This window comes from Cupressus sempervirens, chromosome 11 (assembly GCF_028749045.1).
Source record: "Cupressus sempervirens isolate cs-2001-9-10 chromosome 11, ASM2874904v1, whole genome shotgun sequence".
NCBI classification, from domain to species: Eukaryota; Viridiplantae; Streptophyta; class Pinopsida; order Cupressales; family Cupressaceae; genus Cupressus; species Cupressus sempervirens.
The window spans coordinates 455,519,266-455,591,354 of record NC_143128.1 but is presented as its reverse complement, the minus strand read 5'-3'; positions in this window follow the sequence as shown (position 1 = coordinate 455,591,354).

The window sequence follows — 72,089 nt, the reverse complement described above, 5'->3', positions numbered from 1 at the left end:
GCTACCATGAGACTATGAATATGAGATTAGTTAGAGTTTTTTTAGAAGTAGATATAAACATTAAGGTGCAAGAAGTCAAAATGATGAGAACATCCTTTTCTATTGTTTTAGCATGTGAACATAAGAATCAAGGAATAAGCATTAGTATGACTAGAATATTTCTTTCATACAAACAAGATAGATATGTAAGAGTTACTTCTTATGCTAGGTAACAATAAGTATTTTGTCTGCAATGACACTTTATCATTCATGACCTAGGAAACAAGTTTGTTAGGTGTACCCACAGTGACCCTTACATTCACTTAATAGGACGGGTATCCGTATGTACTATAGCATGGAGAATTCACTCAAATAAATAGGGAGAAAAACCAACCTTACTAAAGTGTCCTTATAAAATGAGTCAAGGTACACATGGCCATCCAACACAAGATAGAGGCTCTTATAGCGGACACCCTTTTTATTAGGACCTTTGAGATTATTGGAGATAAACCAACAAATAGCAAACATAGAAAAGATCATGCCCCTAGTCCTTGATCCTCTAGTCAAGATAGATGTCCTGGAGTAACTCAAAGAGGAATAATGAAGAAAAAGAAAATAACACAAAGAAAATCTTAGCATAGCTCAACTAGTTTTAGTTTTCAATTGTCATTTAATTGGATTAATGTCAAGTTTGAAGATCAAAGTTTGTGTGAGAAATCTCTTGACAAGAAAGGAAATAGTAGGATAGACTGAGCTAGAACAATGAGTAACTAACAAACATGAGATACTAGGATAGTATAAGACATTTCCACCTAGACATATGACTAATTTCAATCCATGTAGGTATGAGAAATGTCTTGGGGATGAATAAGAGATATGCACAAGTGAGAGAAACAAACAAAAGTGGGAAATTTATGGAAATAAAAGAACTCAAAGTAGGAAAGTTGAAGTCAAGAATGACTATATAGAAGCTAGAAGGTGCACTAATAGATGGACCATTTTGAATAATAGGTTCATATTTTTCAGGTTTTCACCATCTTGGTAGAGATTCTATTTTTTCTAGCATGACATCTATTTACTAAGTTTTCATCAATGACACTTTTTCTTCTTTTTCTTCTTCTTTTGGTTTTTGCTCATGTTGCAATTTTTTTGTATTTTGTATTTTTAAATTTTTATTTGTATTATCAAGGTGCCTATTGCTATGTTTTCACCAAGATAAAATATTTTTTAGGACTTTTTGCAATTTTTTATTACTTTTGTCAGGGCATATAGATATGTACAAAGAGCTTTTGAGAATGCATCAGTTGTAGAATCTTTTCAGGTGAAGGTAGCTAATCAAATCCTTTAGTAGTTCTCCCTTAGTAGTAGAGAGTAGATATGCACCTGATCTAAATGCTACAACAATGATGTATTGACCAATCTAGTTATGCTCAAACTTACCTATTCATACTCTAGGTTATTGATTCTTTAGGTTCTGCTCAGAAAGAGGTCACCCACTTGGAAGTCTTGTGGTCTTACTTTCTTGTTGTAACTCTTAGGAATTTTCTATTAGTAGACCCTTATATGATCAAAATCCATTCACTAATGCTCATTCAAAAGTTCTAGTTCTTGTAGTCAAGATATTCTATAATCATCACTAGAATGAGAACTCTCATATAAACACATAGATTAGGAATCTTGCCCATAATAGGAGGCACACCATCTTCTCAATATACCGAAGAAAATGGGGTAGCCCCTATAGGTGTTTTGATACTAGTATGGTAGACCCACAGAGCTAGATGAATTTGAAGGTGTCAGTCCATTCTTGATTTACATAGTGTGCAATGTGGGATTTTTAGGATAGCCTTATTGGATGCTTCTTCTTGTCTGTTACCCTAAGGCTAGTAGATGGAAGAGTGATTTTGAATTTAGTATAGAGTTCTTTGAGATCCTTATTTTTGAATCACCCCCCATTATCAATAATTATATAGGAGGGCACACCATACTGAAAAATGATGTAATTCAAAATGAAAATAGCTATAGTCTTTCTTGTTGCTTCAATAAGAGGCACCATTTCTACCTATTTTATAGAGTAGTTTGTAGTGGTGATTATGAACATGTATCCATATGAAGAAGATGGGTGAATATTCACCATGAGAACAAAGGCTCACTGTTGGAATGACCATGATGTGATAGAAGAAATAAACTCCCAACCTCTCTAGATGGAGCATGAATTAGATTATCATGAAGTTGACATTGTTCACGAGACTTAGTATATTGAATTACTTCCTTTTCCATATGTGGCCATTAATAACTAGCTCTAATAATTTTGTGAGCTAGTGTCAAGACATTTGAGTGGGATCCATAAATACCCTAATTTACCTTGGCTAATATGCATTTTGACTCATTGGGTTATAGACACCTGAGGAGAGTACCATCAAAATCCTTCTATACAATTCATTAGCTATGATAACATACTATGAAGAATTACAGATAAGGTGACAATTTAAATTTTGGCTTAAATTATCTAGAATAGTTTGGTCACATAGGTAGGATTAGATGTGGTGATAGAGAGATGAATCATGTCCTATGATAGAATAGATCATCTAGGAATCAAGAGAGTCATATGTAGGTTAGTATAATGTTTCCACTAGGAACTCATATCTAAAGTTATTTTCTAATATTTGGAGCATGGAAGCTAGAGTAGTCATGACATCAATGACTTTCTTATCTTCTTGAGAAATCTACTGAAAAGTGATGTATGCAAAGTACTTTTTCAAGTCATCTACCACTCTCTTGTAGGGGAGTAGTTTCTTGTCCTTTGTTTGATCGACATCATTAATTTGATTGATCACTAGTTTTGAGTCTCCAAAGATATTTAGTACATCCACTCTCCACTTAATGGCTATTTTCATCCATTTGATTAAGGCTTCATATTCAACAATAGAATTTTTACAAGGGAGGAGAATCTTGTATGCCTTAGGAAGATAGTACTTATGTGGTATAATGAATAATGTGGTTGACATTTTTTTAGCACTCCCCTCAGGATTCGTGACAAGGGCTTAACCACCTCATGTATAATATAAGTTGAGTGGTTGTATTGGGAATTAATAGATTGGTATTTTAGTGAAATGAAAACCCCACTCTAACAAGTGGTATCAGTACTTTGTCACAGGTTCAAATCTTTAGACTCTCAAATTATGTTGAGGGGGAGATTGTTAGAAATTTTGTTAGTACTCCCCTCAAGATTCATGACAAGGGCTTAATTGCCTCCTTTGTACTATAAGTTGAGTGGTTATATTAGGAATTGATAGATTGGTCTTTGGGTGCAACAACAACCCCACTCTAACACAATATTCTAATGCTAGATCCTTGTTGGGTGAATGAACCACCAAAGAATATTTTCCACACTTGTGTCAATAGTAGTATAGATTCAGTACGAAATTCAATGTTCATAAGATGTTGAGTTCATAATGGTACATTAGTTAACTAAATGACAATACCTTACCCTTTTATAACTTTCCTTTCCACATATTTGATTTTGAATTCACTTAGTATTGTTACCCATTTTTCTAGCCTTCCTATTCAAGTTTTTTTGCTCAACAAGAACTTAATTGGATCAATATTTTCCACTAGTTTTGTAAAGTTGGTGAGCATGTAGTGCCCAAACTTCTGAGAAGAAAAGAAAACTACCATGAAGGATTTCTCAATGATGTTATAATTTATCTCATAAGATACCAGTGTCCAACTGATATAGTAGATTTCTTGTTCCTTCTTGTTGTTATCTTTGTTGGTGTAAATAAGTATTTACTATTTACACTTTACTTAAGTTTACTTAGGATAATAAATATTCATATTAGTTGTAATGTAGAAACCTAGGAGTTTGCATATTTAGATGAGTCGTCATGTTGACAATATTGTGGTTTGCACTCTAATTGAGCACATGTTGTCTACTACATCTCTTTATGAGATACACCTTTGTATTCTTATCCTCTCATTATTAGACGTACATTCATGCACAATGGAGGATAATCTTCTCTTGGTGGACATGTGCGTAGTTGGTATGCTTATCTCTTTGTATGACTCCTAGTCATCTTGATTGCCTTTATGTACAAGCCTCTTCTATGATGTATTCATCCAATTATTTGATTAATCCATTCTCATTTGATCATATCTTGTCTCTCTTGTGCTATCTATTGAGCTTCTAGATCTTGGCATTTCATTCTTACCTTAGAAAAATTCTTACATGGTATCAGAGCTATACTAAATTCTTATATAGGCCTTGTTAGGTACCCATGTACAAGATGCAAGTACAAAAGATAGATGCAATGTAATCTCTTATAAATCAAAGAAAGAGAGAAAACCACATGGGAAAACCCCCTCTAAAAAGAGAGATAACTACAATAAAAGAAAATGAGAGAGAAGAAAACCTAATGTGAGGAAAAGATCCCCCTCATAAGAGAGAAGAAGAAGAATATAGACCAAGTAACCTCCCCTCAATGTAGAATGTACACCCATGGTATATGCTCCAAGCTCGATGTAGAAACTACTCCACAAGTGTAGAACAAAATTCCCCCCTTAGGAAGAGAAAAAAAACAAAAGGTGTATGAAAGAAGCCTCCCCCATTTGTAGGAAGAAACCTCAAAATGTATGGAATCTCTAAAACCTGCTCAAGTGTCCCCATGTCAATACTAAAAAATGTCTCCTCAAAATCATGTGTACTATGCCACTCCTTTGAAAAAGAAAAACTAGGATTGACTAAGGATGAATGTATAACATGTATCAAAGACCCAAGTGTCTCCTCTAAAGAGAAAGTTATCTCCTCCAACTACTGTATCAAAGGATCTACCATCATCTCAACTTTGAAAGATGGATCAAGTAGAGAATGAAGATGAGGGTCAAAGTGTTGCCTCACAACAACTGAAAAAGGATCATCTTCACCATAGAGAAGATGAATGTCATGAATAGTGTCTCCCAAATCTATAATTTAGGACTCCAAAAAAAAAGTAGAAATTTCTATCAAGTAGTCATCACATGGAATTCAGTCTAGAAGATAATAAATATCTTGATGCACTAAATCATGTGAATCCATGACTATGTGAATACAAGAATCATTGGGAGAAACAATAGATGGAATATCAATAGGAGGAGAAGCAATGGATGGCTCAAGAACTTGATCACATGTGAGAACACCCAAGTTCAAGTAGCCAAATTTCTCCTCAAAATCTGAATCATCATTGGAAATGTGATCAAAATTTTCTGAAAATTTTCTATCATCATCATGACCAAAATCTAAGAAGTAGTATAGTTGAGATAGATGATCAAAAACCCCTATAGCAATGATCTATCTAGTCTCCAAGTCTCTAATAAAAACTGAATTATGTGGGGTAAAAGCACAAACCTGTGTCATGTTTTATAAAGAAACATGATATCAGAATGTGACAATTCAATATAAATGACAAAAAAATGGTATTTGCGTTTAAAATATGGAGATGATGTAAACTGATGAAATATGTAAAATTGGATGAATTTTATGCCTATAATTTTTATAATTTTTTTGAGTAAGAATTTATTCATTTTATTTTATTTTGAAGTCCCTTTTTTAACTGTAAAAAATATAGGGTGTAGTTCCTATCAAATAAGTATATGCAAATCATCTTTTTTTGTTCTGATTTGAAAATATCTTATAGATGAAATGTATAGCTAGTGAACAAAAAAGGAAATAATTATTTTTGATGTATATTTTCTTTGTTATAAGTACTCAAGTTTGACCTTATCAAAATCCAACAACTTTTTCCTCCCGTCAAAACTTCCTTATCAAATCTATACCTTCTTGAAAAAAAATTACATATTCATGAAGAGGATTCTCTCTTCTAGAGATAAATATAATTTTTTAATTTTTTTGATATGGTTTACTATTTTTTTTCCTTTTTTGAGGGAGCATCTTCTGAAATGTTGAAATATTGACTTATAATATTTTTAGATTATAATATGTTATAACTAATTAAAACACTCAAAAAATTGTATAATGATGATATTGAATCTAAGATCTATAAAAGGGTATTTTTAGTTTTTGAAACAAATTGAGTTTTGATAGAGAAGTGAGATGTGACCAAAATAGGTTTTGATATCACAAATGGTGACACAGATATGTGTTTTTATCCTGTGTGAATTCCATACTCCTTATATCTCCATGACTGATCTGATAAATGGAAAGAAGATTATGACTTAGGTGAGGTACACACAACACATCTTTGAAGTATATCCACTTTATCAATAGTTCCTTTCCCAATCACATTCATGTAAGTATGGTTCCCCATCAAGATAGGTGGAGTATAACAAGGATCAAATGATGAAACATAGACTATGAAGCTGCCATATGATGAGAAGCCCCTAAATCTAGAAGCCATCTCCTTGAATCTTGACTTGAAGTAGCTAATAAGGCTTGACCTTTGCCCATGTGATCCTTTCTTTTATAGAAATTTGAAGTTGAAGAAGAGGATGAATGGTATAGAGCACCTAATATTCTTTATTTTCTTGATGTAATAAGGTCTAGGGATAGATCTAATGATCTCCCTATGACCATCCACATTTTGTAATGGACACAAGACCCCATGGTGCAACTATAAGCTTGGGCATCAATTGGTCCAATAACGTGGATTTTTGGTTAATTCTATGTTTTCTAGGAAAATCTAGGTGTTTAGAACATTAGTAGGGTCCCTAGGAGTTTTTAGAGTCAAATTACAAACATATTTGCAATAAATCTTGTCTTAGCGCAAAAATTGCAAAAAATTGCAAATTTCTTGACAACTTTTCAAAATGTAACTCATAATGGCTAAAACTATCCATAGGTTGGTTAAATCAGTTGTAAATAGCATATAAAGGCTTTGAGCATTCAAAGAAGGAGAGAGATAGGAATTTTAGTTGTAATTGCTTCCAAAAATCAATAAAATTCCTACTATTCCAACATTTTTTTCTGATTTTTCACGTGCTGTATGGATCCACTAATTGGAGGATAAATGCTTTTGCACTAAAAAGTTGAATTTATTTATTTATAAGGTTTTGGCTTTGATTTGGAGGTCTCATCATCTATTTTGAAAAGTTATCAAATTTTATTCCTTGCTGGTCTGTGAAACCCTTAATTTGAGGGTTTTGTTACAAAAATGTCCCTAACTTGAGATTCCACCAGTGGATTTCCTTCCATTTAGGTATGGAGAAAGTTAGGGATGTCTTCTATCAAATTTTGGTAGTTTTGGAGCAAGAGGACAAGTTGGAAAATTTTGGTAGCCCTAGGTCAAGTATTTTCATGTATTTGACCTTGTTTTGGAGAGATTAGAGTGGACAGGATGATGGAAAGAGTTTGAGGAATTGGTATCAAAACAAAGTGCCCTTATTTGAGTCCAAAGAAAAATTTGGTAGTGGAAATTTGATTTCATGCACCCATTCTTGACCATTTGCCTTGAAAACCAAGCCTAAAGTGACTAATTAGGCCTATGTACTTGGTGCTGGTTGGGATATGCTAGATTAGAATTGGTCTCTAAAATTGGGGTGTTTGTTAGTAGTTGGAAAAGGGTACTTGAATCAGCATTTGATTTCCTAGGTCCTTTGTAAGTTTTGGAGTTATTAGTCAAAATCAATTTTAGGAGACCTAATAGGCTACTAGGTCTAATTGTGCAAATTGAGTTGTGGGTTTTTGGGAATACAACCAATGGTTGAATTACCTTATTTGTGTTAAAAATAAGTTGTTTCAAGTCCTAGCTAGTGGTGGAAAAGCCTAGAATAGTGAAGTCCTTATTTTACCCTTTGTGGAGGAACTTGGTCATATCTGCTCAAGTTAGTTCATACTTGCTTTGTGTCTTTCTTAGGGTAGTGGGAGTTGAACTTTTTCTTAGTGTTTCCTAGGAGGAATATACACTTGTGAGAATAGAACATACCCTTGGTTTAACTCCTAGAGCATTTTTGAAGGTTGTGTGGAATTTGGGCTTGTTTGTTGACTTCCATTGTGTTATCTCTACATCAGTGAAGTAATCATCCTTGAAGGTAGACTAATTTGATTCTTCTTGAGAATATTCTTGAGTTCATCAATTTCCTTCCTATACAAATGATGTTCTTCATGTCCATTCTTCTTGCAATATACACAAGTAAGAAAATCCTTCTTGGATAATTTACCCTTAATGTTGGAGTTGTCTTGTGGTGAGAAAGATTGTTGTGTGGAGGAAGATTGATGTGAGGAGGTAGATTTATGTGTGTCATATTGTAGCTTAGCCTTCCATTTCTCTGGCTTCTTGTTGGAAAATTTACCACCTTGATTCCCTTGATTCCCCTTATTAGATACCAAGGATTTGGACTTGGAAGACTGGAGAATTCCCATACTAAATTTTCATGTTCTTAGACCAACATTCTTGAAAATGACTCAAATGAATGTTGGTCTAAGAACATGAAAAGTTAGTGAGTATGGGAATTCTCCAGTCTTCCAAGAAACTAGTTACATAATTTAGTAAACCTTTTTCAACTAAGGGTTCCTTTATCATTTCTTTCCAAGTAGTATAATTATGTGGTGTTAATTTAATAAAAGAACCCATAATACAAAAAAAAGAGCACAATATCAAAGAGACTAAAGAACACAAGACACATCCCCCTTTTCACTCAATCAAAGAATCCCACCCCCCAAAAATGATTTGCACTTTATATTTAGTGTGTGTACCATTGACCACTTGTCAAAATAGACGAAAGTGAACTTATGTTTTTTTATGGTTACAAAAACAAATATAAAGCTATATATGACTCAACAAGATAAGACATAATACCTCTCAAGGATCTAATTATTTACAAGTACCAAAATAGGCCAAAAATGACCAAATGTTGAAAGTAATATATCCACTCAAAACTACTCCAAACTGATACTAGATTTGGAAAGTAGACAAAAATTATGCACTTTTTAAAAAAATAGCACCTAAATATTTGTTCATATGAGCCCGAATGAAGCCTTTGAAGTTTTAAAAATTGGGATTTGTGATTTTTAGAAAACATTAGGAAAAATGATTGCAAACAGCTTGTAGCAATGTGTAGATCATGAAATTCTACCCACAAAAAAAAATCTTGGTAAAAGGAGTCCGTATGAGGGAGATATCGCTTTTTGAAAATCACCTCTATAATTATTTTTCCTGAATCACCACTACCACACCTCCAAAAAATAAAATGACTATATTTCACCTTATATGTCTAATTTTGATGAAACACAAGTTGATTTTGGGGCTTTTTGACCTTCTAAATGTGATGCCAAAATTTGATTCACACCAGCAAGCTCCAATCTTGACATGCAAAATAATTTATCTCCAATGACTATGTAATGAAACTCCTATGGCTTTGATCCCATATAAGAATTTGGTATAGCTCTGATACCATGTAAGAATTTTCCTAGGGAAAGAATGAAATTCCAAGATCTAAAAGGTCAAGAGATAGCACAAGAGAGACAAGATATGATCAAATGAGAATGAATTAATCAGATAATGGGGTGAATACATCATAGAAGAGCCTTGTATATAAAGGCAATCAAGATGACTAGGAGTCATGCAAAGATATAAGTATACCAACTAAGCACATGCCCACCAAGAGAGGATTATCCTCCATTATGCATTAATGTACATGCAACAATGAGAGTATAAGAATACAAAGGTGTATCTCATAAAGAGATGTACTAGACAACATGTGCTCAATTGGAGAGAAAACTATAGTGTTGTCAACATGACAACTCACATGAATATGCAAAATCCTAGGTGTCTACATGACAACTAATATGAATATGCATTATCCTAAGTAAACTTAAGTAAAGTGTAAATAGTAGATACTTATTTACACCAACAATATTCTTGAGCCAATAGGACACCCAAGGATGTGTGTATTGCTAAAATTTACAAAGTAAGAGGCTTCCCATGAATACTAGGCATTAGAATGGGTAGATTAGAAAGATACTTCTTTATCAGTGCCAAACTTGTTTTACATTCCTCATTGCATTCATATTTCACCCCTTTATGTAAGGTTTTCGTGAATGGTTGTGATTTATTTGCAAGTTGTAAAATAAACTATGGATGGACTAGAGACTCCCTTATGTTGTGGCCTCACAACACGTGCCCCACTTTGAGTCACCAAATGGGGACCCCCTAGTTTCAACATTCCATATGAGGCATCTAATCTAAAACTTCAGTCATTTGGGACCTCCAAGGAACTAGGTGAAACTCCAGTCTCTAACCAAGAAGGATTAGATAGTTAGAGAGGAGAAAAAATCAAGGAATAGACTTCATAGTAGATGAAGTTCACATATGCATACTTTTTCACATACATAGGTGTACCAAGTGCACACAAGTGCACTTCACCTAGCTCCAAGATCTGCACATGTGCATGTGTGCACCCTTAGAAGTGTATACCTTTGAAGGTGCACATAATGCTTCCCCCCCTAATAGCCTATAAAGCCCCCCACTCTTTGCACAAATGTGCTGATGTGCATGTGCTTAGTTGCACACATGCACACCATGCACACCTATTCGAGGTGTACAAGTGCACTAGTGCACAACTGTGCACTTAGCCACTTAAGAAACAAAAATTGTGCACACTAGTGCACCCTATGGTGAGAAAAACTAGCTATTGGGGAGGAAATTTCACTTTTTGTGTAGTCTAACTAGTTTTGACATAATTTTTCATCATTATGAGTCCTATGGAGTCCTCCTTTGGTTCTTTCAACATAAGATGACTAATGTTTTCTTCTTTGTGCAGACAAAATGACATCCTCATTATCCATAGCACAAAAAATATTCATGGTATTACATGTGCATTTTAGGATTGTAGATAGAAGCAAGAGTTTAATTATATAACAATCTTGGGCTATAAAGAGGACATAAATCATAAAAAATATAAATAATAAGTACACTAGAGTGCTCCCAAACCCCATTTGAGAAAAAACCAAAAACTATTTTCAAAATAGAGAAATTTGATTTTTTGATGAATTGACCACCTTGCGCACTTCCCTGAAGGTGCACAGGTGCACAAGTGTGTAGGTGCGCAATTTGAAGATTTTGTGAATTAATTATCTTTAAAGGTGTGTAGGTTGGCATATCTAAAATAGCTAGAGGCCCCCAAGCTCACAAACATTACCATGGCTTCTTTGTCTTCTGCACTACTTAAGACCACACTCAAACCCATGAGTTTCAAGTTCTAGGGAATGCCCAAGAAGTCACACCTCATGATTTCCACCAGGAAGTAAGGGAAAAGTATAAAATTTTAGATTTATTAGCTCCTCAAGAAATCACCTATGCCATCCAAAAGTTTGAAGGAAAATATCCTACATCATCAGTTTGTCTCAATTAATAGGATTCCCCATGAGACTATTTCACAATTTAATCATCACTTCTATAGGATGTATCAAAGAATTTAGTTTCCTTACATTGTACCACAAAAGAATGTCATCTAGATCTATTTGGGAATCATGGATTCTTTAACTTCTTTTTTTCTAAGTCGGTTCCCACCTAGAGACATTGACATCATTAAAAAGGTCTTCAAAGAGGCTATTACATTCACAAAGTATGCAAATACCCATGGTGGAGGGAACTTTGTGTCTTCATTCACTTTGAATAATATAGTAGGCATAACACCATTTCTAGCAAGAGCATCTACTATGCCCAATCAAATGCCCCTATTGAATCTAGTAACTTTATTGCAATAGGTAACTATTGCTCCAATACGAACAATTACATATTTAGGGCATGAGCTCCAAATGAGTATATTCTTTGATAAAATGACTTCTCCACCTACTAAACTCAAGAACAACATGGCTAGTGAGGTTAAGACCATGAAGAAGATAACATCTCTTTTATCAAATGAACTCATCATAATAAAGTTGAATTCCTCAAGAAACCATCACAATTATCCAAGACAACTTGCTGACTAAAACAATTATTCTCTAAATTGGTGCAAAAATTATGACCCCTATGATAAAATTAACAATGAGAATAATGGTATTACAGGCATGAGGCCAAGTGAAAATGGAAATGGGTACAGCGATATTTTAGATCTGTCTCCCTAAATAATTGAGGAACAACCTTTGTAGTTTAGTGAAATGGTGTCTGAATCATATGATAAATTTGCAGGAGGACAAAATGATGAAGATGATCAAGAGGATTTTGTGTTCCCATTCAATGAAGAGAATGAGCATGGACACTCTAGGATACATTTTTATTCTAGTAACAATATGAACACACAAAGTTTGAAAAGTAAAAAAGAATATCTAATGAATGATGTCTCTCTATAGTTATATCACACTCCTCCAGACATGCAGGTCTATAATACTCCAATTCATTATGAGGCTCCAAAGAACATTACTTGATAGTTTAGAAGGATTTACATGTAAAGGATGAGGTTTTGAAAGTTTTTATGGATAACATAACAAGAAATTTAAAGTATCTTGGAGAAGGTCAGAATCCAAACATCCTTTTTCTTCCCCGATATTGTCAACTCCATCAAAGGATTCATTTATAGTTGGAATGTGCTAGTTACCAAGATGCAATATCTAATATATTAGTGCAGAAAAATCAACCTATTGAAATTGTCAAAAATAATGAATTTTTTTTTCAAGTTTTGATGTGGCAATAAGTGTGGATATCCCTAGAAATTTTGATAACATAGAAAATTTTGAATTTCCAAAATTCCATGGAGTTGCAAAAATTCTCAAAGTTGAAAAAAATGATGGAAATGCAAAAGATCCCAAAGTTGGTGAGATTTTTGAATCAAGAAGTCATCAAGAAGAAGATACCAATGCTTCCTACTATGATATTGATCCCCCATTGGATAATGATAAGATACCTCCCTCAAGACAAGATATGTCATTAGATGAGATGGATAGAGTGCTTAATTTGGTCTCAAGCTTGACTGGGGAAATGAATATTTGTGGGTATTCTACACATATATCAGACAATGCAATAACTGAGTCATGTAGAATCCATCCATTGGGTTCCATTCAGAAGTAAGTTGTCCTAATTACTTGTTAGCTTAGGAGATTAAAATGGAGGATAAGTATGATTTTGAACATGCTTCATTGGATATGAGGGATAAAAAACCTTGATTAATAATATCAATGAATCCTATAATTCAAAAGGAAGGCATATGATTGAGTTTTCTAGTCCCAAGGATTGCAAAGGTGGCAATTCATGGTTTTTAGCTAATGATGGTGATAATAAGGACCATAAACACAATGTTATATCTTTTCGGTCTTGTTTTGATACATATATTACATCATTGATGCTACTATTTCCATGTGCACATGGAGTTGTGTAACATGAAACCACCAAAAGGAGAAGTTACAATATCTGAGTGTACCCCTATGGTGGGGGACTCGCTAGATTAGGTGATATCTTTTCATTATCCCACTTAGTTTGATCATTTTCAATTTGAATATGATGCTAAAGGTAAGAGAAATTTTTCGTGGAGTAATCATGGTCATGGAGAGTTACCACAACTTCTAATTTTATGTGTTTTGTGCCCAGAATCTAAACCAAGATTTCCCAAATTTTATTTTTTTGAGTACAAAGATGAGTCAACATTTTTTAGGACTATATATGGTGGTTCATTAGTACTGCACATAATGATAAATCTACTGACAACCACGCCACATTCTTATTATTCAAGATTTTCTTTATCTATGTTTTTGTTTTTATTTTTTGTCTTTTTAATTAGGTGTTAGTTTTCTTTAAGTTGAGTTTATTTGTTTGGAATTTTTTCATCTTTTTTCTTCTTTTTATTTTTAGTCTTTGAGTCAAGGAGTCAATGTGTTTTTTTGGGGTTTTTGCCAACATGTTGTCCATCTCAACTAGTCTTGATTTTTGGAAGAGGTGTTTCTTCATGAAATCATTTAGATAACTTTGTTTCTTGTACCAATTGAAAAATAGGTGTTGCTTGTAGTTATAAAGGACTTCTAGTCTTAAAATTAGAATTGTAGATAGATAGCTCTCAACACTTTACAAATTTAAGAATTGACTATCTAGCTGATTTTTGAATCTAGGTTAATAATAGCAAGGGATAATTCAAAACTTGTTAGTTTAGACAAAGGGTCTCTTCAAAGGATTACTAAGATCATTATTCAACATGAGAGTTTCCTAAAAGTTCATCAAAAGAGGAACGCAACAGTTATCAACTAAAGTAAAGATTTGGAAAATAACACCAATACCTTGGCCACATAGTCTAAGTGTGGTCAGAGTAGAAGAGAAAGAAAACAAGAATCACAAAGGTGGTACATCTAAAGATTCCAAATGATTTTAAAAGCTAATCAAGTATATAGGGATATGCACTCCAAAATAGAAAATCCTATTCTATGAAAATGCTCTGAGGAAGAATCAAGTGGAAACATGCAAGCTTTGTCATGAAAGATAAAGAAGATTAAAAAATAATCAAAATGGAAAGAATTTATAACTCACCAAGAGACCTTAGAATATATTCTCTAATCTAGTTAGATAGTGATGGACAAATAGGTTTATGAGGATCCTTGATGAATGGACTGGTTGAGCTAAAGATTTTCTCCAAGTTGCTAGATACTCATGATAGACTACACCTCAAGACATCAAAAGAAATCGATACACTAAACACACACTGAGCCGAAAAATTTGAGATTTTAGAGTTTTGACTTCAAAAGGACTTGAAAATTGCTTGAAATATTTGAAATTCAGTTGTCACTTGATACATTTTAAAAGAATGCTTGCTAATGTTTCTTCCCTTTTGTTGGGACTATTTGTTGTGGCCTCACAAAACACACCCCATTTTGAGTCACAAAATGGGGACCCCCTAGTTTCAAAATTCCCTATGAGGCATCTAGTTTGAAACCTTGGTCATTTTGGACCCCCTCGAGAACTAGGTCAAACCCTACTCTCTGACTATGAAGGATCGAAGTTGGAGAGGATAAAAATGTTAGAAATGTAAGAGAAGTAACTAAGAGGAGAGGGATCAATTAGTTACCACAAAAAAATCCTAGATCTGTTTAGATGTCAATACAAAACAAAAACCAAAAATTTTTCAAACTAAAATACTACTATATCTTGGTTAGTGTTGAAACACTTGGTTAATGGAGTAACTCGATTTACACTAACAATCATTATCACTCGATAAACACTTGGTTAATACTTATTATATGCACTATTACTTTATTAACATTGAACATGAAAATCTTATGATATTAAGTGTGGTTAACCTTACTTAACTTAGTTTTAGAATCATAAAGCAAATAACATGAACACAAGAGACACTAGTATTTAACATAGAAACCCAATTTGGGAAAAATGACCAATTACAACTAGTTACTATTTTTCACTCTTCTGAAGTGAGCCTTGTTAGGAGCCAAACATGTTAAAGGTTATAAAACACACTATTAGGTGAGACCCTATTAAAGGATTTAGTTCACCTAGTTAGGAGTGGCCTTGTTAGAGGTCTTTAGACACTTCGATCTAGAAATGCTACCTTGTTAGAGGATTTGGCAAATAGCTACTAAGCTAACTTTGTTAAGAGATTTGATTCACTATTACAATTATTAGAGAGTAACAATGATATGACTTGATTGCTGATGAAAATTATATTTTCTAATCTTAGATCTCTATTCTAGCTTGAATATTTGATCCTCCTTGATTAGAATGTTCTTTTCAACTTGGTTAATTCACTTCCTCAATTTATCTTTTCAAACCCATGCTTCTTCTCTTCCTTCTTTGACACTTCAATCCTCAACTTGACCTTATACTTATATGTTTTATCTTGTCAAGTTAGATTGAATATAATTTCAAATAAATGAAATTCATCTCATGAGTTAGCTTGAACTAGCCAACAAAACTAATACATGAAAATCCTTCGTTAGCTGACCCAACTTGATGAACACTAGCATAGAAATTATTTTTCTTTAGACTTCCTTTGGTAACAGAGTGAGCTTGGTTAATACTAGTTCCATTCCAACTTTTCTTTGGGTTCTGAGTGAACTAGGTAGATGCTATCATCCTACAAACTCCCTTTGGTTGACAAGTGAGCTTGGTTAACACTCACTCTAAACTTGGTTAACTGTGAGATGCTGATCAGACATTGCAACTTCCTTTGACTCCTAAGTGAGGTTGACATATACTGATTGCCTCCCTCTTTGACATTGATGGCCACACAACATGTTATTATACATAGAAATTTTAGAGAAAAATAGAAGTGAGGATAATATCCTTAGTTTCATTCTAATTCTTCTCCATGAGAACTCCCTCTATTATCAATCTCTAATTGTAATGACTACAATATCAAACTCTTCCTCTTTGATATCAACCAAATTCAATCTCCCTCTTTGTCATCTCTAATATATAACTACAAACTCTTCATATTAGACATAAAATTTCTTCGAATAAGTTTTCTCTGATGTATGACAAAAAACTCTAGCTCTTTGATATTTTATGCTAAAGACAATATTCAATGTAGTGTGAACTCCCTCTATTATCAATCTCTAATTGTAATGACTGCAATATCAAACTCTTCCTCTTTGATATCAACCAAATTCAATCTCCCTCTTTTTCATCTCTAATATATAACAACAAACTCTTCATATCAGACATAAAATTTCTTTGATAAGTTTTCTATGATGTATGACAAAAAACTCTAGCTCTTTGATATTTTATGCTAAAGACAATATTCAATGTAGTTTCCATGTACCTAGCAATTTTATATGAAATCTTCTCTTGAAAACACTGCATCAACTTGTCTATCTTCAACATGCTTGATTGATGCATCACTAAAATTTGATTAGTCAGCTTTAGATAGGGGAATGACCCCTACCTTACCTTTTAGATACAAAAATGTGTCCCTACGAAATGGCTCGGTGAATATGTTTGTAATCTATTCTTTTGTATTCACATATTCCAACCTCACCTCTTTGTCTTACACCAATTCTCTCAAGAAATGATATTTTATTGCAATATTCTTGGTCTTGGTATGCATCACTAAATTCTTGGATATGTTGATTGTACCAGTTTTATCACAGAAGATAACAACTGGGTCCTTGATCTCCTCCTTCATACCTAACAATAATTGCTTAAACCACAAAATATTGGAACAATTGATTGTTGCACAACATATTTTGCTTCTATTGTAGACTGAGCTATATAGTTCTACTTCTTTCTTATCCAAGATACAAGTATCTTTCCAAGAAAAAGTGCTTCACCACTAGTGCTCTTCCTATCATCAACACTTCATACCCAATTTGCATTAGCAAAGTTTCCCCCTTTCTTATACCACAAACCATACTCTTCAATACCTTTTAGATACCTCATGATTCTTTTGATTGCCATCATATGATTTTCTTTAGGATTGGCATAGAAACTAGCCACCATACCAACTACTAATGCTATATCAGGTCTTGTGTGCATTACATACTAAAGTTTTCTAATCATTGATCTATAGGTAGTCTGATCTACCTCTTTGGAATCATCTTCTTTGGGAAGCTTATGTCTAGTAGACATAGGTGTTCCAACTAGTCTAGAATCCTCCATTCCAAATTTTTGTAGTATCTCCTTGATGTATTTTGATTGAGTAATATAGTTTTAGATTACGATAAAAGCAGGTTTTGAAGGGACCCCAAAACCCTATAACAAAAAATAGAAAGATAAAGCAATACAGTCCAACCAGGAAAAAACCTGCAACAAACTGAAGAATAATATCAAAATCAAGTTTTACAAGGACCTGAAACCACTAGAAAAGTCCCAAAACAAACTAACCCAGGTTTTACAGGGACCTGGAACCACAAACAGTCTAAACTATAAAAAACCAGAAACTAGGACCAGAGACCCCAACCAACGACCAAAACCAGATAGGCACTAATCTAGAGAACCCACCCCAGTGCCACTATTGCAGCTCCAAGATCATTTTAGCTGCTTCCTTACCAATAGCAGTAGTCTCTTGAGTGGAAACAACATCCATAGTAGTAGCAACTTTTATAGCACTCTTCCTCGAGCTCTGCCTAGTTCTTTTGTTTGGACCCTCAGCCGAAATGATATCTTCATTCGCCCTTTTGCCCAAGTTAGCAGCGGCTGCCCAAATACTCGAGGTGACCTGTTCCATTTTAGTGCTACTCTCCTTGATTAACATTGTGAGGTTCTACTCATAGTTGTTAAGTTTATTAGGGATGTCTCCCATCTATCCTTCCATATGACTAAGTTTAGCATTGATAGTATCCAGGTTATGTTGTAGAATTTCCACCTTTTTTTTCAAACCCATTATTTCATTGTAGATCCAAGAATCAACCTTGAGACTGGTGTCAGCTTTCTCCTTAGCAGAATGTAGGAAGGAAAGCATGGGATTGAGTAATATAGTTACCATTCTTCATCTATTGAATTTTTCAGCCAACAAAGAATTTGATCTCTCCAAATATTGACATTTCAAATTCCTTAGACATTTCCCTAGAAAAAAACTTTACAAAAATCACCATTTCCTATAAATAATGTATTATTCACAAAGATTTCTACCAATACAATCTTCTTATTTGGTCCTTTGATGTATAGGTCATTGTTATCATTTGTTCTTTGAAAACCAATCTTTCTAAGATAATTATGTAACCTTTCATACCATGCTCTGGGAGCTTTTTTGAGACCATACAATGCTATGTGTAGTCTACAAATCATGTCCCTTTTGCTAGGATCAATGAAACCTTCTAGTTTCCCAATGTAGACATCATCTTCTAAGATTCCATTCAAGAATGTTGATTTCACATCCACCTGATATACTTTGAATCCTTTGTGTGCTACATATGAAGGAGTGTTCTAACACCTTCAAGTCTAGTAAAAGAGAAAAATTCTCTCCATAGTGAATACCTTCCTCTTGAGTATAACCCTTGCTAACTAATCTTGCCTTGTTTCTTGAAACTTCTCCATTCTCATTCAGCTTATTTTTGAATACCCATTTTGTGCCAATTACATTCTTATCCTTGGGTCTAGGAACAAGAGCCCAATTTTTATTCCTCTCTATTTGATTAAATACTTCATTCATTACTTCTATCCAAGTTTCATTTTCTAATATATCTTTGACAGGTATAGGTTTAAATTAAGTAAGCAAACATGTACCTTTTAATTTGTTCCTTGTCATTGTACCATCTAATCTCTAATGATTTTCTGAGGTGCATGATGCCTTCTAAAATATTTAGAAAGTTTGGGATCCTTCTTTTTGAATTCATTAGGTTCAATATGAACTTTTGAATCATGCGTGGGTCCCACTATTTGTGACTTAGTTCCATCAAATGACTCAATTTGCACTTGTTGAAACTCAAATCCTTCTAACTGTGACTCAGGTTGCACTAGCTGCAAGTCAGATTGAAGTGGGGATTTTAGGGACTCGGGTAGTGAAGACTGTTGAATGCCATTTGATTGAACTTTAGATACAATATTAGGCTCATAGTAAAAAAAATTTCTATAGTCTTTAGGTTTTTTCCTACTTTGTTCTTCATATTATTTTGCAAACTCATCAATCTTTACATGTATAATTTCAAATTTACCTTTTCTTGACTCCTTTAGAATATAATGTTTGCTTCCAAATACTTTGAAATAACACACATTAGCTCTATATCCATACCATAATTCAAAAGATGTTTGATTTGAGTTCTTCTTTGATGAACTCAGTTCAAGGTATGAAGTGCAATGTTGATTGCTTCTTTCTTGTATTGTATAGCAACATTCTTCTCTATCATCAATGTCCTTGTAGAATCCATGATTAATTTATTTAATCTCTCAGCAATGCCATTCTTTTGAGGTATACTAGGTGCAGATACATGTCTATTAATTCCTCTCTCATTGAAGAATTCATTGAATTCATTAGAGATGAATTCACATCTTATGTTTGACCTTAAACATTTTAGTTTCTTTCCTATTTCCTTTTCAACTCTAGCCATATACCATTTGAATTTTTGAAAATCTTTTAATTTATTCTATAAATACATAACTATCATTATCCTAGAATAATCATTCATAAACAAAACAAAGTACTTATCTCCAGTGTAGCATTGTATGCCAATAGGTCCACAAAGGTCTATATGCACCAATTCTAAGACTTCTTTAGAATGATATTTTTTTCTTTTAAAACTTATTGTTCCCATCTTTCCAATTTGGCAATTCTTGCACAGGCCCATATCAAGTTTCTTTAGGCTTGGAATGCCTCTAACCCTTTTGATCTTTCTTATATTTACTAGGTTATTAGAATTCACATGACATAACCTTTTATGTCATAACCATCTTTCTTCTACTTGAGCTATGAAACATGAATTCATAGTAAGATCTAGGTAGAATAGATTACTTCTTGTTTGATTACCAGTCACAACTAGATTTCCATCTCTATATAGTAGCATGGCTTTTCTATTCATGAATTCTACCTTGAATCAATCTACTTCAGTCCTTCAACCCAATAAGAGCTGTCACATCTAAGATCATTGGTTAGTGCAATACATCCTTTTCTCTTCACATAGCATGTTTCATCATTTCCAAATCTGACACACCCACCATCATAGTGTTCCAAGTGCTCAAATTTAGATTTGTCACCCATCATGTGGTGAGAACAACCACTATTATTAATCCATGTATAATTCTTATTAACATGTGAGATAAGGGCCATATTTTCATTTTCATCACCTGATTCATCTTTTACAATAGTGCAAACCATTTCACCTTCTTTACTACTATCAGAATCTTTAGCAATGTAGTAAGATTTCTTATCTTTGTCCTTGTAGCTTTTGAAATCCTTCTTGCCTTTGTACTTATCATGCTTCTTTTCTTATTTTCCTTCTCTTTGTGGACACCTTGCAATAATGTGACCAACTTATTCACAAGAAAAGAAAATCAAAGAATTTTTTCCTTTGTACTTTCCTTTGCCTTTAAGAAATATTCTTTTAAAAAATGCTTCAATGACTTCAAGATCAACATCACAATCATCTTCCTCTTCACTACCAGATCTCTTTCTTTTAAAATTTGTAGCTTTCTTCATGAGTGATAGCTTGGGTTGGAATGTAGAATCAAGGTTACTAGAGTTAGGAACATTATTATCAAAATTATCTAACTCAAATGCAGTCAACCTTCCCACTAGTGCATCCAAGGTTATATCATTCTTAGGATCATATCTCATTTCTTGAATAGTAGATACTCTGATTACATAAATTGGAAGAAAGTCTCTAAGTACCTTGCTTATCATTGTTAGATCATCAATTTTCCCACTTGAGGCTCTAATTGCACACACACTAGCTTTTATTCATTCACTTTATTGTGCAATATTATCATCTTCTCTCATCTTCATCTAATCAAACTGACCCCTAAGACTTTTTGCCTTATCTCTCCTCACATTATCATCACCTCCATACATAGCTTTTGGTTTGATCCACATTTCATAAGCAGTAGCACAATCTTTTATCTCATCAAATTTAACATAGTTAATAGTTGAAGAAATGCCAATCATCATAATGTTATGATTCTTCTTTTCTATAATCTCTTCCACAATCATAGTTCTAGTAGGTGCCACATACTTCGTGTTTAGAATCTTTAGGCTTGAGTCTCAAATTGTTTCCAAATGAAACTTCATGAGCTCTTTCCATGCTTGGAAGTTATCTCTGTTTGGCTTAGGGATCTCCCTTTAGTAAGACATCTTGATCTTTAGCTTAGGTCCTTGAAACCTTCTTTGCAAGCACCAAAAGCTCTGATACCAATTGTTGGAAATGTAAGGGGATTAATTGAGAGGGAAGGGGTGAATTATTTACCACAAAAAAAAATCCCAAATCCCTTTAGATGTTAATACAAAACAAAAATCAAACTCTGCTAAAACTAAAATACTACTATAACTCAGTTAGCACTGAAACACTCGATTAACATAGTAACTTAGCTTACACTAACAATCACTATCACATATGCACTGTTACTTTGTTAACATTAAAAATGTAGATCTTATGATATTAAATGTGATTAACCTTACTTAACTTAGTTGTAGAATCATAAAGCAAATAACATGAACACAAGAGACACTAGGATTTAACATGGAAACCCAATTTAGGAAAACTACCAATTACAACTAGTTACTATTTTTCACTCTTCCAAAGTGAGTCCTATTAGGAGCCAAACCTATTAAAGGTTATAAAACACACTGTAATGTTTGACCCTGTTAAAGGATTTAGTTCACCCTATTAGGAGTGGCCTTGTTAGAGGTCTTTAGACACTTCAATCTAGAAATGTTAGCTTGTTAGAGGATTTGGAAAATAGTTGTTAAACTGAATCTGTCAAGAGATTTAATTCACTACTACAATTATTAGAAAGTAACAATGATATGACTTGATTGTTGATGCAAACTATATTTGCTAATTTTAGATCTATGTTATGGCTTGAATATTTGATCCTCCTTAATCATAATGTTCTTTGCAACTTGGTCAATCTACTTCCTCAATTTATCTTTTCAATCCCATGCTTCTTCTATTCCTTCATTTGCACTTAAATCCTCAACTTGACCTTCTACTTATATGTTTTACCTTTTTAATTTGGGTTGAATATAATTTCAAATAAATAAAATTCATCTCATGAGTTAGCTTGAGCTAACCAACAAAATTGATACATGAAAATCCTTCATTAGCCAACCCAACTTAGTCAACGTTAACTTAGGAATGATTTTCCTTTGGTAATCGAGTGAGCTTGGTTAACACTAGTTTCATGTCAACTTTTCTTTGGCTACTAAGTGAACTCAATAGACACTACCTTTTTGTAAACTCCCTATGGTTTTCAAGTGATCTTGATTAACACTCACTTTGAGCTTGGGTAATGCTAAGATGCTTCTCATACAGTATAACTTCCTTTGACTCCTAAGTGAGCTTGATATACACTAATTTCTCACTATATACTTGAAATTTTTGTAACATCAAAATGTTGGTTAACAGTTTGTCTTCCTTGATATATTAGTTTATACCTTGACTCTTTACTTGCCTAAAAGCTTATGTAAAGTACAAATGTTAGCAACAGAATGGGTTAGTGTAGTAATCTATCAAAGACCTCTAAATTAAAAGGTACAACTCCCTTATGAGTGCAAGATATGCATTGAATTTATCTTTTAGATTTTGGGGGTATGCTCTATTAGCATGAATATTGATGGCAGTACATTGGGGGAGTATCTTGAGCATTTGAAAATATTGATATGTTGCATTCATGAATGGATTTTTCATTGATGTCAACATAGCAGTAATTTTTTTAACATTGAAAAAATAAAATTCAATAATATTAGGATGCATAGTGGAGGACATGTTCTAAGGTTGTCCTAACAACATGGTTAAAAGGAATAAGTCTGATTTGATGTTGTATGGAAGATATACCTATTTTGTTAGAAGTAGTGTAGAAATAGAGCATTGGAAAATAGAGTTTTGATGATCTATCACTATCTTTCATCTAAGATGTAATGAAGAGATACACAGTCACACAGTGATAGAGGATAGTCATATGGTGACACTAGCATGTGTACAAGACATAGTTTCACACTGTGAAGTTTTATATAGAATATGAGCCAACAGTGCTATTGTAATTGTAAATTAATTAATTATCTTATTTTAATTAATTAGGAAAGACTCAAGGTCAACTCAAAGAATTATTATAAAGATACGGTATAAAGAGAAGTTGTTTTCCTTATTTGTAATGAATCTTGATTTAGAGGATCAAGTGAAATGAAAAGTATTAGTGCGCAAGTCAAGAAAGAGAAAAATGCTTGCTAAATGCACTTAAGTGATCCAAGGGATCATTGGATGCATAGTATGAGATTTGGTTACAAGATCTGAAGGAGCAGAAGTCTAGTTAATAAGACAAAGATAGGGGAATAAGTACATTTTAGTTCTATTTTTCTACAAGGAATTATACAAAGATCATTTAGACAGTGGGTTCTTTGATCTTAACCTTGAAGGTGTTTGGGTACTAGGTCTAGCTATCTTTCACAACTCCTAACAGGGTTAGCACAACTCTTAATAGGGTTGGCATCTCCTAATAAGGATTCAAAGTCTCCTAATAGGGACTCATATGTACTAAATGTTGTAACAAAATCCTAACAATGTCTATCCTCTAACAAGGAATATTTATATTAGTAGATCATCTTGTGGGTACCATCCCCACTGAAGTTTTTCCTTTGATCAAGGGTTTCCCTAATTAACATATCTAGTGTTAATTATGTATGAGTATTTTGCTATGGTTTCAATTTATATTACTCACATGGTTTTTTTTTTAAGGTTAATGTTTGGGATGATAGTTGGATAACTGATTCACCCCCCATCCCTCTCAGTTATATCTCTGGACTATATATTCTAACAATTGGTATCAGAGAATCAAGCCCTTAAAGGTAAAGCTTAACAAATTTGGGAGATCAATGATGAATATGTTCAGAAAGGATAGTCCAATATTTGATGGGGCCAACTATGATAGTTGGAATGAAAAGATGAAGACCCATCTATTATGCATGGGTTTGGGTCATTGGATATTGACAAAGAGTGAGAAGACAATTGTGGAAGAAGGAAAGTTTGAAGAATGCAATAAAGCAGAGAGAGATCTAGCCATGTGTAACATGAGAGCTAGAGAAGCCCTACTATCAACTCTTCTAGAGAATGAATACAATCAACTAAAGGTATTTTAAACTTCTCATGAAATTTGGAAAGCATTATGAGTTACTTTTGAAGGTCATGATCATGCAAAAATAATAAAATTGAAAAATTGGATTTTCTTATTTCAAGATGCTAAGATGATGGAAGATGAATCTATAAGAAGTTATGTTAGTAGAATATTAGAAATTGTTGTAGGTATTCGATCTCTTGGTAGAACTAAACAAGATGATGAGGTTATATGTAAGATCTTGAAAAGTTTATAACCACCATTTAAGAAAAAATCTTAGATGATTCAGCTAGTAGTGCCCTGCACCAAAGATTTCACAAAGGAAACATTGCTTGGAAGATTAGAATCTGTAGAAGCAAAAATGAGATAGTTTGGAGAATTAGCTAGAATTGAGACAACTTTCAGTGTTATGAACATTCAATCTAATCTATCAATAAGTACAAGTGCAAGAGGAGATTTTTCCAATAGTAGTAGATTTGAAGAGGATAAGAAGATTGAAGAAGGAATAGCCCTTCTAGCAAGAAGAGAGAAAGATGGTAAGAAAATATTTAAGTGTTGGACTTGTGATGAATATGGTCATAATGCATCCAAATTTCCTAAAAGAGAAAAATTTTAGAGGAAAATTTTAGCCTAGAAGAGATAAATATGTAAATTGTTCATATGGTAATGAGGATGAAGAATCTAATGGAAAATATCAAAGTGAAAGTGATGATGAATTAGGATTTGCGACTATCAAGCAAGATGATCTTGATAGAGAAATTAGAGAAGAGAGCGCTCTAATTACCCAAGTTGAGAAGAAATCAAATTGGATAATTGATAGTGGATGTTCACATCACATGACTAGTGATATGAAAAAATTTGTCAAGTTCAGAAATCATGATGGAGGTATTGTTAGAGTTGGTAATAATGCAACCTATCATATTATAGGGATTGGGTCTATTACTCTTGATGGTAAAACTAACATTGATGATGTTTAATTTGTTGATCTCTTGAAACATAATTTTTTAAGTGTTGGATAGTTGGTAGAAAAAAGATATCTGTTGCAATTCACATAGAAGACTTGTATTATCAATGAAAAATATGGTAAGCTGGTTGGTACTAGAACTAGATCTACATGTAATGTATTTGAGTTGAATCCTATTGAAATAACATGTTTGGTTGCAAAGGTTGATAACATTTGGTTATGGCATAGAAGGTTTTGCCATATAAACTTTGATAATATTGTAAAAGTTAGCAATACATTTGCAGTGACAAATCCACCTAAGATTATTAAGCCTACTAATGTTGTCTCTAAGGAATGTATTTTGGCTAAGTAGAGAAAGTGTCTTTTCCTAGAAAGAAAATATCTACTACAAAGAAATTGGATATTGTTCACATAGATTTGAGTGGTCCATTAAGAAGTAGAGGATTCTAAGGTGAAAGGCACTTTATGATTTTTGTTGATGATTTCACTAAGATGATGTGGGTTGCATTTCTTAAAGAGAGGTTTCAAGCATTTGAGAAATTTAAGATATTCAAGAATAGAGTTAAAAATGAATCTGGTGTCAAGATTAAAATTTTAAGATCAGATAGAGGAGAAGAGTTCACCTCTAGAGAATTTAGCATGTTCTTTGAAAAGAATGGGATCAAAAGACAATTATCTTCATCTAGAACACTTGAACAAAATGGCATTGCTGAAAGAAGGAAGAAGTTAGTAGTAGAAGTAACAAGAGTGATGTTATTTGAGAAAGATGTCTCAAAGACATTTTGGAGAGAAGTAGTTAACACTATAGTATATACTCTAAACAAAGTAAAGATCAAAAAAGCAATAAAGAATGATGTATCTATTGAGCATAAAGAAGATTAGAGATTTGAACCTAGAGAAGAGGTTAGAGTTGAAATGTCAACTCCTACTTCTAGCAAAAACATGACAAAGAATCACCCTCCAGAGAAGATAATTGGGAGCAATAATTTTAAGGTTTATAAGATGGATGTCAAGTCAACTTTTCTAAATGGAGAACTTGAAGAAGAATTCTACTTTAAGAAACCTGATGAATTCCCTCTAACAAAAGATAAAGATTTTGTATGTAGACTAAAGAAAGCAATATATGGTATAAAGAAAGCACCTAGAACCTAGTATGCAAGATTGGAAAGGTATTTATCAAAGCTTGGATTTAGCAAAGGTACAATAGATGGTAATTTGCATTTGAAGAAAATTAATGATGGTCTATTTATCATTATAATATTTGTGGATGGCACAATATTTGGATGAAATGATGAAGAAAGTGATAAGTTTGCTGAAGAAGTGAAAAATGAATTTGAAATGAGCATGATAGGAGAAATAAAAATTTCCTAGGATTTTAGAATGCAAAAAAAAAAAGATGGGATATTTATTTCACAAACTAAGTATTTGAAAGATTTTTTGAAAATATTTTGTTTGAAAAGTTGCAAACTTGTTGGTACACCCATGATAATTGGTCACACGTTATCTAGTAAAGATGAAACACCTATAGTTGAGCAAAAGAAGTATAGATCTATGATTGGAGGATTACAATATCTAACTCATTCTAGACCAGATATCGAAAATGTAGTTGGGATTATGGAAAGATTCCAAGTTGATCCAAAAGAGTATCATTATGTAGTAGTAAAAAGGATATTTAGATATTTGAAGAGTACATTTAATTATGCAATTTCGTATGATAGATCTAGTGACTTCATCTTATGTGTATATATCGATGTAGATTGGGTAGGTAGTATAGATTAAAAAAAGAGCACCAATGGTGGAGCATTCTTTCTTAGAGGAAGATTGGTTTCTTAGTTGAGAAAGAAACATGACTGTACATCTCAAAGTACAGCTAAGGCAGAGTATGTTGTGGTAGCAAATAACTATAATCAAGTTATGTGGATGAAAGAAATGTTGAAGGACATTGGGATTGAATTTATAGAACCTATAATTATTTACTATGACAACACAAGTATAATATGTCTAAGAATCTAGTATTACATTCTAAGATGAAGCACATATCCATTAAGTATCATGTTTTGAGAGAAAAGGCAACTGAAAATGAAATAAGGTTGGAGTATATAAGTACTAAATAAAATATTATAGATATCTTTACAAAGAATTTTTCTAAAGATAATTTTGAGCACCTAACGGGTATGCTAGGAGTTATGCCCCTACCTATTTTAGAGTAGTTAATGCAAGGAGTGTATTAGTCCAGTGGTACAAAGCACTATGGTTAGACTGGACTGAATTTTGATGCTTCCTGTATGGGGAGTATCGGATATGTATCGAGTCATGAAGGACTCTTGGTAATTGGTAATTGGTATTTGGTATCGAATAGTGTCTTTGGACACTAAAGATATTTGATGATTTGAGTAGCTGATTAGCAATTGGTAACAATTGGTATTTTGATTGACACCTTTGACATTGATGTCAATGGGGGAGAGAATATACATGAAAAACATATTGAGAGAATGTACATAAGCAATGGGAAGAGAAGCACCTATTGAGATGGAAATGAGGGAGAGTTATCTCTTTAAGGAGATTTAGAAATATTCGTTTAAGTGTGCAAAAGAATATGTAAGTGCATAGGAGGATGTGTAAGTGTACAAAAGAATATGTAAGTGCCCAAAAAAATGTGTAAGTGCACAAAAGGATATGTAAGTTCATAGATACAGCTAGAAAGTATTGGAAGTTGTTTACTATGAACAATTTTTGCCAACCCTAAAAGAAGAAGAAGAAGAATACAGTGTTCCAGAAGATTTGATTAATGAAGAGGATTTAAGAAGATGACAGTAGCAGAGTACAGTTTGGTCTTCTTGGAGCTTAGATGTTTTTCATCTATGTTTCCATCAATGCCAAAAGGGGAGATATTTATCTTGAGTTTAGATGATACTACATTGGGGGAGTATCGTAAGTATTAGAGAATATTGATATGTTACATTCATGACTAGATTTCTCATTGATGTCAACATAGCAGTAATTTTGTTAAGACTGGAAGAATAACAGTCAGTAATCTTAAGATGCACAGAATCTAAGGAAGCTCTAGATGATGTGTAGTGGAGGACATGTTCCTAAGGTTGTCCTGATGATGTGGTTAAAAGGACTAAGTTTAATACAATGTTGTACAAAATATACACTTGTTTTACTAGAAGTAGTGTAGAAATAGAGCATTGGAAGATAGAGTTCTGATAATCTATCACTATCTTTCATTTGAGATGTAATGAAGAAATGAATAGTCACATAGTGATAGAGGATAGTCATATGGTGATGCCAACATGTACACAAGACATGGTTTAACAACTTTGAAGTGTTGTATATACTGTGAGCGGAGAGTGTTGTTGTAATTATAAACTAATTAATTATCTTATTTTCATTAATTGGGAAAGACTGAAGGCTAAATCAAGGAATTATTATGAAGATATGGTAAAAAGGTAAATTGTTTTCCTTATTTGTAACAACTCTTGATTTAAAGGATAAAGTGAAATGCAAAGTATTAGTGCATAGTGCAAGAAGGAGTTGAATGCTTGCTAAATGCATGTAAGCAATCCAAGGGATCATTGGATGTGTAGTAAGAGATCTAGTTACAAGATCTAAAGGAGCAAAAATTTAGTTGAAAGGATAGAGATAGAGGAAGAAGTAAATTTTAGTTCTATTATTCTACAGGGAATAATACAAAGATTATTTGAATAGTGGGTTCTTTGATCTTAACCTTGAAGTTGTTTGGGCAGTGGGTCCAACTATCTTCTACAACTCCTAACAGGGATTCAAAGTCTCCTAAAAAGGACTCATATGTACTAAATATTGTAATAGACTCCTAACATGGTCTATCCTCTAATAAGGAATATTTATATTAGTACATCATCTTGTGGGTACCATCCTTACAAGGGTTTTCCCTCTGATCAAGGGTTTCCTTAATCTAGTGTTAATTATGTATGAGTATCTTGATGTAGTTTCAATTTATATTACTCACATGGTTAATTTTTTTTAAGGTTAATATTTGGGATAAAAGTTGGATAAATGATTCAAACCCTCCCCCGCCCCCCCCCCCCCCCCCCAACTACTCAGTTATATCAGTGGAATATTTATTCTAACATGCTCTTAACTAGAGAGAAGAAGAGGCAAAAACCAAGTTGCTCAACACTTTAAATAACCTAGGCAAAGAAGGGGGATTATCTCATAAGATGCAAGCTACTCAGACTAACAATGCAGAGAAAAGGAAACATGTAGGACTAACTATAATAGTAGGAAGAAAGGAGCCATAGTGAAATAAGTAATTCCTATATTACAAAGTTAGCCAACATTTTGACAATACCCAGATTGTCTATCGCTTGGTTTCTTCACACACCAGCTTCCAGCTTCCTTATGCAAAGAACTAAACTAAACATATAACCCACAACCAACAAAAAAGGTAATAGAAGACATGCTTATCCTAAAGAGTGTGGAGCATAAAATCTATTGAATAAAGGAAACAAAGCCAAGTTTATTCACATTCATTCAACTTTTAGCATTAACACATTCATTCCATAAACTCTACTTAAACTAAATGAACAACAAAACTTAAAATGAGCTCAGAGTCTCACACAAAAGTCCTAGCTATAGGGTTTTTTCCAAAGTAAATTTTGTCGAACTTATTTACATCATAAAAGGTTACATTTATAGGCCTTCTCAAAATGGAAAGCTACATTGGATGATTGCTCAACAGAGCATCTCTAAATAGAATAATCTAAAAATAAGACAAGCTTGAATCATTGTCCATTATAGAGATTAGAAAAATGCCAAGGATGGATACTAAAGGAAAGAGATGGGAAGAATGAAAGATATTTGGTAAAGCATCAAAATCACCATGCCTTCTTAGAAGTAATTAACTTAGCCCTATATGCTTTCATGGTTTCAATTACCTTTTCCAGCTCTGCAACACTTGGAATGATGATATTGTCAGCTTAGATCATCTAGTAGCCATGCATCTCTGTGAGTTCATCAATTCTAGCCACCCTCAATTGGAACTTCTCCATTTGTCTCTTGATGACTTCATCTACTACTAACATTTACTAGATCTTGGCCACTTGGAAGTTGAGCAGGTCAATAACTTTGCCAACAAATAACAATAATTTTGATTTCATTCTTTTGATGTCCACCAGCTTGTCATTAGTAGACATAAAGGACTCTTTGTGCAAGATCTTCGAGTATTAAAACAACTTGTCAATGATCTTTTGCACCAAGTCATGCACATCGTTGAGTTCATTTTCCAATCTCATAGAATTTTTTATGACAAACTCTAAGGATTGCTTCCAATGGAATAGTGACTCTTGGCCAGTCTTTAGAATCCCATTAGCAATGGCCACATTGGTCTTCATGTCTATCACTACCTATAGAAGGGCCAATTGCTTTGTTAGCTTGTCTGCTCCCTTTTGTATGGTTATTTTTGGATCTAAGGAAGCCTCTCTAAGCTTGTGAGTGTCTAGTACCAAGCTTCCCAGATACTCAACCAATGGGGGATCTTGGGCCTTTAGCTAATCTACCCATGCTTGGTCTACTTGCCTAAATTATCTCTCTTGCTATAGCTTGAGCAGTAAGTTCTTATTCTCTTTTGTATTTGGGTCAAATTTATTGGAATAAGTACTCCTAAGTATGGAATTTATATAATCTACCAGCTCTCTACTAGAGGCCATCAATATCTCCTTCTTTATTCTTAGCTCTTCTAACTTTTCCTCAATTTTCTCATTGGTTGACTTCCACATATTCACCATAGAGTCATGAATTGGAACACCAAGATCTAATGTTCTAATTTGAAAGTCATCTTTTGAGAGTTCATGAAATCTTCCTTTTTTTTGGAGGCTCTACAATTTTAACTACCATATGGCTAGTTATTGAATCTATGGCAAGTGGTACAATGGTCTTCTTCTTCTTTTCTTTCTTTGATGGCTAGGAGGAGGTGACTTGTGTGATCAAGTCCATTGATGGTGTTGCATCCTTGTATCTCCTCTTCTTCTAATCAATGGTCTCCTTGAACCAAGCCTCTGTAGAGAGCACATTAATAGAAAATTGTAATGCAAATGGATCAAATAGCTTCCTTGGAATCAATAGAGTTGGCTTTCTCTAAAATGAAATAGGGAAGGCAGCTAACTTGGTTATCAAAAGGGCTAATGTATCTCCTTGTTGAGATGCTTCATGTTCTTGGACATCCATGGGATTAGTATCACCATCCAAATTGATGACTTGAATAGGGGAGGATTTCTTAGCCACTAATTTCTCTTGTTCTTTCCCATTATCTCTGTTATCTTCCTTCTCTTTAGCCTTCCCAATGTTTGGAAGAGGGCTAAGTACACAAGTAGGAATAAGTGGCACATTTTTTTCTAAAGGCTGGTCTCCTCCTTGGCCAATGGATTGTGATGGACTAATAGATGTTGTTATAGTGGCTATTGTGGTCATAGCTACAACTAACTGGGAAGCTCTAGCTGATACTCCACCCATAGAATTAGTGGTCCTAGTCCTCTTCTTCCTTACTTGAGTCCACTCAAACCATTTGTTTGTTCTTTTGATTATCCCTCACATGAGGATCTCCATTGTGTTGATGACCAAGTCTGTAAGATAGATAGGATAGGTGTGCCTTTGATCTTCTCATAAGATGTGAGGTGCATGTAGGCTCCATTATCTACAAGGTCAAAAACATCCACATAATCATTGTATAATTTTATTTCCTCAATAGTAAGCCATGACCTAAATATCTCTCAAGTTTGGTATTGATTGAGACACCTAGACCAGAATTCTTCAATATACAAGACATGCCTATAGTTATATCCCAGCTTCATATGATCCCTAAAAAAATTCACTGGATCATATTGAGGTGTGAGGACCTCATAATATAAAAATTTAATCTTTCCATCAAAACTCTTCACCAAATTTTGGGCATCTGATAGTGGCCTACCATTATAAGGAATGGAATCTTGACAATCTTCTTAGCATTTGAACATAGGATGTTCACCAGTAGAATTTTTCAACATAGCTTGACTAGAACTACCTTGTCTTCTGGATATTTGGGAAACCACTTGTGAAAACCATAATAGGCTCCTATCCACAAATATGAGAAACTAGGAAATGGGATGAATGAGCATCCAAACTAGCTTATAGCTGAAACTCCCTATGGTTAACCTCCTTTCTAGACATCCTTGTATTTCTCTACACAACCTCATTGTAAAAGCAACATACTCATAACTTCTTTGCAATTGTAGATGTGGGTAAAAGTCATAGGCTTTCATGCACTTATCATAATTTTGGATGCTAGGAAGTCTAGGCCACAAGTGGTGGGTTGCCAAAACATAGATTAAATAAGAGGACATGTAGAACTACTTGAATCCTTTGGCTAACTATGACTACGAGGTGAGCTCATCATAGATGATTTGTGTGTAATCGATCTTCATATCCTTAGCACAAATTCCTTTCACTAGGAAAAAGTGATGCTTGATGAACTCCAAAATCTCCTCCCTTCCTTTTAGTGTGAGGAGAAGTTTCAGGATATCCATAGTTTCTTGCTTCAAATTTTTGCCAAACAGTATTTGGCATTTTTCTCTTCTTATAGTGAGCACTCTAGAACCAAGTCCTCTACATGTCTTCCTGTCTAAGGGTCTTCTTTTCATTAAACATGGATGTAAAGGATCCATATCTATGTAGGGATGCCAAGTGTTAACTACATCAACACCTTGTTAATTGATAAGAGAATGGATTAATCTAGAAATAGAATTTACATCATTTTTGGGTTGTATCTCTCTATGCACTTTGTCACTAATTCTAGTACATGAACTACTATTGGAAAGCTTGCTGCTTCTACCAATCTTCTCTCTTTGAGTTTTAGAGGGATTGGGTGAACTTGAAGGATGTATCTATAAATTCTTTTAACTCACTCTCCAAGCCAATTAATCTTTTGTAACTAGTAGCTCTGATTTCCATTCACTATGATTGCATAGGATACAATTCTCGATAAATAGATGGTAAATAAACCTGTACAAACCAATTTCTTCTAAATTTGATGAAATAACTTTAGGAATTAGTATTTTGGCACCACATGAACTAAATTAAGTTTGGCCAAAGATTATAATGGCTAAATTTACATTTAATTCCATGAATAATGACTATTTAAACTTTATGTTTATTTGCACACAACATACTAAGTTCCCAAAAGCACTCTTACTTTACTTAAAGTAAAGTGGTATGCCTAGAAGTCATTAGACAACACAAATACTTAGCTTTATAGGAAGTGCCTCACTTAGCTTGAGAATCTGACATGTAGATATTCTTAACAATAATAACATATGCAAGAGAGAAAGAAACACTTAGCATTTTTTCAAATTTATTTTCTTTTTATTTGGAATCACAGCACAAGAAGTAATATTTTTCTAGTTTGCACACTTTGTTCTTCCACTTTCCACCAAAGGCTTTTAACACTACTTTTACTTCATAACAAGTTCACATCTCCAACACCTACTTCCTCGGAAGTATCTTTTGGACACCTCTAAAGAATATTCAAATTTTAGGGTAACTTGACTTTTCATCCTCAAAGTCCTTGGAAAAATAGCCCATTATGTTACCTTTGGGTGGAAAATCTTTTCTTAGCAACATTTTTTGGACCGAGTCACAACAAATAACATTCAGCCTTTAATTTTAGACTGATGGTCCTAAAGCCAGATCTTGAGCATGCCTCACTTATTATGATCCTTTAAATAGTTCTTTCAACACTATGCTAACATTGATTAATCATTCAGACTAAAATTTAGCTCAAGATCATACAACCATGTAAATAGAATAAAATAACTTCATTTCCATGAATATGCAACAATAGAACCACAATCCATTTTCCATAGAAGGATTTGATCTTATCTCCATAAATCTGGATAAGAATTATGTTAGCCTCTATCCATAGCTTTTTAAATCCTTGGGCATTGGAAAAATCATATTCACAACCCTTTAGTCACTTTCCTCAGCTTCAACCTTTAGATTTGCACTTGGTGTAGTTCTTTTGATGGGAGAATCAACTCAAGAGCTCAAAATCCATGAGATATGAAATGTTATGACACAATTATAGATAATAAAGTGCAGGATACTTACTTCTTATCAAGAGGATGCAAGATCACACCCCAAACATGCCTAAATTACCTAATCCCATGTGCACTAGAAAAATAAGAAACCCACTTAGAAAGATTAGGTAAATGTATTGTATAAGGAGACTTGTAAAACAAAGTAAATAGAGCACTTGGGAAAGATGAGAAGTAGGTGACCTAAATAGACCTAGACACCACTCTCTTTCACAGAAACATTTACTTCTACCAATGACCTCAAGCTTAAAAGAGGGAAGACTAAAACTTGGAAACAATTAGCTCTAACTAGGGACTTAGGAATTTGCAAAAATATCTAAGAAGTGACCCACAATCTCTAGTTTTTCATAGCCAGAATGATAATAATATAGTAGGCAACTAAAGTAAGCACAACAGAAAAGAAAACAAAAGTAGGAAAGTAGGAAAATGAAGCATGTAAAGATGTAAAGCAACCTACCTAGACTAACACTAACTACAGGGATTATCTACTTTCAATTGTGATCTTGATATAACTTTAGATCCTAGCCATTGTGAGAAAATGATAGAAATTCTTGAGAAGGATATGCCAAAGCAAAGTAATTATTTAAATTTTCTTGCATAGTATTGTAATAGGCCCTTCTAGAGGGAGTAAATTTTGTGATGCATACTTTTGGTCTCATGTCTTCTATCCCATAGTAGAACTAGGTCACCTTCCATGAAATTACCTTGTTTGGCCTTGTTATTGGAGAATGTTGTCACATGCTTTTGATGTTCTGTGATATGATCAACCATCCTTTTGTGTTGTTCTTCCAACTTAGTTAGATAGATAATGTGATTCTCCAATCCATCTCAAAATTTTGGATCCTTGACCACTTGTTGAAGTTTGCAAATGGAAAGCTCAATTAGAAGAGGAAGACTGACTTCTATTGATCTCAAATTAGTTTTGACAAGTGAGTGTATACACACTTAAGTCATTTACTTTGTTCATGTTGAACAAGTAGTATATGTCGAGCACAACATATATATAATAAAGCATGTCGAGTCCATAGTAAGTGTCAAGCCACTCAGTACTGAGACACTCAACTACCAAGTGATTTAAGAGCCAAGCAAGTAGTGCATGTTGAGTAATATAGATGCTGAGTCATAGTATAGAAGTTAGTATATGTCAAGCATCGGACACTTCAGATGCCGAGTGAGACAATTTTGTTATAATTTTTTGTAATGCACAAACAACTATGTAAACCATTTTTGAGCTAACTTAAAGATTGAATTACAATATTTTGGAGATAAGGAAAAATCTTATGTTGGATTCCCAATGCATTACATGCATCCAATTAGAGAAAGGGAAGGTTTAAGTGGAAAAATTGATGAATCACAACCATTGATTCATACCTAACCCTAAGTCACCTAAGTCTTCTTAAGGAGGAAAAACCCTAAACTTTCTAAGGTGTAGGAAGGAGTGAAGAGAGAATTTTGTGTGTGCAAATAGAGCATTCATGGCAGCTAAGGAGTTTTCATCTAAGATTGCATTGCAAAATTACTTAAAGGAGAGTAGAGAAAGAATAGAGCATACAAAAAATAGACATCTAATCAAGAAGGATCGAGAATACATTAGTTTAGATGTGATCTATCATCAAGCAATCAAGTGTTAATCACAGGATCAATGTTGAGTCATTTTAGTAGGTGAATCAGTTAAATCTCTTAACAGAGTAGTCCTAATAGGCCATATTGAAATCCTCTAACAAGGTGCTTACTTAATTGTGAGTTAAAGTCCTTTAGCAAGGCAGAGTTCTAATAGGGTGTTGAAATCCTTTAACAAGGTGAGACCTAATAGTCTTTGTTAGCCTTTAATAGGGTAGAACTTTCATAAGGTAGATCACGTCTCATGATCAAAATGTTGTAACCTTAATTGGATACACTTTATTGGTGTAGTAGTAAAGATTTGTGGGTGTCATCCCACCCTAGTTTTACCTTCTCATTGGAGGGTTTTTGGGTGATCATATCTGGTGTCATACATGTGTGAATGTTTATATGCTTACATGATTTAGATGTACATTATTTACATGGTATTTTAGTTTACTTAGTGAATGTATGAGATGCATGTATGGTAAATGTTTTATGGGTCAAAGCTTAAACTATTGATTCACACCCCCCCTCCCCCAAAAGTTTACATTTCCTATTATAATTCCAAAAATTGGTATCAGAGCCTTGTTCTTTGAAAGACAATATTTGTAGCTTTGAGGAAAGACCGTGAAATGGAAGTCTACAAGTTGGGAAAGATCATTGAGAATCAAGGAATTGAAATACAACTCATTCTACATCAACTAAATGAAACAAGAGAAGAACTAAAGAAATCTTTGAAGAGAAGGAAGGAAAATTGCTATCGAGGAGAATGATACAAATTATAGAGAGATAGACACTAATAAGCTATTTTCTAATGGAGACTCTAATGAACTTGATGTAGTAGTTGTAGATTTAATGGAAAAGAACAGAGCCCAAGTTGAGGAAATCAGAAATCTAAAGTTAGACAAAGAATCACAAGCCATACTCCTTTGTGAGGTGACTAAATAGAAGAAGAAAGCTATGGAAGAAAAAACCATGATTGAAGAAGACAAAATAATTTTGAGCAATAGACTAGAAGAGAAATCATTAGAGCTAACCAAGATTTCCAACATGCAATTTGATACTTTGAGTCAAATGATGAAGTATAACTATGAGTTGAATGCCAAGGACATTGAGATAACAAAATTAAAATTGCAAAATGAGCAATTTCAAAGTGACTTAAAAAGGGAAAAGGAATTTTTTGAAAGTTTCAATAAACCTAATGAAGCCATCAAATACTTTGAGCAATTATTGAGATGCCCTAGATCTAATAATGATACATTTGGACTAGGATACACAAGTACTAAAGAAGGACAGTCATCCAAAAGAGCTAAAGAAAGGAGCAACAAAGGTAAGAATTTCAAACCTACTTGTCATAATTGTCGTAAGAAAGAACATACTGCTAATGTGTCTAGGAGCAAGACTATGTATTAGAATGTCAAGCATAAGAGCATGGTTAACTACCACAAGTGCAACAAAAAAGGTCATCAAGTACATGAATGTAGAACTAGAACGATGCATACATAAATATTTGAAGGATATTGTTATAACTATCAAAAGTATGGACATGGAGCTTTTGAGTGTAGATTCAAACCCATGTGGTCATCAAATAGGCAAACAAAGGTAAGGAATAATGGAAAATCCTATAACTAGGATTATAATACAAGATATAGTTGTCATTATTGTCAAGAATATGGACATGTTCTTGAGAATTGTATTAGGACACACTTTAGAGGTGACTACAAAAGGTGGTTGAGTCAAACCACATGTTTTAGCTATTTAAAGACTGGTCACATTAGTAGATATTGTCCAATCACATAAAAGGCACCAAGTTGTGAATTTGATAGAGGCAAAGGTAAGGTAGATGTTGAAAATATCATAAATGAAATGAACAAGACATGGAAGAAAAAATAGGATCACAACACATCAAGTGGAGAAGGGATCACTTCACCCAATGGGTCAGGTGATCACACTTCATCAAACTAAGCAATCAAGAGGTATGTGGGACTTATATTTTAAAGTTATATCATTCATCAATTCCAAAAGGATTTAGTTCTGAAAAAATTACATTAGTATGAATAAAGATGCAAGATTTTATTAGGAATCCAAGAAAAATTCTAATTTTTTCAAGTTACTACCAAGCATGAAAAAGTTTCCTATACATGCCAATTAAAATGCTAGAGGATGCCAAGCTAATAGACTAGCTAGTTGATGTTGAGCTCGCAATGGTTTCTAAACAAGTGAAATGCTAATAGATGCCAAGTGAGCCTAAAATTGGTTGATGCTAAGCTTACAACTATGTAAGCACTCAACATTTATTGGAGGTTTTTGAAAGGATATTTGATCCAGTTCAACTCATTTTACATCATTTCAAAATTGAGAAAGAACAAGGAGAGCAAGAGGCAATCTAGAAATCCATCCAAAGTGGTTGTAGAATAGTTTAGTGATTCAACACTATTTTTTCAGATCTTGCAAGGTATTTATCAAGTGCCAAGTTATGATTTTTATACTTTCATATACCCTAGTTTCAAATAATGGCATCTAGTTGAAAGAATGTAGAGGGTAAGGAGGTTTTCAATGTCCAAATGGTTAGTAATGAAGTCAAGCAATCAATATTCAAGATCATACCTAATATTTCTTATAAGATGTTAACCTCATAATGGTTTTTGACACTTGAGTGCCAACACACTTAAACATATTCCACATTGGAAGCTGATTACATCATGCATGCTGAGTGAAGATCAGATACGGAGTGAAGATCAGATACCGAGTGAAGATCAGATACCGAGTGAAGTATTAGTGTCGAGCAACACAAGGTGTTGAGTGTTAACAAGTGCCGAGTAATATAAGGTGCCGAGTGATACAGTTTTGTTAAAGTGTCAAGCTATTCAGGAAATAGCATGTGCTGAGCCGAGTAACTCAGTATATCAGCATAAGAGTTTTTAATTCACAAACTATGATGCAAATAGTTTTTATAGCCGACATAAGGTAAATCTCAAAGGATTTAATGATGAGATCGAATCTTTTACTTTTCCTATGCAATTTACATGCAACCAATAAGAAAAATGCTAAAGGCATGCAACCAATCAGCAAAAGATAAGTATTGAGCGAAAAATGGAGATTAAATATGGATCGTAGATCCATACCTAACCTTAAATTCTCAAATGTCTTTATAAGGAAGATGAAATTTCATTATAAAAGTGATGATAAGAGAGGAGAAAAGACATACAAGGGTGCACAAGGAATTCTATTTTCAGAAGCGAAGATTATCAGATCACAAAAAGGATCAAGACCAAAAAAAGCAGAACAGGTGCTTGCATTCAGCAATCAGGGATTGTAATCAGTCAGGTTCATTGTATCTAATACTCTCTAGCAATTGTATTAGAATGAAAATCGTATGGTGATAGGTTAGCTTAACAGCTATTTTGTAAATCCTTTAATTAGGTGATTAAATCCTTTAACATGGTGACACTTCATGTTAAGTGTTTGAAATCCTCTAACCAGGTCACTATTGACACAGTGTAAAGCCTTTAACAGGGCAAACCATCAGAAGTGGTTAAACAATATTGCTGCAGTAATTTTTGTGGGTATCATCCCTACCCCAATTTTACCTTCTTATTCCTAGAGGGTTTTTGGGTTACAAATTCCAGTGTTATGAGTTATTGATGCATGTGTTTAGTTACATGTTTATTTGATGTATTTGCATGCATGCAATTTACTTTCAGTTAAAAGTTTTATTGGTAAAGTGTGATACTTATGATTCACACCCCCCCCCCCCCCCCCCCCGCCTCATAAGTGCTCTTTCCATATTTGAATATTCCAACAATTGGTATCAGAGTGAATCCAGGTTCTCACAAGGAAAAGCCTAACAGCTTGGAGGAAAAGATCTAAAGATGGAAGCCTTCAAACTTGGAAAGATCATTGAAAATCAGGTGATAGATGTGCAACTTTCTTTGCATAGCTTGGAGGAATTCAGAAACAAGTTGAGAAACTCATTAAAAAAAAGGAAGGATCTAGCCATAGCTGAAAATGATATACACTACAAGGAGATTGATACCACCAACATATTTTTCAGTGGAGACACTAAAGAGTTTGATGCAGAAATAGCAGAACTGATGGAGAAAAACAAAATTCAAGTAGAGGAGATAAGATCTCTCAAGATGGAACATGAATCACATGCCATAATGATATGTGAAATTACTGAGAAAAAGAAAAGAGCAGTTGATGACAAGGTCATGATGGAAAATGACAAAAGAAATCTTGCAAACAAACTTGAAGAAAAATGTACTGAATTGACAAGGATCTCAAACATGCAGATGGATACACTTGCCCAAATGATGAACCTTCATCATGAACTCAATGTAAAAGCTATTGAGATCTCTACTTTGAAGATGCGGAATGAACAAATGTAGAATGAATTGAACAGAGAAAAAGAGGTAGCAAAGAATCTCAATAGATCAAGTGAAGCCATCAAGTATTTTGAACAGTTGCTGAAATCCCCAAAATCTTCCCATGATACATCAGGACTAGGATACAATAGCACTGCAGTTGGGAAATCATCAAAAAGTGCTGAACAAAGAAGTGATAAAGGTAAGAATTCAAAACCCACTTGTCATTACTGTAATAAGAAGGGGCATATAGCTAATGTGTGTAGGAGTAGAAAATTCAATCAATCAAACATACTCAAAAGTTTCTGTCACAAGTGCAACATGCAAGGACATATGACACAAAATTGCAAATCCAATGTCACAAGGACTCAGAGATTTGATGGACATTATTATAATTGCAAAAATTATGGACATAGGGCATTTGAATGTAGATCAAAACCTATGTGGACATCAAATCAACTAGCAAGAATAGAAGGAAATGAAAGTCATTATCATTGGGATTACAACACCAGGTACATTTGTCACTATTGCCAAAAATATGGACATATACCACAGAACTGCATAAGAACACATTTCAAAGGGAACTACAAAAGATGATTGAATCAAACTACATGTTTCAGCTGTTTGAAAATTGGTCATATCAGCAGAAACTGTCCTACAAGATCAAAGGCACCCAAGACTAAAGAAAACAAAGGAAAACAAAAGATTGATGTTGAAAAGATAAGGGGACAAATGAATAAAACTTGGAAAAAGAAAGATGAGTGCAACACATCAAGTGGAGGGATCACTTCACCCAATGGGTCAAGTGATCACACTTCATCAAACTAAGCATGAGAAGTACACAGGACTGATATACAAAGCTTTATCACACATCAGTCCCAAGACAAAGAAGCTAAGCAAGGTATAAATCTACATGAAACAAGATGTCAAGACAAAAACTAAATTTTGTTGTCGAGCTATCTTTGGATGCCGAGTTAAAATAGATGCCAACAGTGATCAAGCTGATAATCGATGCCAAGTTAGATAACTCCAATGGAAGCCGAGTAAAGTGAAATATAGTGGAAGCCGAGTTAGGTCAAAATTTCTTCAGATTCTGAGTTGGCAGTTGAACATTTAATGCGATGAAATTAGGGTATATTATCGCAATTTCAATTAGTTTTTCTCATCGTGATCAAGAAGCAAAGGAGAAGAAAGAGAGCTGAGTGACTTCATAGCAAGAATCTAGCATTTCAAGCAAATTGCAACCTCATTCAACATGCTTTTCATCAATCTTAGGTATTTTCATTTGTGCCGAGCTACATAGTTTCATATCCTTTTGTTGAGAAAACCCTAGTTTGCATAAATGGCATCAAGTTCAAATAAAATCAAGGAAAAAGAATCATTTGAAGTTCAGTTAGTTTCAAATGAGGTCAAGCAACCTGATTTCTGTCCTATTCCACAAGTTGCCTACAAAAATGACCCAACTGGAGCTCTCTCCCACATTCCCCCAAAAGTTGTAATGGTTCAAGATGTGAGGAAATGTTACAATTGCAAGATAGGAGCTCTAAGAGACATGGAAATTAGACAAACATATGATAAATTGTGTGTAGATGGAGTCTTGAAAGAAGAATTTAAAATTTTTGAAAGAAAGGGTTTGACCCGAGTTTTAAGTTTTCCCACCGTATTCAAAACAGAATGGGTTAGACTTGTATTGAGCAGAATTCATGGTGGAAACTTGTGGTTAGAAGATATTCCCATTAAATTGAGAAAGGAAATTATACATAGAGTAACAGGGTACCCAACCCTAGATCGGTACAAAACCCTAAGAAGTGAATCAAAGGAGGTCATTGAAAAGAATACTAGTACACAATGGAACAAAAGAGGAATGACAATTCATACCATACAAGATCCTCTAGTTGAGTTTGCTGTTAGAGTCATTTCCCATAAATTCTATCAATCTAGTAGACTCAACAGTGTACCATGCATTGCAGTAGATGTAGGCTATGAATTGGTGAAGAAGGATCATACTTATGATCTTGCAGAACTGCAACTACAACAAATCAATGAAAACCTAGCTGCCATAAGAAGAACAAAGGGCACACAATGCAAATTTGGAGCAATCCTAGTTTGCATATTCTTTTATGTTCAAAATGAATTTCCCTCTTTTGGCAAAGTAGCATGGAGGAATGACAGAACCATCATTGGTCAAATTAATGAATATATAGAACAAATGGGAGAAAATTTTGACACCTTGATGACAAGCTATTTTGAGGATTTCAAGAAATCCATGAAGCAAAGATCAAGGATACCAGCTTCTTTAGTGGAAAAACATACTAATGATATATGTTTCTTAGTTGATATAGATTTTACCTATATTCAAGTAGTAATACCAAGGGTAAGATGGCTAAGGCCATTTGGATATGAAATCAATATTGATGAGGCATCTGCAGAAATAACTACATTATTGGCAGAAGAAACAGATAAAAGTACTCCACATTTTGGCACTTATGATGTGGTAAAATCAAAGATAAATATGGAATTAAAAATTGCTTCCACATTGAAGAAGAAAGACAAATTAATCAAGAAGATTAAGAAGAAGTTTGGCAGGGAAATTGAGGCTGAGGCAGAAAAAGAAGAAGATGACAGTGATGATGAAGATGAGCAAGAACAAGGGAAAATGGAACTAACTCAAGGTCTTGGAGAAGACAAGGAGGAAGGTGCAGAGGAAGAAGAAGCCAAGGAAGCACAATTTGAAGCTAAGCCAAAGAAGAGAAAGGCAACAGAACAACCTTTAGCTAAGCCCAGATCAAAGAAAGCTGCCACACCATCACCTCAAAAGCCAACAACATGAGCATCAACAAGGCCTCCACTCAAAAGGCTAAAGAGGAAGTTACCAAAAAGAAACAAGTCAAGGAATCATAGGAAGAGCCGAGGAAAAGAAGAAGGTATGTAGCTCAACCTGACACTGATGAAGAAGATCAATCTGAAAAGGTAAGCAATTCATCAGTTGATACCTTATGTAAAAAAATTGGAAATGGTGACTTGAGTAATTTAAATAAAGGTGATTTTAGTAAATTTACAAAAGAAGAATAGAATAAAATAGAAGAAATAGTTTAAGGAATGATGGCACAGTTCAAGTACACTCCACTTGAACTAGATGGACAATTGCCAAAAGAACTGTCAAAAATTATAGAAGACAAATGGCATTTTTGCTTTAAAATGGAGAAGGAGATGAGGGAATCAACCCTAGCCAGTTTATTGCCGGATTTGACCAGGGAACAAGTTAGGAAGGTAGTCAAAAGGCATAATAATAGGTTTACACCTAAATACAGGGCATTCTTCATACTTCAAAATAGGATGGAAGAGATTGTTTAAAGAACAATGAAATCATGGAAGAATTTGTACAAAAGAATTGAAGATTTTCTTGAGGAAGAATACAAGGAAGAAGATATTGTACCAATAGAGGAGAGGAGAAAAAGGAAAGAAAAGAGAAGAAGAGAAAAGAGATGAATAAAAGAAAGATGGAGAGGAGGAAGAGACACAAAAATAGGATGAAATGTCAATAGCTGAGCAAGAGCAGCAACCAGATCAGAGTGAGCAAGACACACAACTACCACCCCCTAGCCCTAATCAAGCATCCATCTCACCTGCAGACAATATAACTATTACTGATGTTCCTGATACTTCTGGTTAGAATATCAATCCATTAATTGCAGAAGATCTTAAAAGAATTCTTGACCAATCTACACAACAAGCAATATTGTGTACAGATCCAGTATTGGTAAGTATAGATGAATTGCAGAAACTAGTAGAAAACATAGTCAAAGATAAGGTGAATCCACAAGAACCACCTTCTACTACAACTACTAGTAGTCAATTCCAAATACCAACAAGCATAATTGATGCTGCAAGACAGAAACAAAGTGCAGCTGTAGAAAAAGGAATAGAACAAATAGGACATACTATTACATCTGATCCTACAGCACAAACACAAGGTGCACTTCCACAAATTACAATAATTGATCATGGTAGACAGGAGGAGGAGGAAATAGTGAAAACCCCTAAAGAATAGGAGGCAATACAAACATTAATAAATTTTCCTACCTCAGGAACTCCTTCACACCAGCCATTGCAAATATCTATACCATCATCTAGTACTACCAGAGTTGCAAGGGTACTTCACTATGGAGACCCTGAATTAGATGGGGAGATAGTCATACCGAGCTATGACTCAAAATCAATAACCATTGATCAAATCAATGAGGTGCAGGATGCATTGAATAGAAGGAAAAGACAGGAGATACTCAGGAAAGAGTATAAACATAAGCAAACACTTTATGAGATTAAGGACATCTTTATGGATGTCTTCAGTTTGCAATCACCAGATGAGTCAAAGCATATCACAGAGCAACTAACAAATATTGTTGACCAGGTGACAAATGAAGACCTAGAAACCAATGCAAAACTTATGGAATGGTTAGAAAGAAAATTTCAGGGGAAAGTGAATGAGAAAATATCAAGACAAATTACACTTTCACAAGTTGAATTGGCAAAACTTATTGACAAGGTGAAGAAGGTACTTGAGAACATATTCTCATTGTACAAAAAGTTGTGTGATTTTTCATACTTCACACAAGAAACAAGCCAAAAGATATTGAGCTTGGAAAGAAATTTAAACATTTCAAACATGCAATTACCGAATGATCTAGCTCAAAGTGAGAAACATTTTGCTCAATCGCTTCATACTCATAAAGAAATAGCTATCTTAACAGCAGATGAGGCTAATATCAAGGCCAAATTAATACAGCTCCAGTCCTCCATTACCCCACATTTAAAGATACTCCATAAAGAACAAGTCTATGCTGAAACTATTCTCAAGAAAGACTCAAATCTTTCTACATTAGATGGACTTATTCATCTTGCTGTCGAGACTGCCATCCAGCATAAGTCACTGGAAATTGCTTTGAACAATTGGGATGCAACTCTCAGGATGATTATGGAGGTAAACAACACATTTTTGGCTAAATATGGTCTTAACCCTTAAACATTCTTTGACATAAGTTTCAAAAAGGGGGAGATACAGATTAATAGGGGGAGATAAAGATATTATGAGATAAATTAATGGGGGAGTTATAAAAGGAGAAAAGATATAAAGGAGGAGCTTGATATATAGATAAGACACAATCAACTCAGGGGGAGTTACAAAATTTTTGAGGTATATATTGTAAGATTGTAAGTTACAAATTTTGATCAAGTTTTCTTTAAACTCTGTATATACCAATCAGATTAGTAAATGTACAAATAAGGTCTGTTAAGTGTTTTTGTCACTCATGTCAAAGGGGGAGATTGTTAACCTCATAATGGTTTTTGACACTTGAGTGCCAACACACTTAAACATATTCCACATTGGAAGCTGAGTACATCATGCATGCCGAGTGAAGATCAGATACCGAGTAAAGATCAGATACCGAGTGAAGTATTAGTGCCGAGCAACACAAGGTGCCGAGTGTTAACAAGTGCCGAGTAATATAAGGTGCCAAGTGATATAGTTTTGTTAAGGTGCCGAGCTATTCAGGAAATAGCATGTACCGAGCCAAGTAACTTAGTATATCAGCATAAGAGTTTGTAATTGCACAAACTATGATGCAAAATTTTTTTACAACCAACATAAGGTAAATCTCGAAGGATTTAATGATGAGATCGAATCTTTTACTTTTCCTATGCAATTTACATGCAGCCAATAAGAAAAATGCTAAAAGCATGCAACCAATCAGCAAAAGATAACTATTGAGCAAAAAATGGAGATTAAATATGGATCGTAGATCCATACCTAACCCTAAATTCTCAAATGTCTTTAAGGAAGATGAAATTTCATTATAAAAGTGATGATAAGAGAGGAGAAAAGACATACAAGGGTGCACAAGGAATTCTATTTTTAGAAGCGAGGAATATCAGATCACAAAAAGGATCAAGATTAGAAAAAGCAGAACAGGTGTCTGCATTCAGCAATCAGGGATTGTAATCAGTCAGGTTCATTGTATCTAATACTCTCTAGCAATTGTATTAGAATGAAAATCCTATGGTGATAGGTTAGCTTAACAACTATTTTGTAAATCTTTTAATTAGGTGATTAAATCCTTTAACAGGGTGACACTTCATGTTAAGTGTTTGAAATCCTCTAACCAGGTCACTATTGACACAGTGTAAAGCCTTTAACGGGGAAGGCCTTTAACAGGGTAGACCATCAGAAGTGGTTAAACAATATTGCTGCAGTAATTTTTGTGGGTATCATCCCCACCCCAGTTTTACCTTCTTATTCCTGGAGGGTTTCTGGGTTACCAAATTCCAGTGTTATGACTTATTGATGCATGTGTTTAGTTACATGTTTATTTGATGTATTTACATGCATGCAATTTACTTTCAGTTAAAAGTTTTATTGGTAAAGTGTGATACTTATGATTCACACCCCCCTCCCCCCCCCCCCCCCCCCCCCCACCCTCTCATAAGTGCTCTTTCCATATTTGAATATTCCAACAATAAACAAGACCCCTCAAGTGCATTATCCATGATACCATTGAAATTTTAATGGTACAAGATGTCATAAAATGTTATAAGTATAAAATTGGAATTATTGGAGATATGGAAATTAGGCAAGCATATGATAGATTATGTGAGAATGGTGTACTAAGGGAAGAATTTAAAATTATAGAGAAGAAAGAGTTAAATTGTGCCCTAGATTTCTTAAATGTTTTCAAAATAGAATGGATTAAGAATGTGATGAGAATGGACCCCACACATGGAGATTTTGCACAAGGAATTAGGTTATGCTTAAACTCTTATGAAGAAAAACCCTACTATTTCAATGTTAGATAGCCTAGTCCACCTTGCTACCAAGCTGGCTATCCAAATTAAGTCTTTGGATGTAGCATGTGAAAATTGGGATGCAACTCTCAAGATTATGCTAGACCTCCACAAATCCTTTTTGGACAAACACACTATTAGTGTATAACACATTGACATTAGTTTCAAAAAGGGGGAGCTAGAGAGTAAAAGAGATATAAAATGGGGGAGATATAGAAGTTTGGGGAGATAGAGAGGAGCATAAGAGAAAAGAGGGGGATGAAATAAAAGAGTATCAATTAGAAAAGAACAACATGAAGTCAAAGAGCATCAGTCGAGACACATCTACTAAGTAGAAGTATAGAATTTTGAATACAGAATAGATTAATCAACTTAAGGGGAGTTATCAAACTTTGAGATATAAGTTGTTACAAAATTTTGAAATTTTGAAGTTTTGTACATAAGTCAAATAAGAGATACATTATGCTCATAAATATAAGAATATTAATGCATGGCCAAGTGTTTTTGACACTCATGTCAAAGGGGGAGATTTTTTATCTCAGCTTGGTTTTAACAAGTGAGTGTCTATACACTTAAGTCATTTACTTAGTTCATGTTGAACAAGTAGTATATGTTGAGCACAACATGTATATAATATAACATACCAAGTCTACAGTGAGTGTTGAGCCACTCATGTGCCAAGTCACTCAAGTACTAAGTCGATAGTGTATGCCAAGTCATTTAGGAGCCAAGCAAGTAGTGCATGTCAATTAATATAGATGCTAAGTCACAATATAGAAGTTAGTATATGCCAAGCATCAAAGACTTCAAATGCCAAGTCAGACAATTTTGTTATAATTGTTTGTAATGACACAAATAACTATGTAAACCATTTTTGAGCCAACTTAAATATTGAATTATGATATTTTGGAGATACAAATGAATCTTAAGTTGGATTCACAATCCATTACATGTAGCCAATCAGAGAAAGGGAAGGTTTAAGTGGTAAAATGGATGAATCAAAGTTGTTGATTCATACCTAACCCTAAATCACCTAAGTCTTCTTAAGTAGGAAAAATCCTACACTTTCTAAGGTGTATGAAGAAGTGAAGAGAGAAGTTTGCATGCAAAAATAGAGTATTCATGGTAGCTAAGGAGTTATGATCTGAGATTGCATTACAGAATTAGTTAAAGTGGAATAGAGAAAGAGAGGAGCATACAAAAAAGAGACATATGATTAAGAAGGATTGAGAATACATCAATTTAGAGGTAATATATCATCAAGAAATCAAGTGCTAATCGTAGGACCAATGCTGAGTCATTCTAGCATGTGAATTAGTTAAATCTCTTAACAGAGTAGTCCTAATATGATATATTGAAATCCTCTAACAAGGTGCTTACTTAATTATGAGTTGAAGTCCTTTAGCAAGGCACAGTTCTAAGAAGGTGTTGAAATCCTTTAATAGAGTGAAGCCCAAAAATCTTTTTAATCCTTTAGCAGGGCAAACCTTTCATATGGTAGAACATGTCTCATGATCAAAACATTGTAACCTTAATTGGATACACTTTACTACTGCAGTAGTGAAGATTTGTGGGTGTCATCCCCACTCCAGTTTTACCATCTCATCAGAGGGTTCCTAGGTAATCATATATAGTGGCATGCATGTGTGAATGTTTATATGTTTACATGATTTAGATGTACATGCTTTACATGGTATTTTAGTCTACTTAGTGAATGTATGATATGGATGTGTGGTGAATGTTTTATGAGTCAAAGTTTAAATTGGTGATTCACCTCACCCCACCAGAAGTTTACCTTTCCTATTGTAATTCCAATAGCTTCAACTCCATAAACCAAAAAATGGGGAAATCTTGATTGCTTTATTAGGTGTAACTCTATCTACATAGAGCGCATTATATAATTCCTTATGCTAGTTCTTCTAGTTCTCAGAGACCAATTTCTTAATGATATTGATCAAGTTCTTATTACTTGATTTTTCTTGACAAGCTTCATTGGCACTCCAAACTTTATTAAGATATTCTCTTTAATGAATTCATAGACTACCTTATATGTGGTCTTCTTAGTTAGCTTGGCCTCCACCCATTAGGTGAAGTAGTCTATAGCAGTAATGGCATATAGGTGACCAGTAGATGAGGAAGGACTAGTTGGTCCAATGAAATCTTTTCCCCACTGCTGCAGTAGATGAGGGAGGACTAGTTGGTCCAATGAAATCAATTCCCCACTACTACAATAGATGAGGGAGGACTAGTAGAGCAACTAACCAAGGCTTGCTAGATCAAAACATTCTACACTTGTCGCACTAGGCCACCCACTGATATACATCCTTGAACATTTTGGGCCAGTAGTAGAATCACCTCAAGATCTTATATCCTATGTCTGTTGATGAAAAATGACTGCTACATGCCTCTTATGGAAATTATGAAGCAACCTCTCTTGTTTGGGTGTATCCACACAACTCAAGAAAGTTCCATCTATTCTCCTTTTGTACAGTTGATCATTATAAATGACATACTTAGTTGATTTGATGTTGAGATCTTGCTTCTAATTGTATGTTAGACCATCAAGGAAATCTATGTAAGTTAGAAAGTATGCAATGTTTGAGAACTAGGGATCTTAAAGACTAACCATTAGTGCACTTTTTGATTTGTCTTCTTGGCTAGAACCTTGATTTTTTGCTATCATCTTGTACAAGCCATTTCCTCTCACCAACTTAGTTGGTTTTAGGTTGATGTCATATTCTTGAATGTTAGCTATCTATGCACCAATAGTATTTGAACCTATCTCTTGTTGAGTCAATATTTTCTTGATAGTCAAATCAGGTATGAACATAACAAAATGAAAGTGCAATACATAAAATCTAAAAAATTTAAGAGCTCTTACCACTGCATAGGAATCATTTTCCATTTGAGAATATCTTAGCCCATGCTCCTTAAGGGGGGTATACATGAAGGAAATTGGCACTTGGATAACTTTTTCTCTTGCATGTGTATTTCAAATAGTGTATGAGTTGAGGTGTAGTAGTATAATATGAACTCCTTGGTGTATTTTGGATGTACCAGCATGGGTGCTTTAGCAATGACATCCATAATTTGATCAAAATCCACTCTTCCATAATTGTTCCAATTGAAGTTTTGATTTCTTTCATCATATCAACAATGCACTTGGAGATTTTAGAGAAATCAAGGATGAATCATCTCAAAAAGTTCACCTGTCCAAAGAAGGATTTGACTCCACATTTACTTTCTAGAAAATTTAGTTGTTGGATGGCTTTAATAGGCTTTGGGTCAATCCTGATGCCTTCTTAGAAAACTATGTGATCCAATATCTTGCTTTCTGTAACATAGAAGACTAATTTCTTCAAATTGAGAGAAATCCCATGCTCTGCACCTTTTCAACTCCCTCTCTAGGTCTCTTAGATGGTTTTCTCTTTTCTTGGAGAAGGTTGTGAGATCATCCAAGAAGATAATGATGATCTTATCCTTTAGATCAAAAAACAAGGAATTCATAGCCCATTGAAAGGTGGCACTAGCATTAATAAGCCCAAAGGGCATTATGTTATATGCAAAAATTCCCAAAGGAGTGGTAAATGCAGTCTTGTACTAGTCTTTTAGGTTTACCTTAATCTAGTTGAAAACCAAGAATTCATCTAGCATGGAAATTATTTTAGAGCCAACAACTATTTGTAGTAGGTGATCCATATTAGGCAAGGCATAGTTGTCTTTTAAAGATGCATGATTCAAATTCCTAAAATCCACACAAATTCTAATCTCCCCGCTCTTTTTCCAAACTAGGACAATGTTAGCTATCCACATTGAATAATGTATGGGGTAGATAATTTTGGCTTCTAGCATATTGTGCATCTCTCTAAAGATAGCATCAAAGACCATAGGGTTGTAGTTACACTACTTTTACCTAAAAGGAACAATGTCCGGCTTGAGGGGGATTTTGTTCTTGAACTCACCATTCCTAAAGGTCTTTACATCCTCATGGCCCCTAGAAAACACATCATGGTACTCTGTCAATAGATTTTTTTTCTTTTACTCTTTCTTCTTTTGAGAAACTGCTATCAATATTAACTATTTAAGGCTTATATTTAGTGCCAGTATTCATCCCTTCATACTCTCTAGAAGTTCTACCTTTCCTTCCTCTTTCCCTTCAAATAAACACATCATGCTTATCAAAAAGTTTCTCAAGGGAAATAAGGTGATAAGGAATCCTGTTACCTTTGAGTTGTTCATTCCCAAGCTCCAACTTCTTCTTGGTGTTGGGAGAGAAGTCCTTCCAGGCATTTTTACTCCCTTCAAAGTACTAGTCACTGAAAGGCTCAAATCCTTCCAAGAAGGACTAGATTTTCTTATCATCATTGAACACTTGCCAGGATTCTACATTATCAAGAATATTTGGTTTGAACAAGACTTTGACCTTGTATTCATTATCTATGAAGTTTGAATGAGGAGTAGCAATGAGGAAGATGTTGCCAATAAGTTTTCTCTTGTATTCTTCTCCCTTGGAACAACTTGGATTGAAAAAGTTTCTAGATGCTCGATCTCATCCTACACTCTATTTTTGTAGTTTTTGAGTCATACTTGTTTCACTATGAGTTTGGCATCTCCTTGTGCTCTTAATATCTTGACCCCTCTCTACTTTACAAAAATGATACCCAAAAACACAACTTCTTATTCTATTATTTTGTTGGTATTTTTGAATTACAACTTGTAAGCAAGCTGAGTTACATCTCCACATGGGGACATAAGTACTACTCTAGCTTTGGACCTAACAATAGTGCAATTACTATCTAACTCGAATGTCCAAATTTCCAAATCACTAGAAGGATATCGTTGTTCTTCTAAATAATTAGAGTCTGAGAACATCATATAATTTCTTAATTCCATTTCTTGATATAGAATATGTGCCTTATGATCATTAGATTTCAAAACTATGAATTTGGCCTTCTCCTTATGCTCCAACTTGATTTTCTTATTCCCAATGGGAATAATGACATGAGACCAATCTATCTTGATTTTTTCTCCCATGTCTCTATAGAAGCTTCTACTCAAAAGCATCTTGTGACTAGCAAGAATATTTACTACAAGAATAGTCAGCTTCATTCTCTTTATAGGGTGAGCAACCAATGCTACTTGTGCATCTTTTACTTGACCTATCAAAGGGACCTACTTTGCATCCATGTAATAGAAACATCCAAAAAAAATTGTAAGAGTCAAGGCAAGGGAACAGGCAACTAAAGAGGGCATAACATTATTAGAGGTACTAGAATCAATAATATAGTTACTAAGCTTATGGCCATTTACATACAATGACACATAGAAGGGGTCTAGATTTTGTATATGGAGGTAGCTAAAAATTATAATTCTTCCTCTTTTGAAGAACGTAGGAAAAACATGCTCTTCATTAGCTAGTGGGCCACTATCCAACTGAAGCTAATCATTGCTAATGGTAGATTTAATATTGTTAGTTTATGGTGACTGATCAAGGAAGTATTGTACATACTTCATAAATTATTTAGGGTTTGGGGCATTGTCCCAAAAAAGATTTGGGCTACTATTCACTAATGGCACAAAATTTTGGGCTACAATTCGCCATTTTCCAATGGCACAAAATTTTGGGCTAGTATTTGCCAATTGGCTATTGTTTATAGTTGTCGATTTATGCTCAACATGTTGTAACTAATGTTAACCCTAAGGTAGGAAAAATAATTGTATAAAGGGGCTTAGTATTAGGTATTATTTCATAAGGTATGATGCAAAAATTGCTTCTTGAAGCGATATTGAGCTATAAGGGATTACAGATTCTAATCAGGTTGTAATTACTGGATCATAATAATATTAGACTTGTTGTTTGGTGGATGTAGCCTAGGGATTGGGTGAATGATGTTAAATCTTGGTTTTTTGTGTTCTTTTCTATGTGATCTATTATTTTCTGATATTGTTTATATTTTCATGTAATTTTTATTTTTGTCTGTGGTTAAATCCTAACAAGTGGTATCAAACTGAAGTTATTTTTTCAGTTATCCTCTATAGGAAAGTCTCACAATTGAGTGGGAGTCTCATGGTTGAGTGGGAGTGATGAAAGATGAGGTTAAGCTGAGGGTTGACAAGTTTAATGGGCATAAATTTTAGTTATGGAAGATGCAAGTGGAAGACTATCTTTATCAGAAGGATTTATGGAAGCCATTAGAAGCAAAAATCAAGAATCAAGGATCTATGAAAAATGATGAATGGGATCTTTGAGATAGAAAGGCACTTGGAAGCATTTGATTATGTTTGGCACCTTTAGTGGCATTTAGTATTAAAAAAGTGAAGATGACAAAAGAGTTAATGGAAACCCTAGTGAAATTGTATGAAAAGCCCTTTGCTTCAAATAACGTATTTCTCGTGAAGCATTTATTTAAGATGAAAATGGCAGAAGGTAGATCTATTGTAGAACATTTAAATGAGTTTAATATTATTACTAATTATTTATCTTCTATGGGTATTAATTTTGATGAAGAAATTAGGGCTCTCTTGATTTTGTGTTCTTTTCCTGAAAGTTGGAATGGCTTGATAATGGCTATGAGTAATTCTATTTCTATATCTAATACTCTAAAATATGATGATGTAATTGGTGTTATTTTGAGTGAGGAAACTTGTAGGAAATCCTCAAGTGGATCTACATCAAGAAGTTCTTGGAATGCACAAAGTAGAGGTAGAACGACTGAGAGAGGAACTAATTTTGAAAATCGTGGGAAATCAAGAGGAAAGTCAAAGAGGAGGAGGTCTCAATAAAGAGGACCAAATGACTATTGGTACTATGGTAAAATAGGGCATAAAAAGAAATACTACTGGACTCGTAAGAAAAATGAAGGAGAAAAGCAAGATGGAGACAAGGAGGTAAATGTGGTAAGTAACAAATCTGAAGAGGATGCTTTGCTTCTATCTTTAGAAAGTTTCGATGATTCATGGGTTTTAGATTCTAGTGCTTCATTTCATGCTGCACCTCACAGAGGTTATTTCATTGATTATGTCCAAGGGGATTTTGTGCTTGTTTATTTATGGGATAATGAACCCTATCAGATTGTGGAAAGGGAAGAGTTAAGATTAAATTATAGAATGGGAATCATTGGCTACTACATAAGGTAAGACATGTTCCAAGGTTGAGTAGGAATTTACTTTCAATAGGGAAACTTGGTGATGAAGGTTGTGTAGTTACTTTTAATGATAAAAAATGGAAGGTTTCAAAAGGTTCCCTTGTAGTAGAAAAAGATGTGAAAGTAGGCACCTTATATCTTTTTATAGGTCATATTGTTCCTTCTACTTTGATTGTTTTAGAGAAAAGTGAATGTTCAAGAACAATTGCTATAGTTGAGAAGAAAGAATAAATAGTTGTTGTAGATTTTGATATAGTGCTATGGCACAATAGATTTGGGAAATGATTGAGAAAGGTATGAAATTACTTCATTTAAAGAAAATTTTATCAGGTCTAAAATGTGTTAATATGGATTTCTGTGAAAGTTGTATGTATGGAAAACAAAAGAGAGTGAGTTTTGTGAAGACTGGGAAGGAAAATAAAAGGGAGAAATTACTTGTGCATACAGATGTATGGGGACCAGCTCAAGTATCTTCCCTTGGTTGCTCTCATTATTATGTTACATTTATTGTAGATGCACCTAGAAAAGTATGGGTTTATTTCCTTAGATAGAAATCTAATGTATTTCAAAATTTTAAGAAATGGAAATGCTTGGTTGAAAATGAGACTAGTAAGACATTAAAATGTCTTAGATCTAATAATGGTGGTAAGTATTGCAGTAATGAATTTGAAGATTATTGCTCCAGTAATGGTATTCATAGATAGAAAACTATTCCAAGCACTCCACAGAAAAATGGAGTGATTGAATGCATGAACAAGACTATAATGGAGTGTACAAAGAGCATGAGGTTGCATGCTAGGTTTCCCTTACACATGTGGTCAAAGGCTATCAATACTATCATATATTTGATTAATAGAAGTCCCTCTACTCCTTTGGGTTGTAGTATTTTATAGGAAGCATGGACTGGTAAAAAGGTGAGTTATTATTTTCTCAGAATCCTCAGTTGTGAAGCATTTGCTCATATAGATTCTAAAACCAAGCTAGAAGCTAAGTAAATGAAATGTGTATTTGTTGGATATGGCATTAATGAATTTGGTTATAGGCTTTGGGATTTTGAAAACTATAAAATTGTAAGAAGCAAGGATGTCATATTCAATGAAAAAGTGTTGTATAAAGATCTATTGCAGCAACATGAGAAGAAAGAAGATGATTATGTAGTGCTAGATAATACTCCAAAAGATGATGTTTCAGCCATTCCTCATAATGTGCAACAACTATAACAACAAAATACCACACACATTAGTGAATGTTAGAAGGTCAACAAGGCTAAGTAGACCTCCAAAAATATTTTCTCCCTTTTTGAATTCTATTTTACTAACAGATGCTAGTGAACTTGAATGTTATGATGAAGTTGTGTAGGTGGATACTAAGATTCAATGGCAGTCTATGACAAAAAATTAAATGGACTCTTTGCTAAAAAATAAGACTTGAGATTTATGCAAATTTCATTTAGGTAAAAGGGCTTTACAAAATAAGTGGGGTTACAGGTTGAAAGAAGAGGATGCAGGTAAGAAAATACTTAAAGCCAGGTTAATTGTAAAAGGATTTGCACAGAAAAAAGGCATTGATTTTAATGAGATATTTTCTCTTGTTGTTAAAATGACTTCTATTTGCACTATTTTAATTATTGTGGCTACATTGAAGATTTTCATTTTGAGAAACTTGATGTTAAAATGATCTTCCTTCATGGTGATTTGGATGAAGATATATATATGGCTCATCCATAGGGATTTGAGGGCAAAGGTAAGGATAACTTAGTGTGCAGATTGAAGAAAAGTTTATATGCCTTAAAGCAAGCACCTCAAAAATGGTTTTCTAAAACTTGATAGGTTTATGCATGAGCATGGATATAATAGGTGTCATTCAGATCAATGTAAAATTACTTTAAGAGGTTGGATGATGATAGCCACATTATTTTATGTTTATATGTTGATGATATGCTTGTAGCTGGGTCTAACATGGATCACATTAAGGGGCTGAAATGCTAGTTAGCACATGCATTTTCTATGAAGGATTTGGGGACAACAAAAAAATATTTGGTATAAAGATACGTAGAGATAGGAAGAATAGGAGATTGGTGCTATCTCAGGCTGATTATGTTGAAAAGGTGTTGCAATGTTTCTCTATGGAGAATGCTAAAGCTATCAGCACAACTTTACATGGTCATTTGAAGTTGACTAAGGAGATGTGTCCCAAGACACAACAAGAGGAGGATAAGATATCCAAGGTACCCTATGCTTCAACTGTAGGAAGCTTGATGTATGCAATGGTATGTATAAGACTAGATATTGCACATGTAGTGGGAGTTGTTAGCAGGTATATGAGTCATCTAGGAATTGAGCATTGGAACACAGTTAAATAGATTCTCAAATTTTTGAGAGGAACATCCAGTAAGTGTTTACACTTTGGGGGCTCTACTACTTATTTATAGGGCTATGTTGACTCAAATTTGGTAAGGGAACTTAATACCAGGTGGAGTACTATAAGTTATGTATTTACTATTGGTGGGGCAACAATAAGGTGGGTTTCTAGGTTATAGAAGGTTAATGTTTTATCCACTATAGAGGTAGAGTGTGTTACTACTATAGAGGTAGCCAAGGAGATGATATGACTTTAGTTCTTCTAGGAAGAATTGGGACACCCTTAAAGGAATAATTATTTATTTACAGGTAGTCAGAGTGCCATTCATCTTGCAAAGAATTCATATTTTCATTCAAAGATAAAATACATTTAGTTGTTGTACCATTTCATTCGATCAATTTTGGATGATGGAAAACTAAAGTTGGATAAGATACATATAGATTAAAATCTAACATATATGTTTACAAATGTAGTGACAAGGGAGAAGTTGAATTCCTCTTTGCTTTTGATTGGTCTTCTAGACTAAATAGGAATAAAAGAATAATAAAGTCTAGGGTGGTTTGATCCAGTGGGAGATCCATGTGGTAGTGGTATTGCTACAAGCTCAATCTCCAAGTGAGAGATTGTTGTCTAGTGTGGAGTCTAATCAGTCCCCAAGTGGGAGATCATTAGTTTGTAGGACTGATTAGGGAAGTACAAATTTTTGGGCTATGATTCACTAATGGTACAAAATTTTAGGCTACTATTCACCATTTTCCAATGGCTCAAAATTTTGGGCTAATATTCACCAATTGGCTATTGTTTATATTCACCAATTTATGGCTGACATGTTGTAACTAATTTTAACCCTAAAGCAAGAAAAATACTTGTATAAAAGGGCTTAGGGTTAGGGATTGTTTCATAAGGTGTGACACAAAAATTGCTTCTTGCAGTGGTATTGAGATGTAAGGGATTATGGATTGTAATTAGGTTGTAATCACTAGATTGTAATAATATTGGACAAGCTATTTGGTGGACATAGCCCAGGGATTGGGTGAACCACATTAAATCTTGGTGTCTTGTGTTCTTTTCTATGTGATCTATTATTTTTTGATATTGTTTATATTTTCATGTAATTGTTATTTTTGTCTTTGGTTAAATCCTAACAAATATTAGGATGGGTTCTGGCATTAGCATTACTTTTACAATAATCTACTAGCTTTTGTAATTTAGCTAGATGAGTTTTGAGATACTCAAGGATAGACACCTAGATATGAGCAGCCTTACAATATTGTATAATGTCAAACAAGGAATGGGGCTTATCAGTTGGTTGAAAATTTGATTTCTTTTTCTTCCAAGATGAGGAACTAGATGCTCCAGCTATAGCTGGTAAAGAACCAATGGTTCTATTTTGAGGAGGAATAGAGTTCACCAAATTCTTCTCTCTCTAAATTCTTGTAGCCATAATCATCTTAATTCCATCTAAGGTGGTGAAATAATCATCTCCAACCTCCAAATTTGATTCATACTCCAAAAAGAATGTTCTAGAGTCACCATGTTGAGAATAATCATCATCACTTTTAGGATACTCGATGATTAGCTCATTAGAAGTAGTGAGATTCTTATATCTATTCATTTCTAGGAAAGAATCACCATCATGATCCACTCGTAGATTAAAATGCACATATTTTTATTTTTGGGAGGTGCATCAATACCAAGCTTGTACTAAGCATATGATAATTGCAATGGTTTGCCTTTGTGTTTCCTTTGAGGAATGTCATGATATGGTTGCTAGAGTGAAGGGTCAGGTTTTCCTATTTGTCTCTTCATGGAAATCATTTCATTGGAGATTTTTTGAAGCATGGTTTTAGTATTGTTAGTTACACCAGGAACAAAGCTTGTAGATGCTTCACTCTAAATATCTCTTTTCCATTTTTTGGTCACTATCAAATCATCCTCCAACTCAATTTCTAGGTTCTGAGTAGCCAAGAAATTAGCCATATGAACACATTTGATTTGAAACCTTATGCCAAGGGGCATGGATCTAATTAAGAACATATTATGGAGCTAATTTGGAAGTCATGTTTTGAGAGCATTCTCAACTAGCATATGGCTAGTTGTTAAATCTATTATGAGTGTTGTAATGGTCTTCTACTTCTTTTCTTTGTTTGAAGGTTGGGCGCAGTTGACTTGTGTGATGAAGTCCTTTGGTGGGGTTGCACCCTCATATCTCCTCTTCTTCCTATCAATGGTCTCCTTGAGCCAAGACTTTGTAGAGCATATTGATGGTAGATTATAATGCGGATGGATCAAACAACTTCCTTAGAATTAATGGAGTTGGTTTTCTCTAGGAAACAATAGGGAAGGTAGCTACCTTGGTTACCAAAAGCACTAATGTATCCCTTTATTAAGATGCTTCCTATTCCTAGCCATCCATGATATTAGTATCTCCATCCAAATTGATGACTTGAACAGGGGAGGATGGCTTAGCCATTGATTTCTCTTATTCCTTCCTCTTATCCTTGTCATCTTCCTTCTCTTTAGTGTTCCCAATATTCAAAAGAGGGTCAGCTTCATAGGTAGGACTAAGAGGCACATTCTTTTCTGGAGGCTAGTCTCCTCCTTAGCCAATGGATTATGATGGCCTTATAGATATTGTTGTAGAGGTTATTGTGATCATAGATGGCTAACTAGGCAGCTCTAGCTGATACTCCTCTTTAGAGCTAGTACTCCCAATCATCCTCTTCCTCACTCAAGTGCACTCCACCCATTTTTATATTCTTTTTATTATCCCTTGCATGAGGACCACCATTGTGTCAATGACTGGGTCTATAGGTGGGTTAGACAAGATAAGTGTACCTTTGATCTTCTCATAAAATCTAGGGTGCATGTAGGCTCCATCATCTACAAGGTCAAAAAAATCCACAACATTGTATAATTTTATTTCCTCTTATCTCTAAAAGTTGCACCTCGACTGGATCCTAAGATTTAGTCACTTCAAGTAACATGGAAACACTTGTAGGTAGTGGGTGTATCAAGGTTAGAAGTGAATCTCCAAGTTCTAGGCCGACTTTTTATGATGTTTCACTTATTTTGTTCTTCAAACATGAAATTAAAACTTGAGAGGGAAAGGGATAGAAGGATTTTCATGAATGTAAATGCCAAAAAGTAAACTTAAGGTGGTACACCAAAACATTAAGATGAGAATATTGTTGGCTTGACATGATGAAGCATTTTTTAATAGTTAAGGTGAGCACAATATTGACATTAGAACATTCATACATAAATATTTCACAAGAAGGATATACTTTGGACAATATGCTAAAGGGAATGATAGCCTTCATAGTTTAACAAAAACTTGAAAGAAAGCACAATGTTATGACTTGCAACCTATATGAATATTCCAAAATTTTAGTTATAAATAAAACTGAGGCATAACTTAGGGACTCAAAATAAATTACAAAAGTTATATCAAATTAGTGTCTTAAATAGAAAAATGAGACACAAGAAGGGCTTCTAAACTATTCCTTTATTTAAGCTTCAAAGGTAGTTCTACAACATTCATCAAGACTAGTTGCAAAGTAATATGCAAACAAAATGCTATGAAAGACACTTCAAAAATCATGACAACACTATTTTTTTGTACATAAACTCCAACCTTCTAGCCTCTTTTTCCACATCTTGGGAATCCTTATATAGAGAAGGATTGCAACAAGCTTCAGATTGGAGAGCACATGTCAAAAGACTATTAGAAGAAAGAATATAGAGATATTTTTAGAATGTTATATTTTTTCATTTTCTATATTTTGGTAAAACTAAGAAGATGGTTGCAAGATCGGCCAAGTGACACTTACTGTAGGAGCCTTTAACTAATTATGTTTTTTCCTTTATGACCTTTAATCATGACAATCTTTAACTGCCTCTTTTGACATAGTCATTACATCTTCAACTGCTTGCAATACACCTATTTCTTTTCTAGGACTATTCAAAATATTTGATTTTATCTAGACCTCTTTCTACTCTACTCCATCCAAAATAAAATTTTAATGTCCTTTTTCTGATTTTACATGATATTTCAAGCCTCAAATAATATTTTTAAAACCAAACAACCAATATTACAAAGATCCACCAATTTCTCAAATAAACCCAAATCGGGTATGTCCGAAATAGTGCCAAAAACCTTCACAAATTATTAATAAATATGGAAATGGAAATTTTTACAGAAATTTCAGCAGCATAAAAGCCTAAAAAATGACATTTCTAGATCTGTATAGCCTTTACACAACAGCTCACAAATGTAGGACAAAAACTATGCTCATCGAGCTCCAAAAATTAACACAAAAATGCTCGGAAACACCACAAAAACACTAATAAAATATCTCAGAAGTTTAATCATGTCCCAATACATATATTCAGCTCTATTTTAACATCTTAAATTCTTAAATACAGCAGCAACCCAAACTGATATGAAATACTCAACTGAAAACACCAAACTCATACCAAAAAATAACCCCGAAAACCCACAAATCTGCACTATTCAGCACAAAGGCAAACTCTATATGAGCATGCACATAGAATGGCTTCAAACTCCCATCCTTAGCCTTCTTGGAAACCTAAAAACTCTCATTCTTGGGTCTCCTTCTCCACAGGTTCGGCACCCTCTGAAGAACAACAAAGAAAATGAGCAAAAATCAAGTTCTGGAATGAGCCCAAAATGCCTCCAAACCCCTTAAAAGAGGGCATAACCCTAGCTCACGTCCAAGAGGGGTTAATAAAATATAATTTAATAATATTTTTTATTTATTAGTCCATTGGTTTCCAAAGATTAGCCCCTTTTGCTGAAACTTCACCTTTTTGGAGCCTGCCTGCCTTAGCAAAGTTTATTATTTTTAATTATTTTGAAAAGGGGACATGACAAAAATCTACACATCTCCTTGTTCCAACTCTAAAATTTAAAACTTGAACCCATTATTTTCTACCACCTTCAATAAATTTCAATTTGACCACCCAACAAGAGCCACATGTCACTATTTGACTGGCTAAACTTATCTCCATATCAATGTTTCACAACCTCGCAGCTATCTTTCCCTTTGACCAGATTAAACCATGAAGTGGAAAACTCTCCATTTGAACCTTAATTACACCTTTGCAATATTTTATGCCTTTTCTCTAACCTTTTCTATGACCAAATGATCACCTCCTATTTAAAACTTATTCAAGACTTTGTCAGGTCATGACTTCTCTTATTGTTATCCTTTTAACTGCTCGACCATGCAAAGCCATCAAACTTGATTGCTAGATGTTCCATCACAACATCAAAACTTAAAACCTTAACTCAACCATTGACCCTACAATGGTGCACTCAAAGTTTTTTGTGCTTTTTAGCCATGATCATAAGTTGGCCTTAACCACCAGGTTGACTACTTCTTTGATGAAATGCATCGACTAAATTGATCTACCTTCATTCAATGAATGCCTCCCTTAAAAAAGATAAGTTAACTATCTTCATACCTTGAAATGATGAGACCATTGAAAACCTAGATGCTAGCATGGCCTATTTGCATTATGAAAGCTTAAGATTTGATTTTATCCTTGATAATTGTGACCATGCAAAGACTAACCTTTAAATATGATCGCCTAGTTGCAATTGCAAATAACTATCTTCATTAACCACTACAACCAAGTGAAAAAAATATACTAACCATGATCACTGAGTCACAAGTTAAATTATTAACTTTTAACCTAACCCTACAAATAAATGATTAAAGAAATCTTTATGTTGCTGCTTAAACTCTGGTTAAGATTTAACTTCCTACGACTGCATGAACAAAGCCTTTTTGCTACATCACCACTTTGACCCCAAGTTAACCTTAACTCTCAGTGACCTTGTGATAAAGAGACTGCACTCGCTTGGCCCACCATATCCACATGTCACTATTTGAGAGATTTTTGAAAGAATTAATGCTAATGATTTTCCTATGGGGGATTATTATAGATATGTTACTATGATGATATGTTATATTCATGACTAAATTTTCATTGATGTCAACATAATAGCTTTCTATGGTATTTAATAGAAGAACAATGGAAAGATCAAGTTGGTATAGATGACTAGTTGAGTATTCTAACTATTGGAGGTTATGAGAGATACATCTAAGTATCTAGTATATGTAGTTAATGTCAGAAGAAAAAATTATAAGTTTAGAAGAAGTTATGTAAGTTTTGGTGATGTTTGTTTTGAGATAGAGTTTACAAAAGCATTAACTAATAAACTTGTTATATCTCTCAACAAAGTTGTTATTTTGAGAATTGAGGTTGAGGATTTGAAGAAGACATGTTGGTGATGATGTGGCTATGTCCACGCATCATAATATTACATGTATGGAAAGATATTCAAGTTGAAATGTGAAAGATTAATTTTATTTCAAAGTATAATGTGTTCTTAATGTGGTCCTCTAATGATTAATTGAGAAGGTCTAATAGCTGACTTAGGAAAATTGTTTTATGCACTCAGTATAAAGGAAGGACATTTTCCTTTATCATGAAGTATGTTATTGTATGGAATTTTATTGATGCAAAGTGAATGTAAGAAATAGAGAGAGAAAATTGTGAAGTTGAGTAGAGCAGAGTGGAAGTGAAGGAAACTTCATTGCTGAGGTTTTGTTGAGTGATCTGAGATTTGATATTTGGATACAAGGTTTGTGACCTAGTCTACAAGCTTTGATAGTGATTGGTTCAATTAAAGAACAAAGGAAAGAGGAACATAATATTAAATTACTTGTTTGAGTAGTTAGCTCTTCTTGTAATTGAAATTGTATGTTTGGGTAGTGGCCTCATCTTGCATACATTGTACTATAACTCCTAACAAAGTTGGCACAACTCCTAATAGGCTTGGAATCCCCTAACAGAGATTCAAAGTCTCCTAATAGGGACTCATATATACATGTTGCAATAGACTCCTAATAGGGTCCATCCTCTAAAAAGGAATATTTATATTAGTACATCATCTTGTGGGCATCATTTTCACTAGGGTTTTCCCTCTGATAAAGGGTTTCCCTAGTCAACAAATCTAGTGTAATTGTCTATGTGCATCTTATTATGGTTTTTTTTTATTTTGGTTGAATGGTTAAGTTTATTTAAGGAAGATAAATTTTTTAATTGATGGATAATTGATTCACCCCCCCAGTTATCTTGGTGGACTATTGTTTCTAACAGTTGGAATCAGAGCATTAGGTCCTTGAAGATAAAGCTTAACAACTTAGGGAGATCCATGGAGAGCATGTTTAGGAAAGATAGTATGATGTTTGATGGAACAAATTATGACAACTAGAAGGAAAATATGAAGACACATCTATTATGTATTGGTCTGGGATATTGGATCTTGACAAAATCACCGAAGATAATCATTGTTGAAGAAGATTTGGAAACTTGTACCAAGGTAGAAAGAGATCTTTTTATGTGTGACATGAGAGCTAGAGAAGCATTATTGACCTCACTTCCTAAAATTAAATTAAATCAATTAAAATCACTTGCTACTTCACATTTGATTTGGAAAGCTTTGGAAAATAGTTTTGAAGGTGATGAACATTCTAAGAAATTAAAGCTAAAAAGTTGGATTTGTGCATTTCAAGATGCTAAAATGATCGAAGATGAATTGTAAGAACATTTGTAGGTAAAATATCAAAAATTACTATAGGTATTAGACTTAAGGTGGAACCAAAGAAGATGATGAGGTGATATGGAAGATATTAAAAAGCTTAACACCACCATTTAAGCCAGTAGTTCAAATGGTACAATTATTGATATCTTGTACCAAAGATTTCACAAAGGAGACATTGCTTGGAAGACTTGAAGTAGTTGAGAATGAGCTTAGATAGTTTGGAGAGTTGACCAGAATAGAGATAGCTTTTAGTGCTTTGAACATTTGACCTAGTTATCAAGGAGCAAAAGTGCTAGAGGAGATTTTGCTAGTAGTAGCAGATATGAGGAAGATGGAAAGATTAAAGGAGTAGCCCTTCTAGTAAGAAGAGAAAAAGGAGGTAAGAAAATATTTAAATGTTGGACTTGTGATGAATATGGTCATTATGCATCTAAATGTCCCAAAAGAGAGAAAAATTATGAAGGAAATTAAAAACCTAGAAAAGATAGAGAGTGTTTGTATAAAAATGAAGAAAATAATTATGATGAACAAGCAGTAAATGCTAGTGATGATGAAATTGGATTTGTGGAAACTAAAGAAGAAGGTCCAAAAAAGGTAACATTGGTGTCACAGGTTTAAAATAAATCTAATTATATAATTGATAATGGTAATTCACATCATATGACTGGTGATATGAACAAGTTTGTTGACTTCAAAAGTCAGGATGGAGGCATTGTCAGAGTTGGAAACAATACAACACTCCAAGTTAAAGGTAGTGGGTCTATAACTCTTGATGGTAAAAGTAACACTGAGGATGTATATTTTGTTCATGATTTGAAGCATGATCTTTTGAGTGTTGGACAACTAGTGGAAAAAGTTTATTAGTTTCAATTCATAGAGAAGACATGCATGATCAGAGACAAAAATGGAAAGGTAATTGGAACAAGAACTAGATCTAGAGGTAATGTATTTTAGTTGAATCCTACTGAAATGACATGTTTTGGTGCTAAAGTAGATGATAGTTGGTTATGGAATAAGAGATTTTTTTATATAAACTTTGATAGTATTGTGAAGACTAGTATTATCTGTGCAATTAGAGATTTTCCTAAGATTGTAAAGCCTACTAACACAATTTGAAAAGAATGTGTGTTGGAAAAGCATAAAATGACTTATTTTTCCTACAAGAAGTTTACTACTACAAAAAAGTTGGAGATCATACACATAGATCTCAGCGGTCCTCCAAAGACTAAAGGATTCTATGGTGAAAGTTATTTTATGATTCTAGTTGATGAATTTTCTAGAATGATATGGGTTGTATTTCTTAAAGAGAAAGCTAAGGCATTTGATAAGTTTAAGATATTCAAGAATAGAGTTGAGAATGAATTTGACATGAAGATTAATTGTTGAAAATCAGATAGAGGAGGAGAATTTACTTCAAATGAGTTTAACATGTTTTGTGAAGAAAATGGAATCAAAAGATAGTTATCAACTCTGAGAACCCTTGAATAGAATGAAATTGCAGAGAGAAGAAACATATCAATTACAAAAGCAACAAGAGCTATGTTAGCTGAGAATGATGTATCCAAGATATTTTGGAGAGAAGGTGTGAATACAATAGTCTACACTATGAATAGAGTGCAAGTCAGGAAAGACACAAACAAGACCCCTTATGAACTATGGTTTTATCACTCACCTATAGTTAAGTATTTCATAATTTTTGGGAGTAAGTGGTATATCAAAAGAGATGATGGTATTGGTAAGTTTGATGCTAGAAGTGATGGAGGTATATTTCTTGGTTATTCATTGAAAAGAAAAGCCTATAGATGGTATAATATGAGAACTAAAATTATTATGGAAAGTGCAAATGTGAGAATTGATGAAAAATTTAGGAAAAAAGAGAGAATAGTTGATTACAATTCAGATGATGATGTTGTTACTAAACCAAGGAATGATAAAGTATTTCTTGAGACTTTGTAGAGTGAAGGATAGTCGAGGCAAGAATATATCTTAGAACCTTCAATAGAGCCAAGAGTTGAGATTACAATTCCTACTTTAGGAAAGAATATGATAAAGAATCAACCATCCAAGTATATCATTAGAAGTAGAGTCAAAGTTGTGATGACATGAAGAAGAGTCAATGAAGAACTATGTTTGATATCTCAAGTTGGACCTAAGAATGTAGATGAAGCATATAAAGATGATTATTGGAAATAAGCTATGAAAGAGGAATTAGACCAGATGGTAAAGAATGAGACATGGGAATTGGTCCCCAAACCAGCAGACAAGAATGTGATAGGAACTAAATGGGTATTCAGGAACAAGATGAATGAGCAAGGTGAAGTTGTAAGGAACATAGCAAAATTGTTATGTAAAGGTTACTCAAAACAAGAAGGAATATATTAATTATGAGACCTATACTCTAGTGGCTAGAATAGAAGTAGAAAGATTATTCATAGTCTATGTAGCACAAAATAAATTCAAGTGGTATCAGATCTTGGTCACAAGTTTGAATCCTCAGACCCTTGGATAATGCTAAGGGGGAGATTGTTGGAAATTTGTTCAGTGCTCCCTTCAAGATTCATGGATGTCAAGTCAATATTTTTGAATGGAGAACTTGAAGAAGAAGTGTACATACAAAAACCTAAAGTTTTTCCTTTAATAGATGATAAGGACATAGTATGTAAACTAAAGAAAGCATTGTATCGCTTGAAACAAGAACCCAAAACCTAGTATGCAAGGCTCGATAGACATTTGACAAAGCTTGGATATAGCAAAGGTATGAAAAAGAGTAATCTATACTAGAAAGAAACTAATGATGGTTCAATGATTTTGGTAATATTTTTTGGTGATATCATATTTGGAAAAAATGAGGAAGATAGTAAGAAGTTTGCAGAAGAAATGAAGAAAGATTTTTGAGATGAGTATGATAGGAGAAATGAAATATTTTCTAGGATTACAAATTGTACAAAATAAAGAAGGAATATTTATTTCTTAGACTAAGTACTTGAAGGATTTATTGAAAAGGTTTGGTTTGGAAACATGCAAACCCATTGAAACACCTATGGTAATTAGACAGAAGTTATCTACAAATGATGAGACACCTACTATTGAGCAAAAAAAGTATAGATCTAATGATTGAAGGTTTGCAATATTTGACTCACACAAGGTCAGATATAGAAAATGTAGTTGGAATTATTGCAAGATTCTAGGATGATCCTAGAGAAGCACATTATGTATTCATCAAAAGGATATTTAGATATCTAAAAGGAACATCAGAGTTTGGATTGCGGTGTGATAGATTTAATGATTTTACTCTAAGTGCTTATACTAATGTTGATTGGGCAAGTAGTATGTGTTGGAAATTTGTTTAATGCTCCCCTTGGGATTCATGACAAGGGCTTAACTACCTCCGGTGTACTATAAGTTGAGTGGTTGTATCAAGAATTGATAGATTGATCTTTCGGTGCAATGAAAAATCCACTCTAACAAGTGGTATCAGATCTTAGTCATGGGTTCAAATCCTCAAACCCTTAGGTAACACTGAGGGGGAGATTGTTTGAAATTTGTTTAGAGCTCCCCTTGGATTCATGACAAGGGCTTAACTACCTCTTGTATACTATAAGTTGAGTGTTGTACTGGGCTTTGATAGATCGATCTTTTGGTGCAACGAAAACCCCACTCTAACAATATGGATGATAGAAAAAGCACCAGTGGTGGAGCCTTCTTTCTTAAAGGAAGATTGGTTTCTTGGCTAAGCAAGAAGTGGGATTGTACATCACAAAGTATAGTGGAAGTAGAATATGTTGCAGCATAAAATAATTGTAATCGAGTTATTTGGATGGAGCAAATGCTAAAGGATATAAGGATAGAAATTAGTGAACCTATTGTCATACATTGTGACAATAAAAACATGATAAATATATTTAAAAATCTATTGTTGCATTCAAAGACCAAGCACATTTCTATTAAGTATCAAATGTTGAGGGAGAAAGTTGCAAAATTATATTGGAGTATGTGAGCGCTAAAGAGAAAATTTCATACATATTCACTAAGCCTCTTTCAAAAGAGACTTTTAAATATTTGCAAGGTATGCTAGGGGTTATGCCCCTTCCTACAACAGACCAGACATGCAAGAGTGCATCAGTCCAGTGTAGCAGAGCACCATTATTTGTCTAGACTAAATGTTGATGCTTCTTGTATGGGGGAGTATCTAAGATGGATAGAGTCATCTAGGACTCTTATTTAATGTTGTTTAAACAATGTCTTTGGACACTTGAGCTAGTAACAATTAGTTGTTACAGATTTTGATACAGTGAAGTTGGTTGCTAAAACCTTTGACATTGATGTCAATGGGGGAGAAATTTGGCATGAAAAACATCATAAGAAAAACATCATGAGAAGATTATAAGGAAGAACAACATGTTTAGAAGAAGTACAGCATGGAATGATAGTTTGAAAAAAAGCACATTAAGGTATATCAATAGGGGAGAATGATTGATGAAGAGGATTTTAAAAGTAAGGTGAACAATCTTTTGATGGTATTCTTGGAACTAGATGTTTTTCATCTATGTTGCCATCAATGCCAAAGGGGGAGATTGTTGAAAGAATGAATGTTGATTATATTCCTATGGGGGAGTATGGTAGATATGTTACTATGATGATATTTTATATTCATGACAAATTTTTTCATTGATGTCAACATAGCAATTTTTTGTCGTATTTGATAGAAGAACAACAGAAAGATCAAGTTGGTATGGATGACTAGTTGAGTACTCTAACTATTTGATGTTATGAGAGAAACATCTAAGTATCTAGTATATGAAGTTAATTTCAGAAGAAGAAATGATAAGTTTGGAAGAAGTTATGTAAGTTTTGGTGATGTCTAGATTATAAGATAGAGTTTACAGAAGCATGTTATGGTAAACTTGTTATATCTCTTAGCAAAGTTGTTATTCTAAAAATCCAGGTTGAGGATTTGAAGAAGACATGTTGGTGATGACATTTCCATTTTCTCTCATCATAATATTACATGTATGGAAATATATTCAAGTTGCAAGGTGATGTTCTTAATGTGGTCCTATAATGATTAATTGAGGAGATCTAACAACTGACTCAAGGAATTGTTTTATGGAATCAATATAAAGGAAGGAAATTTTCCTTTTTCATGAAGTATGGTATTGTATGGAATTGTATTGATGCAAAGTGATTGTATGCAATAGAGAGAGTGGAATGTGAAGTTGAGCAGAGCAGAGTGGAAGTGAAGGAAACTTCATTGTCAAGGTTTTTTGAGTGATCTAAGGTTCATGACCTAGTTTACAAGGTGTGACAATGATTAGTTTAGTTGATAGAAAAAAAGAAAGAGTAACATCATAGTAAATTACTTATTTGAGTAGTGAGCTCTTCTTGTAATTGAAATTGCATGTTTGGGTAGTGGGCTCATCTTGCATACATTATACTACAACTCGTAACAAGGTTGGAATCTCCTAACAAGGATTCAAAGTCTCCTAATGGGGATTCATATGTACTAAATGCTGTAATAGACTCCTTACAAGGTCCATCCTTGAACAAGAAATATTTATATTAGTACATCATCTTATGGGCATCATTCACACCGGGGTTTTCCCTTTGATCAAGGCTTTCCCTAGTCAACAAATCTGGTGTAATTTTCTATGTACATCTTATTATGGTTATTGTTTACTTTGGTTGATTGATTTAGTTTATTTAAGGAAGATAAATGTTTTAATTGTTGGATAACTAATTCACCCCCCTCTTAGTTATCTTGGTGGAATATTTTTTCTAACATCACTACCTCACTATCCCACTTTAGCTAAACTTTGTTCATCTTTAAAATGTAGGGAAGTGACAACCTCTGATCTCCATCTAATCTAATGGCACTACCCCTCTATTACTTGATCTAACACATCATTTTTTGGCCCACTACTGAGTTCAGTCCCACCTTGCCCACGTAGAAAATGCTCACTTCCTCACTTTGATTAAAGTTTGAACAACTTTAGAAAGTGCATCTATGCTAGCCATCAATCTTAGAAGATCTCACAGTTGTGAAAATACATGATCCCCTTGAGGTCTTTCTTAAGGTAGAACTTGACCTATGACCATGCAACCAAGATGAATCACTCCACCTCAACTTGGGAGTAGAGTTTAACTCTTAACCCTATGACTGTGCGCACAAGGTGATCCACATCTTTACCATCCTAACTCTAAGTTAAGCTTAACTCTTTGCAAATGTGTACACAACATGGAATTTGACTATTGCAATTTGATCACAACCTCACAACCCTCATATCCTTAGGCCCCAACTACCTACAAAGTTGTGCTAACTATGCTGATAACTATTTTTTGCATTTGCAAATTCCCTGATGGTTAATTGCTAACTACCAATGACCAAGTGATGAAAGGTAGTTGCATGGTCACAACTTTAAATATTCATAAGACATAACATCCAATATCAAGAAACTTGAAGATTTAGGGATATAAAGAATATGACCAACTTTTTTACGTACCCTATCAAGTTTGCATGAAAAATACAAGAATATAATGGATGTGGACCTGGCTACCACCTTGATTATTTGAGGCTAGTTAACCTTCTACCAATTTGCATAGTGATAAAATTTGGTAACATTTTTGGAAACTTCTACTATGTGGCTACCTTCTACACATCAAACTAGTAGCCTTATACATTTTATTGGGCATAGACTCAATTCAAGTGTGAGAATGAGTCTCAAAACTAGGTGTTCATGCTCAAATGTATATGTTTGGGCTTGTATGGGGGCTGCAAAAATGGTTTTGAATTTGAGGGCATTGACACATTAGCATGCATGTGATGTAAATTGCTTTCTTAGCTCTTTGGAAGCTTAGGAACCTTTATTGAAAGTAGGAAAACTAAACTAAAGCAAGCCTATGGTGAAAAAACACTTAGGGAAAACAAAAGTAGAGAAACTATATACAAGAAGAGACCTACATATCATACCTCAAAGAAAAGATTGAGTTGTGTTCCATTCATAGGGATTGGAAAAACATCTCTTTCCATGGTCAATAGTTGGTAGGCATTGTGTTCTTTGCACTTTGAAATTATGAATGGCCCTAGCTATATGTGATCAAACTTGTTATTGTGACCTGGTCTACTTTTCAAGACATCCCAACGTACAACCAAATCTCCTTCCTTAAAAATTCTAAGCTTATATTTCTTGTCAAAAACCTTCTTAGTCTGAATCTACTAGTATTTCATCATCTACAATGATGTATTCCTTTCTTCTTTTATCTCTAGTAATTTAGCATACCTTATCTTTAATAGATCATCCTCTTTGAAAATCATTAGATTATCAACCAACTAATGAAGGGAATTCTACAAAAATAGGCAGCTTGGCTTGTTTCCTATATGCCAAAACATAAGGTGAATTGCCAAGAATTTTTTTAGGAGTGATTCTGTCAAGCCATGAGGCTAATATCAACTTAGAATGCCAATCACATT